A 71,494-nucleotide genomic window follows, 5' to 3' on the forward strand; every position below is an offset into this window, starting at 1 on the left:
TATTTGGTATGGGAGTGTTAGGGCACGGGGTAGATGTCAGTGACTTACTTTAAAGGGATCCTATCACTCAGACATGATTTTTTCTAAGTACCACGTCGGAGTAGCCTTAAGAAAGGCTATTCGTCTCCTACCTTTCGTCGTCTTCTCCGCATTGTTGTCAGTATGCTAATAAGCTCTCACGCAGCACTGGGGGCAGGCCCGAGCGCTCATACAGCACTGGGGGCGTCCCCAATGCTGCGAGAGAACTCTCTCCAGCGCCGCCTCCTCTTCTTCAACAGCGTCATATTCAGCCTCTGCTTCCGGCGGTGGCTTGTAACTTCTAAGGCCTAGGGCAGAGCAGACTGCGCATGCCCACAGGCCACAAGAAAATGGCTGCTTGAACAGTATTGGAAGCGGCCATTTTCTCGTGGCCTGTGGGCATGCGCAGTCTGCTCTGCCAAAGGCCCGAGGCCTTAGAAGTTAGAAGCCACCGCCGGAAAAAGAGGCTGAAGATGACGCTGCTGAAGAAGAGGAGGCGGCACTGGAGAGAGTTCTCTCGCAGCATTGAGTACACCCCCAGTGCTGTATAAGCGATGGGGCCCGCCCCCAGTGCTGAGAGAGAGCTCATTAGCATACCGACAAGAACTGGGATTGTAGGTGAACGGCGGCGCGGAGAAGACGACGAAAGGTAGGAGACGAATAGCCTTTTTTAAGGCTATTCTGACGTGGTACTTAGAAAAAATCATGTCTGAGTGATAAGATCCCTTTAATTTCTGTTAACCCATTCTGAGTCTAAAGAAAAAACCCAACAACTCCGACATCTCCTTTAAGTCAACAGACCTGCATAAAACTTATCACAACGCACCCGGAAACCAACAATCTGTCATAAATAAGTATGTGAACCCATGTCTATTAGTGATCCTTTATAATGCTGTAGTGTCTGTTAGTCTCGCTAACACAAATAATATCTAACTAAGGAAATATGAAGCCTAAAAAAGTAAGAAAAAAACCCCAAACACTGTTCTTATCCAATCCATCTTGCAGCACTGGCTCCTTCTGGTTCCTTTCAGGGTATAAGTATGAACCAGAGACATGAGAAAATATTACAAGATATTCACTAAGAAAACCCCTCCTGTACAGAGAACGTCACATCCAGTCCTACTTGTAGATTAGGTTATTATTGTTGCAAATCTCCAAATGTGAAATTTCCACAATACACAGAAAATGATTATTAAATTAAACCAAGGAGCAAAGAATACAGGTCGTACACAAGACTTCTATGATGTCTGACGTGGTACATTGTGTGTCGTCGTGCCATCTGCAAAGGCACAAAAGGATCCCACCGCTCATGGACCAGCTAATGCCTCCAATCTCCAAGTCTGTTTTCTAGGTAGAAGACACTACCGCCATGTCCTCCTTAGCAGAAAGGCCATAAGGGCACAGTGTAAAGATGTTCAGAGACTCAAGGCCAATCCAGCAAATAAGATCACCAATGCTCTTCTCCACCAGGGACTCCATATATCTAATTTGTGGAGGGGACAAGGTTCATTTCTTTCTTCTTCCCCTGGAATGCTACAGCGAGATCTACTCCTGACCAATTCGGATGTGAGGGTTGAACAGGGGGTTAAGGTTCGGGTCATTGTCAGCTGACGCTCTGCCGTATTTTGACATGAGTAGAATGAGAGTTACAAAGCCCAGTATACCAATAATAAGAACAACCAGGAACCGCTGTTTGGTGGACACCGGCCGTGACTTTGATCCAGTGCGATTGCTGCAATGAAATAGAAGGGGTCATTATTCGCCGGGTCAATCACATGGAACATAGTGATGTGTCTAGGACAATCCAGGACAATGTTACTTTGTCCTTAGAAGACACAATGCAAGTAACATACAGATTTGGGGCGGGTTCACATCTGCGCCCCGGTCTCCGCTTTCAGGTTTCCGTCTTCTGCCCGAGAAACTGGACAGGAGACTCATTCATTTGAATGGCTTTGCAAAGTGACCGCCCTTGAGCGTTTTGTGGTCGCCGCAGCAAAACAGGTTGTTTTTTAACTGGACACAAAGTCGGACATGCAGGACTTTGTGTCCGGTAAAAAAAAAACAACACCGGTTTTGCCGCGGAGAGCAGAAGACGCTCACGGGCAGACACTGACTGTCGGGTTTCAGTCTCCTGTCGGCAGAAGACGGAAACCTGAAAGCGGAGACCGGGCGCAGATGTGAACCCGTCCTTAACTGTACTGGATTGCTTGTGTGTTGAGGATTTTTTTCTTTCTATAGATGTAGCAGAGCCCTGCCAAGAATTCTGGGAAAGGAATATGCAAATAAGACCTTCTTGACCAAAAGAGGAACTTGCACTAGAACCACCTTCTAGGAGGTAGCTCCCTACAGATCCCTCCCTACATGACGTTCAATACAACCTAGTGGCATAATCTGGGAACAATAATCAAGGCAGAAGATCTCCTCCATAAGGAAGAGCAGTTTTGGGGTTATTGCCCATCATCAGTGTGGCGCAAGTGACTGGCTGGCTGTGTCGGGCAGCAGATAAGGGAACCCCTTTATAGCTAAAACATTGTTCAAGGTAGTATCCAATGGCATATGCAAGCAACTTACCGGAGAATCCGTGCCAACCAACTTAAAGTGGGTCTCCTCCTGTATTTGTCATCATCAAAGTCAATCACGGTGTCTTGTGAGGCAGCAACGTCTCGAGTGTCATAAATCTTTCTAGAGGTTGAGCCTACAGAAGGTAAAAATAAATCCTGTTACTCCATTTAAAGGAATTCACCAGCCCCCAAAACGCTCACCCAAAAGCTGCAGCCTCTTTAGCCAGCTGATCTGTGAGGGTCCTGGGTGTCAAACCTTCACTGATCACATATTGATGACATAATATGTAGGAAGCAGAAAACGCCTCAACTTTAAAGAGGACCTTTCACCGATTTGGGCACAGGCAGTTCTATATACTGCTGGTAAGCTGACAGTGCGCTGAATTCATCGCACTGTTGGCTCTCTCGATCTGTGCCCCGGGTAAAGCGCTATTGGTCCCGGTACCGTAGCGCTTTACAGTCAGAAGGGCATTTCTGACAGTCTCTCAGGAATGTCCTTGTTCACAGCAGCGCCTATAGCGCTGTACAGCGTGAGCGGGGAGGAACGCCCCCTCCCCTCCTGATAATACTCGTCTATGGACGAGCACTGTGAGCAGAGGGAGGAGGCGTTCCTCCCCGCTCACACTCTACAGCACGATAGGTGCTGCTGTGAACAAGGACATTCCTGACTGACTGTCAGAAACGCCCTTCTGACTGTAAAGCGCTACGGTACCGGGACCGATAGCGCTTTACCTGGGGCACAGACCGGGAAAGACGATAGTGCGCTGAATTCAGCGCACTGTCAGCTTTCCAGCAGTATATAGAACTGCCTGTGCCCAATCTGATGAAAAGTCCTCTTTAACTTGATTTTGCCACGGCTAACCCCCCCCCCACAAAGTCTATAAGACTGATGGAAACAGCCACGTAAGTACAACATTAGGGCCGTGTTATGTAAAGTGTCGGTATTTTAGCTTAATATTAAAACTGCACTACTCCTATCTCCTGTCACTGAATGAACCAAACATAGGTCATCCTAGACTTCTATGGAGATCTAAGTTTGGTTTATGTAAACCAGTGAAAGTCACCGAGACATGGCCATAATACTGAAGATACTCGGCAGCCACTTCATGTCTGTACCCATAGGCTGGGGTAACACAGTCACACAACATAAGATGTCCTGTTACTATACTGTGCCAAATGATAGTGAATGGGGTTACACTGCAATGTGTTTGGAAAGTCAGCAGAAATCTAATGCTACTGAATTAAAGCACGACTGCATTCACTATCATTCACGGCGACTTTTGTGTGGTCAAAAGCTGCCATGTGCTATTGGTAATCGGATCATCCTAGCCTTCTGTGCTATTTCATCATGTACCGCCATCATTCTACATAGCAATCTAGCACTGCCAATCCAGACGTTACTTACACTTTATAATGTAACATCATGCAGCCATGGCCCACTTATACTCTTGCCTCAGTAGGCTATTGCTGCGTGGCAACTGAATATTAAAGAGACTTTACCATGAAAGACACTTATTCCCCCATTCAAAGAATAGGGTCCGATTCCAGGGGTCGGACCGGTCCAAGAGCCCCATAGCAGTGAATGGAGTGCAGGTCGTGGAACGCCCTTGTTTCATTCACGTGATAGGAGGCATGCAATGGTGGACATGTGGTCCCCTGTTCTCTTAATCACTGGGGGTCTCAGCCTTCAGGTCAGACACTCAGCGATCTGACACTTCAAAAAAGTGTCTTTAACAGCAAAATCCCATTAAGGTAAACATATCCATACCTGCATTGATAGTAACACTATCAGCTCCGCCATCTCCAATCATCACAGCGTGGTCTTTTGCCATGCCACCAGATAAGCCATGCTGAGCCGTGGAGGTAGGTGCAGAACTGTACAGATACCCGGACTGCTGTGGTATCTCCGAGCTGTCCGACATATGGTCAGAAGAGGTGGCTGCAAGGGAAGCAAATACAGGCAAGAGTCACTACTGAAACTCACAACATTATCTGGATTATATTTAAGATTATAGGTTATAAAACACTCACAATTGACAACTGACCAGTCCCTGTAATCTGTGACATCATGATCTGCGACCTCCTCGACAGCTGCAGGCTCTTCAATCTATCAACAAAAATATATATAAATGTCTATCTGCATAAAATACATATCAAGGTAATAAGACAGTGGAAGAAGGTCAAGTACAAAGACAATTCCTTCTTAGCGGTAACTCACCAAAGGGAGGCCCAGCCCGGCCCGAGCCCAGTTCACTGTAGAGAGCTTCTCTCGTAGGGTGGAGGCCACTGGGCTGACGAGATTGCTAGGGGGAAAGATGGGCCCTTGACAGCTTGGACATTGGTACCCGGCAGGCGCCGTGTTTGGTGGTAGCTGTGCAGCCAGGTCATTCAAACAAGACCAATGGAATAAATCTGAAGAAAAACCATAAAACAGAAGAGAATCTTAAACTTTGTAGAAAGGGATCTTCGTTTTTTTTTTTTTAATATTAAAGTGGTTATGATATTGATGATCGGTTATTTGGAGAGGATACAGCAGTTGGACAAATGCTGGGGTCTCTTCACTGCTTAACAAACACAGTGCCGTACCTTGTCTTGTGGCTGGGCTGGGTATTGCAGCTCAGTGCCATTTATTTGAATGGGAATTAGCTTCAAACATCTGATTTTGGGGGCTGCCAGTTATCATATAGCCACCAATTCTAAGGTCATATCATCAAATGAGCTCTATCGGAGGTCCTACCTCCCTCTGCGGTCAGGCTGTATAATCAACATCAGGCTAAGCGAAGATCACGCCGCACAGAGAACTAAATGATCCTGAAGTCTTTCTATTTCTTCTTAGTCGCTATGACTCCTCTTATTTTCTATCTGCTATGAGCTTGTATGTTTTATTTCTTGAACTATATTACTGTGTTATCTATGCTGCTGCAACATGGTGGGACTATTAAAGGAATATCTTATCTTATCATCAGCATGTCAATTATCAAAGCAATAATTGACATGCTGGGGCTTAAAAGCGTTATTGGTTTCTATGACTGCTGGCTTGCAAAACGTAGCAGCGAGCGTACGTACTGCAGTGCTGCCCCAGTATCAGCCATCTGCAGAGATCCCGGGTGCCGGACCCCCACAGAAACCAAAGAACCTCTTTAAACCAAAGAATGTGGATGAATTCCTGCCCAAAGAGCTGACAATTTATTTATAACTAAAGTTATCATTTCATACAAGGAATATAGCATCTCCTACCGTAACATACAAGGCGAGCAGTCTCTTTAGAAGACAACAGAGTGTTACACAGACGACAGTTCGGGTTGTAGTCGCTGTCCTGAAGCCACTGTAGGTACGACTGAACAATGCACTGGAACAGACAACACAAATATATCGCTTTAAATGCTTATTACCACAGATTTCGTTATTAAGGTATATTTTTGGCATTGCATTGTACCTTGGAATGAAAGACATTTTTCTAACAGGTCTTTGTTAAATATTTTCAGCTGTTTTCACATAGGGCGGGTTCACATCTGCACCCAGTGTCCGGTTTGCGCAAACCGGTGGGTTTCCGTCTTCTGCCCCAAGATACTGGACAGGAGACGGAAACCCAGCGGTCAGTTTTCAAACCCATTCACTTGAATGGGTTTGCAATGTAACCACCTGTGTGCGTTTTCTACCTGTCCAAAGCGAAACCGTTTTTTTTTTTTAACTGGTCACAAAGTCCTGCATATCCAACAAAAAAAAACAAAACAGTTTGGCTGTGGAGAGGCAGAACACGCACACGGGTGATCACTTTGCAAACCCATTCAAGTGAATGGGTTTGAAAACTGACCGCCGGGTTTCCGTCTCCTGTCCAGTGTCTCGAGCAGAAGACGGAAACCCGTCGGATTGGCTAAAGCGGAGATTGGGCGCAGATGTGAACCGCCCATACACTGCAGGCTGCTCCATCTTGCTCAATATGGAATTTGTCAGAGCTGTCCAATGCCTTGTTATGTGGCCCTTGCTCTGCCCTCCTGGGGGCTCTTACAATCTCATTTAGTGTTCATCCACATACCAGAATGCAATAGCTGCGTACTAGCGGACTCTACACGGTCCCGTAGGTTTTAATGGATCTATTCATACAACTGCTGTTTTAATAGTCTGTGTGAACGATCTGATTTCACGGATCCTCAATAGACTCAGGTCTATGAGAGATCTGTGAAAACGAATTACCCTTGGGTGTAAACTTGGTTATGAAAAAAGGACTTTTTCAAGGTCCACTATCATGTCAAGTTTTTGTAAGGTCCCTGGCTGTCATAGTAAAGCAACAGCACCTGTGATCACAATGCAGGGGTACAATGGGGTCATGATATGTGGGACACTGAACTTAGATGCTATAGTTATTATGTACCACTGTATCTAAGGGGTTAAACCATTGGAGACTACCTATATTGGTATCTGATCTGTGACCCCCATGCCTAATATTAGGACTGTAGGGTTTATATCACTAATCTCCATCTGAAGGCGACACATTGAATAAAGTTCTTTAAAGGACGGCTATAAATATAATATATGGAAGGGGTTAAGAGGGGACAGTCATAATCTCAGAATTTGCACAGTAACAATACGATCCTCACCTTTGGATGATTGGCCACCAGACAATGTTCACAGACATTTACACGATGCTCAAAGCAGAACAGATTGGTCACTTTCCTCTTGGGACACTTGCAGAGACCCATGATGGCAGACGCTCCTGTCAGAGAGATGGGCAGAAAATGTGTATCAAAAAGTTATTCAATTTATTATTATTATTAAACAGGTCCCCCAACAATATGCTGATCACATCGTGACAGGGACTCAGGGGTTAAACCAGCAACGATCAGACATTTATGAGTAATCCACAAGACATGTCCAAGGAGGGAATAGCCCTTTAAATACTATATTAACACTCTCCAATATATAGTATCAGATTCACTCCCTTTAAGGCGAGTGATTGTAAATGGGCCTAATGTGTGTAATCCACGATAAGGGATCCAGATTATTGCCCTAGCGGAAACCTATAGGCCCGTAGGTTATATTTATTTACGTATATAGCGCCAACATAATCCACGGCGCTGTCATCACTCACTGTCCTAGGTAGGCCTCACAATCTCCTCCATGTGTCTACAAAGTTTTGTCAAGTTTTTGATGACATTTTCTTTTCTATAGAAAAAAAAAACCTAATTGGGCCGCACTACTGGTCTTAGCTAAGAAGCTAGCATTGAGAATTGCCCAAAACTAACGCACATGAGCCGAGCTCCAGGGATGGGGGTGTAGCGGCAGCTCTCAGGGTCTTCTAGTTTAACTTTGAAGAAGACCAGTCAGGTCCGTGTAAGTAAATAAGTGTCATCCTATAGTATTCCTCAAAGGGGCGTGTTCCTGTACTCTGCCACTGGCAGCACCGATTAGACAATGTCAGACTGTCTAGGGACACGCCCCCAACTGGTAACACCTAGTTGTCAATTTACTCATAAATTTTAAAAAGGGATATTAATATTGCTGTTTTTCATTCTGCTTACTTTCAGTGGATAAAAATCAGTCCGTGGTCATGTGATATACAGTCTGTGGTCATGTGATATACAGTCCCTGGTCATGTGCTATACAGTCCATGGTCATGTGACAGACACGGCCATGATGCTAAGCAGTGAGGAACGCCCCCCAGTGCTCATCTATGGACGAGCACTATCATGAGGGGAGAGAGGCGTTCCTCACTGCTCTCAGTACAGTGCTATAGACGCTGCTGTGAGGAAGGGCGTTCCTGACTGACTGACACAATTGCCCTTCTGACAGTGAAGAGCTACGGTACCGGCACCGATAGCTCTTCACCGGGGTCCCAGAAAGGGAAAGCCGACAGTGCGCTGAATTCAGAGCTCCGTCGGCTTTCTAGCGGTGCATTACACCGCATGTGCCCCAAATGGTGAAATGTTCTCTTTAACATCCACTTACAGCTTTGGCTTTAAAAACACAGAAAAGATAAAAACAACATGTGGCCTTGGCTTAAAGTTTTTTTTTTTTTTTTTTTTTTTTTGGGGGGGGGGTTATATATTGATGACCTATTCTTAGGTTGGTTTTATCCATATGTGATCGATGAGAGTATGAAGGAAAATGATTGCATAATTTCTAGGATAGGATAGGACGGATGGTGTGTTACTTTAGGTGTACGCCATGCTACGTTCCCACCTTCTTATTTTTACCTTTACATGTGGCGGATTTATTTATCACTGTCACTGACATACTGTATGCAAAACTGTGACACAGGACTGCAAGATCTGTAATGGCATAAACCTACGGCTAACAAAGAGTGAGGCTGGTCTGACACGACCGTATTGAATGTACGGTCCGCAAGTTGCTGATCGGCAACATAGACTCCGCAGACGTCCGTGTCCTGCCACACTCGCCCATAGTGTTCTATGGGCGAGTCCGTGCAGTGCCACAATTCACGGCCATTACGGACATGTCCTATAAATTGCGGACCACGGTTGCGGCCCGGCCACACCACGGATAAAATATCCGGTGGTGTAAGAGGCCGCATTGAATACAATGTGTCCACAATTGAAAATTCTCAATTGTGGACCATTTGCGGACTTACATTACGGCCGTGTAAGACCAGCCTAAAGGAATGATGAATAGGAGATTTACAGATTATTTACATCACTAAATTACAGGCCTGTCAACTAGGGTGACAGCAGAAATGATTCAGCAATGCCTGGACACACCTATAGGTGGTGCCGATGGAGAGAAGCGGCATCACCTATGTTATAGCGCCGCATTTCACACTCACTGATACCAATTGTAACAAATCAGATTCCATCTCTCGCTTATTCTTTCAGAGCAGGTGCAAAAATGAAAAAAGTGACGTCACTGTTATATAGATTCAGAATTTTGTAACAGTATTTTTGAGCCAAAATCATAAGTGGGTTGCGATCTTGTATGAGGTGCTTGCTACAAGGATGGATTTGCACAAAAATTTCTTGATGTGTTTTTTTTTTTTTTTTAATGACCCATGGTGCATTTTAGAAGCCGAACCTGCGACTCCTTCACTAATGTTTAGTTAATGGAGTTTTATTGGGCGGCCGAGAGTGTCACGAAACAGATCAATATTCTTGTGAATGGCACACTAGGGGGTCACAATACAAATCCATTCACCGACATCAGCGAAGGAGTTGGAGGACAACGTGGCAATCTTTGGTCGTACAAAGCGATTCGTTGGCAAAGTCAAAGTCTAGTCTTAGTAACCCAAATAGGTCACCTGAAAACCCTGATTTTGTTAAAAAAAAAAAAAAAAAACAAAAAAAAAACCTTGCGACTTTTTATGTCTTGTACACCAGAAAACAAAACATATAATAAATCCAACCCAATATACAGTCCTATGAAAAAGTTTGGGCACCCCTATTAATCTTAATCATTTTTAGTTCTAAATATTTTGGTATTTGCAACAGCCATTTCAGTTTGATATATCTAATAACTGATGGACACAGTAATATTTCAGGATTGAAATGAGGTTTATTGTACTAACAGAAAATGTGCAATATGCATTAAACCAAAATTTGACCGGTGCAAAAGTATGGGCACCCTTATTTTATTGATTTGAATTCCCCTAACTACTTTTTACTGACTTACTGAAGCACAAAATTGGTTTTGTAACCTCAGTGAGCTTTGAACTTCATAGCCAGATGTATCCAATCATGAGAAAAGGTATTTAAGGTGGCCAATTGCAAGTTGATCTCCTATTTGAATCTCCTCTGAAGAGTGGCATCATGGGCTACTCAAAACAACTCTCAAATGATCTGAAAACAAAGATTGTTCAACATAGTTGTTCAGGGGAAGGATACAAAAAGTTGTCTCAGAGATTTAACCTGTCAGTTTCCACTGTGAGGAACATAGTAAGGAAATGGAAGACCACAGGGACAGTTCTTGTTAAGCCCAGAAGTGGCAGGCCAAGAAAAATATCAGAAAGGCAGAGAAGAAGAATGGTGAGAAGAGTCAAGGACAATCCACAGACCACCTCCAAAGAGCTGCAGCATCATCACCTTCCTATTAATTCATTGAGAGGTTTGGGAGGAATTCACCTGTAGATCAGGCAGGTTGCTTATCAAAAAACTTATTAAACCTATAAGGATCATCTATAATGCTAGGAGTCCCTGCACACCGTCCTATAGTGATTACATTATAGGACAGTATGTTATAGGGAGCAGATAACTATTATGTTAGGAGTCCCTGCACACTGTCCTGTAGTTATTACATTACAGAACAGTATGTTATACGGAGCAAATAACTATTATTTTAGGAGTCCCTCTATCTGAACACTGTTCAGGCTGGGAAATCCGGCACTCACACAGACCACATCATGTGAACCAAGGCTTAGGCATCACCACGTGTAGTTTAGTCCATAGATCTTATTGTTCAGAACAACAGACTGAAAAACTAAGAGAATAAAGTATGTGGCCGGTGCACATTCAGTCTGCGTCCATCGCCACCGACTGTAACGTTAAACAAAGCTTTCTGCCATCTTGTTTATTTTTTCAAAGGAAGATAAAATCTCGCGCACAGAACATTATCTTGTATTGAAAAAATAAACTAACTTCTATCTAGCTTTCATCATGTTATGACATTTCAGTCAATGAAGACGGCTCGTTCATGCCACAATCCTGCCCGTATAGGGGTAGCGGCACGCTATGTACCCGGATGTGGCTACAGGAAAATCCAATCCCTGGGCGCCGCTGCTTGCACGTTGATGGAAGTGAAACTTTGATTATTCTCGGCTGGATATTACTTGGGCCTGGATTATTCTAGGCTGGATATTACTTGGGCCTGGATTATTCTAGGCTGGATATTACTTGGGCCTGGATTATTCTAGGCTGGATATTACTTGGGCCTGGATTATTCTAGGCTGGATATTACTTGGGCCTGGATTATTCTAGGCTGGATATAACTCGGGCCCGGATTATTCTAGGCTGGATATAACTCGGGCCCGGATTATTCTAGGCTGGATATAACTCGGGCCCGGATTATTCTAGGCTGGATATAACTCAGGCCCGGATTATTTCCACCTGGTTATCACTTGGGCCCATTCACATTATAGAATCAGGCACAGGGACAGGTTTACCTATAATTCCTCCTCATTTTCTGCCATCTGAACCTCCATAGTGTCACCACCCACACTGGGCAATGACTGGGGGCATACATCACCCATATGTCACCTGTCAGTCATGTCACTGATGCAGACAATAGCCTGCCCCTCCCCCAGCCTGAAATGGCTGATAACAGAGAGCAGCAGACACACACTGTGTATATATCTGGTGTAGCTATAATCCCCCAGCCCCACATACAGGACTCTCAGACATACCTCACACTGCCAGGGTCACTCCCGCCCCACTTCCGTGTTGTCCTCGCCCTCCGTTTCTCCTCCGTATTACAGTACACGCGTCCTCTTCTCTCCTCTGCCCATTACACCCTACACACACTTCCTCTCACCCCGGGATATTTTCCCTATTCCCCTCAGTCTGACTGGTATCTGCCACGTCTCTTCCTGGTGACAGTGACAGCCTCAGTCTCAGGGCGCAGCATCCTCCTCGTCACTTCCTCCCCAAGCAATATGGCGCTGGACGAGATGTCACGACGTCACTTCCTGTTCCTGGAGCAGAGCGGGCGCGGGACGTTTGAACCATTTTCTACGACCTGGTCGGCGGAGAGGTTTTGTGTGATCGCTGTGTGATCGGATTTATCTCTAGGTAGTCGTCCGATCCGTGAGAGACGATATATATTAGGGTTCGTGGGAGCGAAAGAAGCCGAGTCCTGGGCGAGGTGTGCGGCGGTGCGTTATGTAATCTTGTATGGACCTTGTTTACACCGGGCGGTAATACATAAGCGTCCATTGTACCCTGCAGCAGCCCTTACGACGTCACACAGCGCAGAAGAAGGACAAGCCGAGATCTGGAGCCTCCGCCATGTCTGATCGGAAGAAAAGGGGCAGCAGCCGAGGCATGGTCACCTGGGGCAAAGACAGTAAGTGCCCCCTACCCACCAACCTACCCCTCATAGACATACACGGGGCATCTAGTGCTCAGACTATTACATGGACGACCTGGGATCCCTCATATATTGTAATATATATATATATATATATATATATATATATATATATATATATATATATATATATACATACATACATGTTCTATGGGCTGTCAGGGATTGTGGTGTTAAAAATTAAGATGTCCCCAAATCCAATTAGTTCACATCAACCACCTTCTATATTCCTGTTCGAACCATCCCAGTGACTTCTACCTAACCCGCAATGATGAGGTCATGTGATTCTGGTTATGTTGGAACTACAATGGCGTCCAATCTGCGGTCTTCGTGATTAACGGGAGTAGCTGAGAACTCCAATTTGGTTGAGAGGATGGTGCCCTCTATCAAATCAGACAGGCTTCATTGGCACGTCCAAATAGATATTTGCCATTGCCAAAGCTAGTAAAGTGTGTGGGGGGAGTGATGGGGGTGGGGTGGTTGATTTGGGGTATAACAGTCCATGGAGTCTCATCTTCCTCTTAGTTGGTGACCGCTATATGGGGAGGTGGTTTGGGGTATAACAGTCCATGGAGTCTCATCTTCCTCTGGTTTGGTGACAGCTGGACACGTATTGGGCAGCGATCTCCACAGTGGCCTCTTCTTCTATCAGTAGGATGTAGAGTTTCCTCTTCTCGTCTGCAGATATGATGTCTGGGATGTGGGCAGAGAGTCTTTGGTAGAAGACGGCCCTCACAGCTGAGTATTTGGTGCAGTGTAGCAGGAAATGGGTCTCTTCTTCTAGGGCCCCCTGGTCACAGTGCTGGCACAGTCTGTTCTCCCGTGGCTTGTACGTCTGCCTGTGTCGCCCCGTCTCCATCTCCAGGTTGTGGGCGCTTAGTCTGTACCGGCTCAGGGTCTGTCTGTGTTTGGTATAGTTATATAACATTAGCTGGGGCGACCTGTGTCCAATATTAGCCGGGATGTAATACCCGTCCCAGCACCTGGGCAGAATAACAATGTATGAAGATGTCACATCACAAAGCATCAGCTGACATAAGGTTGAGGACTGTTGTGGGGACATGGAGGACACGCCGGTGGGTGGAGGTGACAGCAGGTGATGGTACTTTATGATGTCATAGCCCTTTGATGTACAGACCAAATTCTTGTGAATTCCTAATTATTTTCATTCGGACTCATCATGGACGAAACGGAACTGCTATTACATTCTGGGGATTCCTCAGAGTATAATAATCGGAGTCCCTAGGGAGTGTTACTCACTTCTCCTGAGTTTTGGCACAACTCCCTGCTGTCTTTGGCCTGTGATTGGGTCTCAGAAGTCACATGGGTGACGCAACGTAACCTGCTGAGCCCTAATCTCTGACCCCAGAAGAGCTGAAAAGAACAAGGAACGGCACCGTCACCCACACAAACAGAGTAACCTTGTTTTCCATGTTTGCTCGCCTCCCCTGGGCCTCTGTTATACTCTGGGGGCTGAAGTTCCGATTTGGACGAGTTTGGTCTAAATAAAACCGCAGGTAGAGACTGGCAAATATTGAAATAACCGACCTGAACAAAATCAGAATACATGGACCAAGATCCAAGGTTGTGCAAAGTCTAAGTATAAACAAACCAGGGTCTCAAGTGAGCTTGTGTAGAAGCAAATGGTGACGGGAGGAGCGGTTGTGGTATACAGGAGAATATATAGTGTACACATATGGCAGTGTGGTGTTTGGTCTACCGGGACATTTACACTATGGTAGCACCAAGACTTCATGGCCGCCAAATCGTCACTTTGGGCTGATGCCAGTATTGGTAAAAAGAGGAAGAATTCGGAAAATGTATTAGAATTAGAAGGGTGTATTCACATCCATGTACTTTAAAGAGGAGCTTTCATGTCCTCATGACAGTGCGGTTTTATATACTAGAACTGAATTCAGTGCACTGTTGGCTTTCCCAGTATCTGGCCTGGTGGTGGAGATATCGGTGCTGTTAGTTTCGGCGCCAATCTCTCCCCACTGTCAGAAGGGCGTTCCTCACAGCTCAGCGTCATCACTGGACGGTAAGGAAAGCCCCCTCTGATAGTACAAGGCTGTGTTATGTTAGGGTACTGTTGGGGGGCTTTCTTCACAGCCCAGCATCACAGATGACTATAATACTGTGAGTCCAGTACCCGGAGAAATTATGTTGGGAAAATGAAGGATCGAGTTTACTCCACTCCATTCACCTAACAGAGCATGCATGTGTATGAGGGAGTCAGGAGGGAGTAGCTGTCGACTGTACAAGTATTTATATCCAGTCTTACTATGAGAGTCTTCCTTTTTCTTTACAGTAATGGTAAATTATATCGCCATATCTAATAGGCTTCAACAAATTGTCACCTTATGTCTTATATTGACACTTCTTCTTTTGACCCTGCAGGTATCGCTTCTCCACCTGCCAGAAGATCCCAGAGAAATTCTTCATCTTTCAACAAGTCTTCAGACACCCCGGTATGTTTAAAGAGGACCTTTCATGGTTTGGGGCACAGGCAGTTCTATATACTGCTGGAAAGCCAACAGTGCACTGAATTCAGCCCCTCTGTGCCCCGGGTAAAGAGCTTTCGGTTCCGGTACTTTAGCTTTTTACAGTCAGAAGGGTGTTCTTGACAGTCAGTCAGGTACGTCCTTCTTCACAGCAGCGCTTATAGCACTGTACAGTGTGAGCGAGGAGGAACGCCCCCTCCCCTCCTGATAATACTCGTCTATGGACGAGCACTGTGAGCAGAGGGAGGGGGCGTTCCTCCCCACTCATACAGTACAGCGCGATAGGTGCTGCTGAGGAGAAAGACGTTCCTCATTGACTGTCAGGAACGCCCTTCTGACTGTGAAGAGCCACGGTACCGGGACCGATAGCGCTTTACCCGGGGCACAGATCGAGAAAGCTGACAGTGCGCTGAATTCAGCGCACTGTCAGCTTTCCAGCAGTATATAGAACTGCCTGTGCCCAAATCCATGAAAGGTCCTCTTTAAAGCAATAGCAAGTTCCTTTTTTGGATATGAGTTTCTTGGCTATTTTCTTGATGAAGTTGTCACATCAGGGACAGTCCCTTCTAAGATGTGTCAGATAAATGCCTGGGTCTCGCTCCCAAAATTATGACCAGCTAGGGCATTTTCTATGCAGCAGAAGTTTGGTATTACATGACATCCATTCAAGTTAAAGGGGATGTTCTGGTATTGAAATATCGATGACCTATCCTTAGGGAAGGTCATCAGTATTAGTTCAGCACCCAGAACCCCCACCGATCAGCACAGTGCTGTACTTTGTGTAGTGGTTGTGCTTGGTAATTCAACTCAACCCTACTCACTTGTATGGGACTGAGCTGCAAATATGTGACATCACTGGTGGGCGAAGAGGAAACAACATTCAACTGAAAGCTGCTGATCGGTCGGGGTTTCTTATATCCCCACCAATCAGATATTGATGGCCTATCTTCAGCCTTTCAGTATTTAAAGAGGTTTTCCGTGCAAAAAATGTATTTTTTTTAAATAGGCTGGGCGAGGTGGGGGAAAAAAATCATATTAGTCTGTCCCTGGTGCTCCGGTGTCACCCTATCGCCGTCTAGTCCTGCTGCTCAATGTCGTCTTGAAATGAAACTCCTTCTGCTGAAGCCGCAGTCACATGACCATTGAGGCCAACTAGTGGCCTTCAGTAGGGGACCCAAGACATCACAGGTAGTGACATCATGTGTCCTTCATTGAGGCCACTGATTGGCCTCTGTGGTCATGTGCGGCAGGGACTTCTGTCAGAAGACAACAATGGAGCGGCAGGATCAGACTGTGTCGGGAACCCCACTGTCACATCCATTCTAGCGTATCTAAATAGAAGATCTCTTTATAAGACCAAGCTCTTTATTGTGAATAAAATTTAGGCTTTGTTCACATTTCCAATCTATTTTTCTGTCTTAGTTGGTGACTAGGATCGCTCCCGTTTCCTTTCATGTATCACATGCTCTTTATTTCAGATGCCTGCAGCGGTAATGAAACGATCCGTCACGGCAAAGAAAATCCTGCCTCGTAAAACACTGGTAAGTTTCAACTCAGGTCTTCAGAATTGTGCAAATCTAAAGCGCCTTCTAACACACATTGGGGGAAATTTGTGATTTTTATTTTGTGTTGAAGATTTTGCTGCAATTTTTAACCAAATCCAAGAGCGGCTTGGATCTCATACAATTTTAACACTATTATTCAGGTTTCGTCTAATCCTGGATAAACTCTTTATAGATTGCGTCCACCTGCAACCATTTATCATACCTTGCATGTCCGTTTTCCGGCATACAAGGCAAGAAACGGTTACGTAAATCGCACTACCTTAGATTTATAATCATTTACTCTAGAAAACTGGTGTAAATGATGTCTGAAATCTATGCCGCCTATGAATGGGGGCTGTGTCTGACTTATAAGAAGGTACGGTCCATCCACCAGTGCAGGAGATATGAAGCCCAACGTCGAAAGGCCAATCTTACTAAATCTACCCCCTTGTTTTCTAAAATTGAGAAAAGAAAAAAAACAAAAACATTTCTGTAGATTTGTTCCCAAAGCTCTTACGTATAGCTTAGCCTTCAGCTGAGTGCCTCTGTCCCTTTCCACCAACAATCGGAGGGGTCTTGGTGCCTGGACCCCCTTGGATCACAAAGGCTAGGCCTGCTGAAAGCCAATAGGTCTGATCCTTCTTTCTCCGAATCTGTCACTGGGGGAGAGTTGCGCTTTCTCAAGATTGGTCTGCCAATGTCTATGACAATAACAGGTTTGGCACAGAGTAGTATAATGGATGGTCAGCTTTAGTGGATCATTGGGAATTGTCTAACCAAAGGTTCCCGTTTGTGCACGGATCTGTGCCCGCCTGTTGAATCTTTCAGGGTTCTGGTTCACTAAGTTACTGGTGGATTTCCAAGCTCTGGTTGGCTGTGAGTCCCACACTTTTGTAACTTTGAATCTATCTATCTATCTCCTATCCATCCATCCAGTAGCGTTGTCTTTATTTTACAGGCTGCGCTTGTCTCTGCTGAATCTAAGCCAAATGCTACACAGACGGTAGAACCCAGTCCTTGCTCCAGTTCACCCCATCCTAACACTGTACCGGCAGCATCACAATCCACCCCAAAAGTGAGTATTTCAGCCACAGCAAAAATACTGCATTACATGAAATGATGTAAAATCCATATACTAAGAGATTAGTTGGTCAAGTACCTGGTTAAGTTAACAAAATGTCTTACCATTTCAGGTTTCGAGTGTCACAGAAGCTCCTAGGAGAAGTTCAAGGGTGAGCGCTATTATACACAACTTCCCAGTGTAGTTGGTTGGGATAAGAATAACTAGTACACCTTACTCCGCTGCAGCAATTCATAGCTTATAGTAGCATATACTGCTTTTTGTCTATACTTCTACCTTATATAAGAGCCAATTCATTAAGACCTGTATACTATATATGTATACTGTATGCAGTGTACGGCTCAGTAAACACAGTATGGATGACACATGGATTCGTGGTTTACACCGACTCGTACATTGAAATGAATGAGTAGAGCCACAAATTCGGACAGGTATAGGACGCGCTCCATATATTGCGGCTCTTCAGGACATACAGTGGCAAAAACTACGGCCCATAGAAATGTATGTGACCATACTTTATCTGCAATTGCAGATAAAAACTACGGTCTTGTGCTTGAGGCCTCATTAGATTCGTCTTTGATGTAATCCTCACCTAGACATTTTGCTTCACTATAAATACATGTTATTCCTTTACAGATTACACCAAAGGCAGAGAAAGAAAATACAGCACTCGACAAGTCCCAAGATATGGCTAAAAGCGTGCCAGACCAATCCACAACCTCCAAAATAGACATCCTATCTCCGATCCCTCTGAATATCCCTCAGTCACCCACCTACGATGACCGACATAAAGCGATGTCTCAGAAAGTGCGGCGCTCCTATAGCAGATTGGAGATGTCCATGAACAGCAGCTCCTTCCTCTATAGTCCCACCAGGAACACGGAGTCATCCGACACTTCTACCCCAAACTTTACATCCAAATCGGGGAGGAGGTCACTTTTTGGGTTTGATAAACTTCTGAGCTCGGAAGAGGAAGTTGAGAACAAGAAAGTCGATAAGAAAACGAAACAGACATTTAATGAAAGCTCATCCACGAGGGCGACGGTAGAAGAGCCGGATCTCAACATCCCTGGGGTGGCGCTAGCCAAGCAGAAAAGGAGGAAACGTAAAGTTCCACAGATTGAGGTGCGTAGAGGAACAGCGGACGGATTCTTATGTAAAGTACGAATCTGTAAACCCGTCATGTGTATGAGGTCTACGGGCCCACTCATGTGGGCGATCTGCAAGGTTTTACTATCCAAGGGCTAAGAAGGGAAATTGTTTGTGCCATTGTTACTTTTCCTATTTTACAATTTTAGTGATACCAAATTTGTTTGTTTTTAAGCTTTTTCTGCTTAGAGAACCTTTCATGTCCTAATGATTGTGCTGTTTTATATTCCACTAGAAAGCCGACAGTGCAATGAATTTAGCACATTGTCGGCTTTACCGGTATGTGTCCCGGTGTACCGGTATCAGTGCCGTTAATTTCAGCACCGGTATCTCCCCACTGTCAGAAGGGCAAGTCTTGCAGCCTAGCATCTAGAGATGAGCGAGTACTGTTCAGATCAGCCGATCCGAACAGCACGCTCCATAGAAATGAATGGATGCACCTGGTACTTCCGCTTTGACGTCGGCCGGCCGCTTAACCCCCCGCGTGCCGGCTACGTCCATTCATTTCTATGCGAGCGTGCTGTTTGGATCGGCTGATCCGAACAGTACTCGCTCATCTCTACTAGCATCATCACTGGACTGTTCTCTAACATAGCCCTGTACGGTCAGAGGAGACGTTTCTTACCACCCAGCAATAACGCTGAGCTGTGAGGAATACCCCCTTCCCCAGTGTAAGTCTATGGATGAGTACAATCGGGGGGGGGGGGGGGGGAGAGGCATTCCCTAAAGCTCTGCGATGATGCTAGGCTGCCAGACCCGCCCTTCTGACAGTGGGGAGATATCGGTGCTGAAATTAATGGCACAATGTCTCCACCACCTAGGCACATATCGAGAACGCTGACAGTGCATTGAATTCAGCGCCTTGTTGGCTTTGTAGTGGTATGTAATACTGTACATTCATTTAATAAATAAAAACTTAAGGGTAATTTTTTCCTTGTGGTACATATATACGGAGAATGTAACCTAATGTACCATGTGGAACAAATCTGCTCTTGTACTTCAGCGTAGTGTATACATATGAGGTGTCATCTTCACTCACAGCAACCAGGAGAGGTGCCATAGGCAGCAATCCATTATTGGACTGAGCTTTGTGTAGCTCAGTGTGCGATCAATGATGGTGCCTGCAGCACATTACACTGCTGGTATACATTACTATTCCGCACTCAGACTTTGGTGTTGTCATATTATTTCATTGTACAGTAGCATCTTCAGTGTGCCATAAATGACTAGACCATCATGCATTTATACAATAAGGGTGTTGCGGCCATTTTGAATAAACACACGCACACTTGGTACTACTTGGTCCCACGACTGTTTCTACTTGGCAGGGGATGTCACGTTCTTTGTTGACCTGCCATCACTGGACCATGAAGTTGAGACAATTGGGATACCGAAGTGGAGAATGATGTTTTTTTTTATCTTTATACAGAATTGGTCACATGATATACGGCAACAAATGACAAATTGATATTGGTAGATGATGCTTTATAAAATTATACCGCACACTCATCTTTTTCTGTTTTAAGGTATCGGCTCTGGATGAATGGGCGGCAGCCATGAATGCACAATTCGAAGAAGCCGAGAAATTCGACCTCTTTGTGGAGTGACAGAACCGCGCCACATTGGACTCTGCTTGTATATAGACTTCTCGTAGAACCTAAAGACATGTTCTTATATTTACTTGTCACGTCTTGTGTGGATTTTTTGTATATATACATTTCTGTTCCATATTTTATGGTGGCAGGTTTCTATAGTGTTATATTTGTGTATAGATATGAGAGTTCTGTTGCAGCTATGTTTTTAGAGGATAATGGCGCAGCCTGTGTTCACGTGGCCAGTTTTCCGGTTATGGCTATGGCGGACCAGATTATCATCATTGTCCGGTTCATTTATACCGAAACTGATCCCAAGACTATAATGTACTTTGAGCCCATAAGCCAGTGCTGTCACTAAGGTGACCCATCCGTAAAATCATGACGTGAGTGGAAATGTATTTGTCAGTACACCTATAGATGTAGCAGAGTCCTGTGTGTAACTTCTGCCAATACATAGTATTAGGGAACGTTACATCCTGTTATACCTATAGATGGGGAGATTCTCATACCAAACAACCTTGGGTCAATGGCCAAAAAAAAGTAAGAAATTCCTAAAATATACAATATTATTTTTTACGGAGAAAATTGGGAAAAATAATAAAAAAAAAAATTAGATTTTTAAGTAAAAATAAATCAGGTTCTTTATGTACAGAAATGATACTTTTCGTACATTGCTCCGGGTCTAAGTTATGACAATGTGTATCCAAATGAATAACACAGCACTTACTGGAAAGTAGAATAAAACGTCTCTGCTGTTGTACAAGGGCATTTGTCATGACGGTTTTACTAAATCTATCGAATCCACATGAAAAAATAAAATAATTCAGGCCTATCTTGTCTTAGGTCACAACGCGTCTCAAAGCCATCACATGTAATGAAAGTGAGGGCGCAATGACTGTCGCAGGGTTGCATGAATCCATCAGGTTCTTTCACTGTAGCTCAGCCATTGAGACATGGACATGTTGACTTGTGAGACGCAATGCAATAAGATTTATTTTTATTACGCACCATGAAGGTCGTGAACGCCTAAATCTTTGGCCGCTCATCAAGGTCAAAGTTGCTTCTTGAAAAAAAACAAATACCAAGTGGCACATAGTGTGATATTGTGAAATGTACCCAACTTTCCAAGATAGGGAATCGTAGTTAAAGGGATCCTTTCATTAAAAGTAAATTTTTGTCCCCAACACATAGGAATAGCCTTAAGAAAGGCTATTCTTCTCCTACCTTTAGATGTCTTCTCCAGGTCACCATTCGATATATAATCCGGTTTTTGTCGGTATGCAAATGAGTTCTCTAGCAGCACTGGGGGCGTCCCCAATGCTGTGAGAGAAATCTCCAGCGCCACCTCCATCTTCTTCAAGAACGGCCTCTTTAAGCGTATTTTCCCGGCGGTGGGCTCAAACTTCTAGGCCTCGGGCAAAACCGACTGCGCGTGCCTGCCGACCACAAGAAAATAGCCGCTTACAATACTGTGTAAGTGGCCATTTTCTTCTGGCCGCGAGCATGCACAGTCGGCTTTGCCTGAGGCCTAGAAGTTTGAAGCCACCGCCAGAAGAAGACTCGTAAAGAGGCCATTCTTGAAGAAGATGGAGGTGGCGCTGGAGATTTTTCTCGCAGCATTGGGGACGCCCCCAGTGCTGCTAGAGAACTCATTTGCATACCGACAAAAACTGGATTATATATGGAACGGCGGCCCGGAGAAGACATCTAAAGGTTGAAGAAGAATAGCCTTTCTTAAGGCTATTCCTACATGGTAGGGACAAAAAAATTACTTTTAATGGTAGGATCCCTTTAAATGTTGGTGACCTCTCACCTTTGCTGGTGTTGAGTGATGTCACAACATCCATACCAACTTCTAAACTCCTCAGGTGAGGGTGGCAGCAGAAGACCATACGTCTAGATGTCCTAGGCGTCACAGGATAGAAAGGGACAACGTAGGAAGGTATATTCTCAAATAGGTACTCTGCGCACCTCCAATTTTAGGGTTATAAGAACATTTATTTGGATAATATACAGGATACGGCAGTGTGTTTTGTATATTCTCTCAATAAACGTCCTGACCCTAAAATTACAAGTGCACAGAATACCTTTTCAGATATATACCCTCCTACGCTGTTTCCTTGTAAAGTTGCCATGTAGCCCTGCCTCTGTAACACTTCCTAAAATCTTAATATAATTTATTTTTTAAATCAAACTCTGTTAAACTTATTTTTAAATGAATTTTTGATGAGGTTTTAAAAAATGTGTCCATGTTATCTATATTAAAAAAAAAAAATCCTAATAATCCTGCAGTCCTGACACTGGCCACTAGGCCATGTAATAGCTCAGAATTCCTGGGTTTTATGTTACAATAAAATGTTTATCCTAAAAATGTGATTTAAACAATAGGACATTCCCTTTAAGAACTATATTGTCTCTGCTGTTGGCCTTCACAGGGTCCTGTTGGTATAAGATAGTAGAAGTGCAGTTATTTGGAAGCTGACACCATCGTAAACCAGTATAGGTCTCCGTTTTGCAGGTTTCTGTTTTCTGTCGGCAGAAGACGGAAACCTGGCATTCAGTGTCCGCCGGTGAGCGCCTTCTGCTCTCCGCGGCAAAACAATTATTTTTTAACCGGACACAAAGTTCTGCATGTCCGACTTTGTGTCCGGTTAGAAAAAATGGTTTTGCCTCAGAGACCAGAAGACGCTCACAGGCGAACACTTTTGCAAACCCATTCACATGTCCAGTTTCTGGGGCAGGAAACGGAAACACCTGCAAAACGGAGATCAGGCGCTGGTATGAACCCGCCCATAGTGGTGTGAACGATATTTAGAAGAGCTGGTGTTGGACCGGTATATACAGCCAACGTAACTACCATATGTCTCAAGCCAGATATGTTAGTCTGAAGGGACACAAAGACTGAGACCTATATAAAATGTTCTTGTAATGCAGGAGCTCGGCCATGTTCCCCTGATCGGCTGCAAAACAACTGGCTAGAGTAGGAGAGGAGGAAAAATAAGCCCCATCCTGTTTGGAGTCCAGCCCAAGACATTAGTCCTACGTTCACATGACCGAATATCTGTGTGTGCTCCAGATTTACAGGCCTAAATGGTGTGTTGGGAGAGGGACAAAAAAAAACAAAACCTGTGTGTTGTCCCTTAGGCCAGTTGCAGAGGGCCGTGCTGTGGGGTCAGTGTGCTATCCATGTATTTCACAGAGAGCACACTGACCAATTATTTTCTATGGGTCTGTACACATGACCGTGGATTTTGCGTTCTTGTGTGTGGACCTACAGTCCAGGCCACATTAGATAGTACAGGTCCTATTCCTGTCTATCCTGCGGCTCTTGCTTTCGTGGCTCCTATTCATTTAATGAGAGGAGCCGCATAAGTGCGGCATATGGTGACATCCCCGTGTCCCCCTGTGTGCAGCCCATGCTTTTAAATGGCCTTAGACTGACAATTATTGAGGCCTCAGTATCATAGTCCAAAACGCCCCTTTAAATTGCACTTGTTCTAAATAATAAAACTTACTTGTGCTCATTGACATGGATGTATAGAGATGTATACCGTATAGAGATATATACAGCACAGACTGCCAGTTATGTTTTCGGCTTTAGATCCTTTATATTCTAGTCTGGTTCCATTAGATGATGTTCTGCTAGGTGGTCAGATGGTTTGATGGCGCCCCCTCCATATCACAGCTATTGCTTTTATATACAGATATATGGGTTTAGCGGTCAATGACTTCTGACTTCTTCAGCACTTGGGTTTTTCAGCAGTTTTAATACATTATATATTCTTTTCCTTTAGTACATTAAGCCATATAACATGAAATGTGTCTTCATCCCTTGATACCGGTAACATTACATTAAGATCTGTATTTGCGATGTCTTGTTCTTTGGTGTATACAATACAAATGTGGCGCACTGAAATGTCCTTGTCCTGTATTTTTCTGTATAAATCACTAGCGCATGTGACTATATCAAACATTGTTAAGGGGTGTCACGGAGCAAAGGTATACGTCTTCCTCCGGATGGTCTTTTGAATCAACAGGGACGCAAGAGGTCGGGAGACAACAGCAATTTATTGTAATCCACAAAGTTAGTAGCCGGCGGCGGTCACATCAACCGTAATAACAATAAGTCCACAGAAGTCACAATCCAATGATAGCTTTGGCTCCTTGGTCCTGTAACTAAATCCTGGCTCTCTGCAGAGCTGTGCACAGGCCGGCTAACACATACTAACTCCAGCTACAACTATATACTAAGACTGTTACACCTATATCTGTGGGTGGGAAGGGCTGAGTCACAGATCCTTCCCCCCTCACCTATACCAAGGAGAGCAGACTCCCTGTCTACTATGGACAATGCACCATCCAACATCTTCTTGGAGACACCGATCAGATTATCTCCACCCATTGTCCTCACTAGTTAGAGGTATTTGCATACAATGTGCTAACACACTAGACCCTAATCAGCCAACTACACATTGATGTATATAACAGGTTAGAGAATACATTCCACACCAAATATATATTACACATGGCCTATAGTATAGACTCTAACCATCCCGTGACAACCCCTCCCCCTCTCAAAACATGTGCATGACACAATTGGCCTACACAGGTAAATTGGGGAATGCACATCAGTCTCTATAGCTCATATGTCCTCCTGCCGGGATAACCCATCTGCGTTCTGGTGTTGGTTCCCTCGGCGGTACTGAATGGTAAAGTTGTAGAGTTGAAAAAGTTTCTGGCAGAAAATCCGGTGGATCCATGTTGGCTTCTCTCTGAGCTTGGCTTCGGGTCACTGCTCCCACAAAGTGGCACTGTAGATTTCCAACATCGTTGCCTAACAGAACATCGGCCGGCAGCCCGCTCATCACACCAATTGTGCATCGTTTTGGTCCATAACCATAGTCGAGTTCCACGGTAGCTTTAGGAATACGTTTCCGAGTACCTCCTGCCAACTCGATAGAAAGGCCAGGGCCCTCCTCTAGGGCCTCGGGTCGAACCACTCGGGGGTCCGCTACCGTTAGGAAAGCTCCCGAGTCCCGGAATCCAACAACTGTTCGGCCATCCAGTAGGACCTCCTGCAAGTGCTTCCGCTGAAGGTTTGCGGGATGTGTGGCGGAAGGCTGAATCCCATAGACCCCTGGAGGTGGAACAGATGGGTCATTCATGGGGTCATCTGGAAATGGGGCCAAACTTTCAGTCCTAGGGGTGGTTCCCAGGTAGTGAATAGGCCGGGATGCCACGGTGGCCCGTGCCCCCATGTTAACAGGGCAACTAGCTTGCAAATGTCCAGGCCGCCCGCACCCAAAACATCTGCGCTCTAGCATTCTTCCAGTAGGTCGTTGTCTAGGGACAGGGTTGTTCATAGCTGGAGGCCGATGGGCTGGGGCAGGGGTAGAGGGGGAATTGTAATCCTGAGGCCGGGAACGAAAGGTGGGTGGCTGGATGAAGGGTGTCTGGCGGACTGTGGTAGTTTTCCGCTCCTCTGCAAACAACCTCTTCCACTGCGGCTTGATGGTCAGGCCCTCATCTGCAAGGGAAGCAGCTTGCTCCACTGTGGCTGGGTTCCATTCCAGCACCCACTCACGGATCTCAGCGGGGCACTGGGAAAAGAACTGTTCCTTAAGTATGACTTGGAGGATCTTATCGACTGTGACAGCCTCCTCTCCTTCTAGCCAGCGCTTGCATGCTTGCTTCAACTTGTGGGCGAACATGTGGAAGGAGCTTCCCCCATTGTAAGACAAAGAGCGGAACTGAACTCGGTAGGTCTCTGGAGTGACTGCATAATACTTCTGCACCGCTCTTTTAATGGCCTCATAGTCCCGCTGATCACTAGGGTCCATGGCTCTGAGAGCTTTCGCAGCCCCATCTCGTAGGTGCCCCACCAGATACCGGACCCAATCCTTCTCTGGGACTTCCATCAGGCGGAACTGGTGTTCGAAGTCCTGAAAATATCCATCAACATCCCCAGCCGCTTCATCAAAGGTCTTGAAGTGTTTATGGGAGACATATGGTGGTTCTCTCACTGTTGGGCTGGGGGTCGACGTTTGATTATAATTCCGCGTAGTTATCTCAGCCATTCGCATTTCATGCGCCATTCTTTCCTTTTCATGCGCCATTCTCTGTTCCTCCTTCTCCGTTTCCTGAGCCCTCTGTAATGCTCTACTCCTTTGCTCTGCAGTTGCTCCTAGCCCCAGCACTGCCAATTCCTCCTCATACAAAACAACCCATCTGCTCTTTTGGGTCTGTACCTGCCACTCCTGTATCTCTCCAGTCTCCTGGGGGCAGCCCTCCTCATGGTCGCTTTGCAGGGTCATCTCCTCCAGTGCCTCGATCAGTTGCTCTTTCGTTCTTCCCTGGTAACTCAGGTTTAGTTCCCGGGCCCTTACTTGTAGACTTGCCATAGTCCAGTTCCTGTATTCTGAGGTTGTGGCTCCATTAATCGCTGGGCTGCTGTAGTCCATCTCGCTGTCCGCTGTTGATCCCACCGCTGCCAACCAGTTGTCACGGAGCAAAGGTATACGTCTTCCTCCGGATGGTCTTTTGAATCAACACGGACGCAAGAGGTCGGGAGACAACAGCAATTTATTGTAATCCACAAAGTTAGTAGCCGGCGGCGGTCACATCAACCGTAATAACAATAAGTCCACAGAAGTCACAATCCAATGATAGCTTTGGCTCCTTGGTCCTGTAACTAAATCCTGGCTCTCTACAGAGCTGTGCACAGGCCGGCTAACACATACTAACTGCAAGCTACAACTATATACTAAGACTGTTACACCTATATCTGTGGGTGGGAAGGGCTGAGTCACAGATCCTTCCCCCCTCACCTATACCAAGGAGAGCAGACTCCCTGTCTACTATGGACAATGCACCATCCAACATCTTCTTGGAGACACCGATCAGATTATCTCCACCCATTGTCCTCACTAGTTAGAGGTATTTGCATACAATGTGCTAACACACTAGACCCTAATCAGCCAACTACACATTGATGTATATAACAGGTTAGAGAATACATTCCACACCAAATATATATTACACATGGCCTATAGTATAGACTCTAACCATCCCGTGACAAGGGGATATTGTCACTCCTTAGGGAGAGACCACCATATAGGTGTGTGGAGACTTATTAAGCCTTTAGCACTCCACTTTGCAAGGGACCATGGGAAGAATATGCAAATCTGTCTTCCATGATGTAATTAGGAAGTCAGGTGCCTCAGTGTTGCAAACCAATAGAGGGCGCTCACTGGAATGTGCAAGCCTGTCTTCCCTGATGTAATTAGGAAGACAGAATCTCAGTGATATAGCCCAATAGAGGCTGCTCCCTTTAACATCATGCTGGACCTTCCAAGAGGCCTTTGTTTTGCAATGATGCTGGGATTATTACCAGGTATAGTCTCTCATCCGAGGATGGCCGTTTCGATGTTATTGCATCTCGTCAGCCCGGAGTAGAGAACACTAACCTGGTAAAGGTGAGAGGCTTAGACAGGGCTAGGGGGATATAGTCACTCCTTAGGGAGAGACCACAATATAGGTGTGTGGAGACTTATTAAGCCTTTAGCACTCCACTTTGCAAGGGACCGTCCTCTTCTGCTGCCTGACCATACCCTAGAAGTGTAACCATCTTTACACTATGGATTTACTTTAAAGGTAACCTGAAACCACCCACAGGTCCATGCAAGTCTGTGGTTTAGTGTCCAAAATAACCCTATAGTAGCCCTGACTTTGCCCACAGTGAAAAAAAACAACCTTTATACTCCCTGGCTCCTGTACTTCTGCCGCAGTTCCTAGCTGGAGCAGTACACCTTTGATTCAATGCGCATGCGCTGGAACTTGGGTGCATGCATAGTGAAGCTCGAGGTGTATTCGTGCGGGTACTGAGGACACCAGGGAGTCTGATAAGAGGTAAGATTTGCAAGATATAATGTGCAAAAGGCAATATTCTCATTTTCCACCAGCTGAGAGCATGGGCGGCACATGGGGATGTTTCCCGTGTGCCATCCGTGCACAGGCCGTGTTTCCGTGACTCCTTTCATTAAATGAATAGGAGACAAGGAAGGAAGGGTCGCAAAATAGGACAGGAATCAGACCTGCTCTATGTTTTGGTTTTTTTTTTTACTTTAAATGTAGATTGTGAGCCCCATATAGGGATCACAATGTAAATTTTTTTCCCCCTATCAGTACGTCTTTGTAGAATGGGAGGAAATCCACGCAAACACAGGGATAACATACAAACTCCTTGCAGATGTTGCTCTTGGTAGGATTCAAACCCAGGATTCTAGCGCTGCAAGGCTGTAGTACTAACCACTGAGCCACTGTGTTCCCAACCTGTTCTATATTTTGCAGCCTGGAGTGTCGGCCCACACAAGGAACGGTGAAATTGACGGTCGTGTGCGCGGTGTCTGCAAGGGGCCTTAGGCCAGATTCACACCAGCCCTTGGTTTCCATTTGGGGATTTGTTCCCAAATCCACTTCAAAAATTCAGAGAGAACAGTCCAAGCAGGACTTTTCTCTGCATTTTTTGGGCGGAGAACCCAATCCTGTTATAATCTATGAGGTCTGTGTGTCTCACCAGATAACCGCTTTTGGAGCGAATGGGGTATATGTTTTTGGGTTCCCGAGCAGACCCGAAGAACGGAAACCCAAGCGCAGGTGTGACCCTAGAGGAAGTTTACTCTCATATCTCGGTGTATGCCGATACAGTGGGATACGTTGCAGCGAGGTGCAAACAGAGCCTTAACCTATCGATGGTATTATCGCAGTAAATGAATGCCATATTTAGGTTTTGTAGCACCCAGTAAAGACCCCACAGTACACTATTACCTGCTATAATAAGATCCCCCGCACAATGCTCAGTATATGGGGTTATGTAACAGGGCCGTGTACACATTCATGCTCCACAGGTTCATTGATTTAATGTCAGGTCACATTTTCACAGCCAGTTCCATTTTTTGTTTCTCCTTTTAATGGAATGGATTTTTTTTTTTCATTTCGCTATGCCCATAGGTGTTTTTCACAAAAGCCATCAATACTACTCCCTGCGATGTGTTATATTTTCCGCTCATGTGCCTTTCTGTACGTCAGCAGACTTTGCTTCTGTATTCATATTGAGATACAATAGAGGAGGCGGAACACATTTGGTTTCTGGTGGGCTCGCAGCAGATTTGAGAGACCATGAATACTAAGCAAGAGGTTAGAAGAATCAGACTTTCAGAACCCAGGACAACCTGGGAGGATCAAGGCAGCGCTGAAGTGGCAGCCGGAAAACTGGAAGTCATGGAGAAGTTTTTTACGCCGTTACCCCATTCCTCTGGCCACAGAACAGACAAGGGTCGGCGAAAGGAAGAAGCAAGTTGGGAAGGGATTCGGGACCAGTATTATAAAGAGTGTCTGTCATCTTCTTCACCTTCCTCCTCTTCATCCCCATGGTCATCAGAGTCCAATTTTGGAGTCAGAGGAAGGTTCTCCGGTTACCAACCTCATGCGCCCCACTCGCGTTCCTGCAATGACCTGTCTATGGCAAGGACAAGAGGAAATGGAGAGAAAAGCGACTATATTGTGAAGCAGAAGGACATAGCACATGTAAGAAAAGCTGACCGAGAAAGCACAGAACGACTGTCTTCAGGAATATCCAAAAGTGGATCATCTCAGAAGAGTCATAGTGGACAAGCAAGAGACGTGGCGCCCAATAGTAAGAGTCAACAGGTGGATAAAAGAATCCTTAAAAATGGAGGTCGCAGAGCAAAATCCATGGAAGCCCTAGCAGAAAAAGGAATAAGGAAGGGACAAGGAAATGACAAGAAGAAGGGTACAGAAGAGAAGCAGAGATTTTCTCGCTTTCTAGATGAAATTACCATACAAGTATTAAGTCCATCAAACCTCAGTTCTCTAGGAGTAAAAGAAAAACACAGTTCACACGGCAATCGAGAACAGTGGAAGAATTCTAGTACGGATAGCTCAGGATCTAGAGGTAAAAGAACTCAACATAGCAACGCCGTGGAGCAAGAGGTGAAAAGGAAAGGGAAAGCCAAGTCTGTATCTTCTACAAAGGCAAAAATGGGCGCAGAACCTCCTGGACCTCGGAGAAATAGAGACATGAGTACCAGCCCCGATTCTGTATCTTCATCAACATGGCGGAGGGAAGAAATTGATGATGCCAGCCTTAATGCATCAGCTGTGAGCCACCAGCCAAGGAGGGCAAGCCACAGAACGTCACAGGAGAAAGCAATGAACAGCGGAAACATAACCGAGATACCCAAGGACAAAAAGGAAGTCATGACAAGTGGTGGAGGAGTCTTAAAAGGAAAGGTATGTCACTGGCTTTTCACTATTCATTGACATGTAGCATGAAGTGTGAACGGTCTTAATGATATTATTGCCATTATAATACAGTATGTAATCTGAGTGTAATTAAAGTGTACCTTAAAACGGTTGTCCCATCTCAAGGATCCGATCTATACTGGTAGCTTCTGTAAATTGAAGACTTTTACTAAATATATTGCTTTAGAAATGCTGCTTTGTTTGCCTGCTATGTGAACTTATTCCTTCCATTGTTTATACAGTGTTACCATAACCGCGAACCTGTGAGATAGGACACGTGATGTCACTCACAGAAAATCAAACCCAACCCACAGTCATCCCTCCCAAAATCAAACATATTCCGTAACTATTTCCTCCAGATGGTAACACCTTCAGAAAATGCATAAAATGTTTTTGGTTGTCTTGTAGACATCCAACCAGGTCAAAGGGCAATTCCTCAGCCTCTCTGTTCTAAACACACATGTACCTAATGCTGCTAGATAATGGTCAATTGACCAGTGGGACTTAAAGGCAGGGGTGAACCTACCCCTTTCGCCGCCCGAGGCGAACGACAGAAAGCCGCCCCCCCCCCGGGAGGAGGGGGAGGAGCGGAGGGGGCAGGGCGATGCGAAGGGGGTGGGGCTTAGCGGTGTTTGCAGGCAGAGAGCAGGCATGGAGAGGACCTGCTCTCTGCCTGAGCGTGAGGGGAGGCTGCTGGAGCAGCGCTGCTCCAGGGGCCTCCCCAATCCACCGCTCGGTGCTAAGCCAGGCCAGGACAGCTTGTCCTGGACTGGCTTAGGTAAGCAAAAATGCCGCCCTCCCTGGGGCCCTGGCATAGCTTAAAGGGAGTCTGTCAGCAGGGAAATTGGTATCAAACTAATGACAGTATCATATAGGGAGGCTTCTATGTGTTCCAAAGATGTCTTTCTGATACTACATTGCAGCTCCTGGGTGGTCTTACTCTTCACTGATCACTGATTAGGACCACCCACTGGACTCCTAAGTCCAAAATATAAAAGAATAAATGACAAGTTACACTGGAACTTTCCTAACAAGATGATATATCAATCTTCTTAGTTTTTCCTGTTCTATAACATACTGCCAGAAGATTGGACTGGATTTTTAACATGACAAGTTACCTTTTAAGTGCAAAAAAATATTCAGGTTACTCATGAAGTTTTTGCCATCTAAACTGCAATCTTGAAATCCATAAACCATTATTTTATTTTTTCTTTTTGTAGGTTCAATATTCTGAAAAAAATCAAAACAGGTTAGTTTATTTTACAACATGAATGTCCCCTGATATCCAGTATTTTTCAGTATTTTTTTTAGTTATATTTCTCCTGATATTTTCTGCGTTTATTCTATATTTCCTCTACCTTCTATTAGTGAATGTGCCACAGACGCCGCCGCTAAAGTTCCCATGACATCTCAGCCGTCCTGGTGGGGAGGTCCTGGAGGTCCAGCTCTATCTCCTCACTCTGAGAAAAACATGGAGAACTTCACAGATACATCGAGAAGGTATGGAGACTTTAAAGAGGACCTTTCACCTCCTGAGGCACAGGTGGTGTAATACACCGCTAGTAAGCAAAAAGTGCACGAAATTCACCAGCTTAGCCCGTTCTGTGCCCCGGTGAAGAGCTATCGGTGCCAGTACCGTAGCTCTTCAGTGTCAGAAGGACGTTTCTGACAGTCAGTCAGGAACGCCCTTCCTATTGGGTTGTACTGGGCGTCATCACTGGCCGGCAAGGAACGCCCCCTCTCACAGTACAGCGGGATGTCATCTGTGTGCCACCTGTGTATCGGCCATGCTTCTGGGGCCCCTTTCATTCAATGTATAGAAATCTTAACTGTCGGCTATCTGGGAAAAACCCACATGGAACAGTGACCAGCAATTCGGTCGTCTGTAGGGGGGCTTTATACTTTACAGTGGATATTTATCAACTGCCCACTGACAAGCCCAATAACAGCTGTAATGGCAGCCATATTGGTTGTGAGAGTGTAATAAAAATGGAGAGGGCGACTCAAGATTTTTAGGTAAAAATACTATCTGAAGTTGTGACCTGTTAAAGTACATAAATAATAATGTTATCTCCTTACACATCTCTCCATGGTCAGGAAGAATGATAAGTTTTCTGGCACACACGCAACCGTCCAGACCCAAGACACGGCTCATCAACCATCTGTAAGTTCACAATTGTTTCTACAATATCTATCTATCTATCTATCTATCTATCTATCTATCTATCTATCTATCTATCTATCTATCTATCACTCTATCTATCTATCATTCTAGCTATCTCCTATCTATCTATCTATCTATCTATCTATCTATCTATCTATCTATCATCTATCTATTGCTCTATCTATCCATCTACAGTATCTATCTATCTATCTATCTATCTATCTATCTATCTATCTATCTATCTATCACTCTATCTATCTATCATTCTAGCTATCTCCTATCTATCTATCTATCTATCTATCTATCTATCTATCTATCTATCTATCATCTATCTATTGCTCTATCTATCCATCTACAGTATCTATCTATCTATCTATCTATCTATCTATCTATCTATCTATCTATCTATCTATCTATCTATCTATCTATTGTATCTATCTATCGATCTATCCATCTATCATTCTAGCTATCTCCTATCTATCTATCTATCTATCTATCTATCTATCTATCTATCTATCTATCTATCTATCTATCATCTATCTATTGCTCTATCCATCTACAGTATCTATCTATCTATCTATCTATCTATCTATCTATCTATCTATCTATCTATCTATCTATCTATCTATCTATCTATCTATCTATCTATTGTATCTATCTATCGATCTATCTATCTATCATTCTAGCTATCTCCTATCTATCTATCTATCTATCTATCTATCTATCTATCTATCTATCTATCTTTCTTTCTTTCTTTCTATCTATCTATCTATCTATCTATCTATCTATCTATCACTCTATCATCTATCTATCTATAGTATCTATCTATCTATAGTATCTATCTATCTATAGTATCTATCTATCTATCTATCTATCTATCTATCTATCTGTCTATCTATCTACAGTATCTACAGTCCTATGAAAAATTTTGGGCACCCCTATTAATCTTAATCATTTTTAGTTCTAAATATTTTGGTGTTTGCAACAGCCATTTCAGTTTGATATATCTAATAACTGATGGACACAGTAATATTTCAGGATTGAAATGAGGTTTATTGTACTAACAGAAAATGCGCAATATGCATTAAACCAAAATTTGACCGGTGCAAAAGTATGGGCACCCTTATCATTTTATTGATTTGAATACTCCTAACTACTTTTTACTGACTTACTGAAGCACAAAATTGGTTTTGTAACCTCAGTGAGCTTTGAACTTCATAGCCAGATGTATCCAATCATGAGAAAAGGTATTTAAGGTGGCCAATTGCAAGTTGTTCTACTATTTGAATCTCCTCTGAAGAGTGGCATCATGGGCTACTCAAAACAACTCTCAAATGATCTGAAAACAAAGATTGTTCAACATAGTTGTTCAGCGGAAGGATACAAAAAGCTGTCTCAGAGATTTAACTTGTCAGTTTCCACTGTGAGGAACATAGTAAGGAAATGGAAGACCACAGGGACAGTTCTTGTTAAGCCCAGAAGTGGCAGGCCAAGAAAAATATCAGAAAGGCAGAGAAGAAGAATGGTGAGAACAGTCAAGGACAATCCACAGACCACCTCCAAAGAGCTGCAGCATCATCTTGCTGCAGATGGTGTCACTGTGCATCGGTCAACTATACAGCGCACTTTGCACAAATAGAAGCTGTATGGGAGAGTGATGAGAAAGAAGCCGTTTCTGCATGTACGCCACAAATAGAGTTGCCTGAGGTATGAAAAAGCACATTTGGACAAGGCAGCTTCATTTTGGAAACAAAAATTGAGTTGTTTGGTTATAAAAAAAGGCGTTATGCATGGCGTCCAAAAAGAAACAGCATTCCAAGAAAAACACATGCTACCCACTGTAAAATTTGGTGGAGGTTCCATCATGCTTTGGGGCTGTGTGGCCAATGCCGGCATCGGGAATCTTGTTAAAGTTGAGGGTCGCATGGATTCCACTCAGTATCAGCAGATTCTTGAGAATAATGTTCAAGAATCAGTGACGAAGTTGAAGTTACGTCGGGGATGGATATTTCAGCAAGACAATGATGCAAAACACCGCTCCAAATCCTCAGGCATTCATGCAGAGGAACAATTACAATGTTCTGGAATGGCCATCCCAGTCCCCAGACCTGAATATCATTGAACATCTGTGGGATGATTTGAAGCGGGCTGTCCATGCTCGGCGACCATCTAACTTAACTGAACTTGAATTGTTTGTCCAAAATACCTTTATCCAGGATCCAGGAACTGATTAAAAGCTACAGGAAGCGACTAGAGGCTGTTATCTTTGCAAAAGGAGGATGTACTAAATATTAATGTCACTTTTCTGTTGAGGTGCCCATACTTTTGCATCGGTCAAATTTTGGTTTAATGCATATTGCGCATTTTCTGTTAGTACAATAAACCTCATTTCAATCCTGAAATATTACTGTGTCCATCAGTTATTAGATATATCAAACTGAAATGGCTGTTGCAAATACCAAAATATTTAGAACTAAAAATGATTAAGATTAATAGGGGTGCCCAAACTTTTTCATAGGACTGTATCTATCGCTCTATCATCTATCTATTGCTCTATCAATCTATCTATCGCTCTATCATCTATCTATCGCTCTATCATCTATCTATTGCTCTATCTATCTATCTATCTATCTATCAATCTATCTATCGCTCTATCATCTATCTATCTATTGCTCTATCTATCTATCTATCTATCTATCTATCTATCTATCTATCTATCTATCTATCTATCTATCTATCTATCTATCTATCTATCTATCTATCTACCCCACTTGTTATATATTCTGTCATTTTTACCAGACCCCAAATACACTGTATTATATATTGCAATTTGATAGGGTCCATATCACACCCAAGCCCAGGAGCCTAAGGGTCTATTCACACAGAGACTTTTGCAGCTTCAGGAATTAGGAATTGTTTTTTTTTTTTTTTTTTTTTTTTTTTACATGATGCGGTTTTTATTGCATTTTTTTTGTTGCGGTTTTTGCCACTTTTTATTCTCCAGCACACTGTATGGATCTGGAAACTTTCCTTTAATAAAATACTTACGGGTTTTGATGCGTTTTTGCAAAATTTGCATCAAAAATGGCGTAAAAAAACAGCAGTGCGTTTTTTTTTACTTCCTTCCATTCATTTTAATGGGTTTTTCAAGGTGGAATCCATCTGAAGATAGGACATGACGCTTTTTTCCCCTCTAGCTGAAAAAAAAAAAAAAAGCTAGAGGAAAAAAGAACTGCTATTGACTCACATTGACATGAATGGGAGGCGGATTCTGCTTCAAAATCAGCCTGCAAAAAACTCTGTGTGAACATTCCCTAAGGGGGCTCATATGTAATGGCATAGCAAAGGGGAGAAAATTGTTGTAAGGGGGCCCTTAAGCCTTTAGATACACCATTGATTCACTGGAACCCACATATTGGGAAGAGACACCATATGAGCCCCTGAAGGTTCTTGTGCCCTCAGGATAAGCGCCTCCTTATGTCTATATATACATTTACCACCACAACATATATATCTCACTATAGTGTTATATAGCCAGTCTCATTCTGACTTTTCAATCTTACCATCCTTATTAACCCTGGAGTCTACGTCTACAATTCCGATCTGCATCTAATAAAGTTTCCTACATGGTAATTCGGTGGTGCCCCTGTAGAGGACATAGACCCTACAATTCATTGCTCTTGCCCGCGCTCTTGCTTTGTTCATTGACAATTTTTTCCTTACGTTACCTTTCTCCTTCACGACTTATGATATGAATAATCCCAGACTGAGAATCTGGAACAAGATAAGGATTCCTTGAACCAAAAGATCACCGAGCTCCTGGATCATCTCGCACGGGCACAAAGCACTATATGTGCCCTGGAAAAACTTAATGTAAGTTTGATCATAAGAATGCAGACGGGTTTTCCGGGCGTTAAAGGGTGTCTTTTTTTCACTTTGTTGCAACCGAAATATTATAGACAGACAGCAATGGAAAGGTCAATCCGTTTAACCCTGTCAAGCTCAGAATTCTCCATGTTGTTTTGGTACAAGAGGAAGCAGTTAAGGCAGATGGCTCTGAAGGGTGTGGTCAAAACAGGAAGTCTGTGTGGTTCGGCCTCAGCCAATAGCTGCAAAGCAGGAAGTGATCAACGAGAATGGGGTTTGGTTTTGACAACTTCTCAATCAGAGGGTCAGAGTTGTGGGGTAAAAAGTATAAGGGAGGGGAAGAGGTTCCCATGGTCAAGTCAAGAAAAATATGAACTATTTTATGTATCCTTCATATCAGATTATGCCATTTCTTAACCTTAAAATATTCAGACATCTGCTAAACCGTAGTGGTGCTCATTGCATTATAGGTATCCTCCCTTCTTCGACATTTACCCGCTGATATGTTGGAATCAATGAAAGACCACCGCCAAGGTCCCACCGGTGGCCTCCAAACAGAAGACCCGCAAGACTTCAAATCCACAAGCACCGTCTCTTTACAAACTAGTTCTATAGACAATTGTAGCGGTGATCTGAAATGTAACAGAGAGGAGGGCAAAGAAGAGGGGAACCCTACACAACGCCGGACTGCTTTCACTCCCTGGAGTCCTAGGAGGCAAAGGTCATTCTCTGCCCTTCATACCCTGTATACCTCCACTGAAAGCGAGTGCAGCTTAGAAGACACGCTACCTACTTGTAAACTGCTGTCTCCACGTTTTCCTAACCTTGGGGAAAGTTTTTCAGATGACCGGAAAGATGATGGAAACTCGGACGTAAGAGAATCCATTTTCAATAGATCAAGGCAATTTGGCTGGGTATAGCAGAGAACAGACTAGATCTATGATGGGGCCTAGTCAATAGTTTACCGCCATACTGTTTTGAGAATGGCCTATGATGTACTGCACAGGCCAACTCAATATAGATTATTGTAAATTTATTATTATCTTAGATTTTGCCCAATTCAATATAGAGCTGTGAATGCAAACAGGGATAGGACTGAAGTGGTATTTTAAGAACTGTTCCTTAAAGAGGACCTTTCATGTCCTCGGGCACATGTGGTTTTATACACCCCTAGAAAGCCGGCAGCGTTCTGAATTCAGCGCACTGTTGGCTTTCCTGTTATGTGCTCCGGGGGAAGAGATAACGGTGCAATTACCAATAGCTCTTCACCATCAGATCTCAGGAGCGACACTAGATTACATGTCTGAACAGAAGATACTGGATACACTTTTGGGATTGAAACCACCGTTAGATAGATTGGTCATTCCCAAGTCTCAAACCTTAGTTGATTTTTCTTCGAAGATTAACAGTCTAGCTGGGAACGCCTCTCGTGACAGTATTGTCCATAGCTCTATACTGTCAGAGGGGGCGTTCCTTACTACCCAGCCATGACGCTGAGCGGTGAGGAACACCGCCTCTCCTGACAGTACTCATCCATAGACTAGTACTGGGGGTAGCGTTCCTCACTGCTCAGTGTCATGGCTGGACAGTAAGGAACGCCCCCTCTGACAGTATAGAGCTATGGACAGTACTGTCACGAGAGGTGTTCCCTGCTGGACTGTCAGGAACAACCTTCTGACAGTGAAGAGCTATTGGTAATTGTGGTAAATGCACCGATATCTCTTCCCCCCGGGGCACATAACGGGAAAGCCGACAGTGCGCTGAATCAGAACACTGTCGGCTTTCTAGGGATATACAAAACCACATGTGCCCAAGGACATGAAAGGTCCTCTTTCAATGCTGTAGAAGTTAGAAAGTTTTGAGATCAACTGAATTTCCGAATCTTTATCTATACATGAAACAAAATTGACACAATATCAGATTTTAAAACATCAAAATGGCTTGCCCACTTTTTGAAAACCTCCGCACCTTCCAACAGGGGGCACATAACTGTTTTTAGAGTCTACCATTCTTCTATACCATTAAAACTAGCAGTTGCGGTCTGTAGAGTAGACCAGGCATCAGAATATTTGGTAAAGATTTTAGGGAGGTAAGTGTCTGATAGGTGAGGCGGTGATCCAATGTAAAACCCACTTAATGGTCACGCATGGACATCGCTCTATTCGGTTGTTGAAGACAATCCAAGTATCTTTCTAATGAAAAGTTTTTATCTACTCTTAATAATTTCCATTTATAACTTGTGTAAGACTTGTTCTTGCTCCTCACAACTAAATATAACCTGTTTATACCAACAGAACTGTGAAACCAGAGCAGAACCAAAAATATCCGGGCCCTTGAAGCCTTCACCTCCTCTTCAAAGCCTTCTTCCAACTCATCGCATCCCACAGCAAAACCATCATGTCCGAGGCAGTAGTTCTGAAAGCTCTGGAGAAGATATTCTCATGAACTGGGTTGAGATGAGATCTCAGGATCCCACACTAGATTACATGTCTGCACAGAAGATACTGGATACACTTTTGGGATTGAACCCACCGTCAGATAGATTTGTCATTCCCAAGTCTCAAACCTTAGTTGATTTTTCCTCAAAGATTGAGGGACATGTTATGAGAAGTGAAATCCAACTTTCAAACAATCCAAAAGGAAATCCTCCAACAAGTGACACCAAGAAAATGTCATATGTAGCATCAAACCGGGAAGATCTACACAACTACACAGAGAGATGTCCTCCACCGGACAATTTTGTCTGCAACCATTACAATCCTTTGCACAGTCCTATGGAGGACGTGAACCGAAGAATGCCGTCTACAGAATTCATAACACCTCCACTACCGGCTAAAAGATCTTCATTTTCGGGAAATTTTGCAGATTCATGTTCAGTCCTAAGTCCTGTAGGAGAGGTTGGGTTTCGACCCTTGGGTAAAAACGAAGGTTCAGGCCATCATAAATCAGTCCCACCAAGTTCTTTGTCCATACCTGATCATTCCACAGATCCTCCTGGCCAGTGTATTCCATTTGTACTAAGAAGTCCATCGGGAAGTGAATCACTTATGGGAACTTGGGAAGGACAACACCCTGGACAAGAAGGTGGAAGGGACAGGAAGGTGAGAAAAGAAAGGGTAGTGACTTTTCACTCAATGATCAATGATGGTTCATCAAAACACAGTCAGAGATCAAAGTTTATGTCCAACAGGTTTGGAGATCAAGGTGAAGGAGACAACTCATCCTTGGATTCAACCTTGCTTTAAGCAGTGTGTATATTGTATTTTAATGGGTTCTTGACATTTGAGAGACCTGACAATACCAATTTTTTTGGCTTTAATACTATTCAAAATGCATTACACAAAGACTGTGAAAAGAACTCTTCATAGACAATACCTTATCCTGAAATAGTCAGAGGCTGATGCATATACCGTGATAGGTATCGGAGACTAATAAGACAGGAAATGTATAACTATAATAAGTGTGTAGAGTTGTAAATATTATTTCTCTCTAGGTTGTGTTCACACTAGCTCCATTGTCGTCTGCTAGGAAAGTGTATACGTTATTGTGCATAAGTTTTAGGAAAGTGTGGGAAAATATGCGACAGGAGGAGAGGGCTGGATTTAGGCTGCCAACCATTTCCTTGGATGGATTTCCCCAAGGAACGGACAGTATGAAATAATTACGGTAACAGCGCCAACATTAGTACCAATAATACCAGTGGTAACAGCGCTGTAACAGTACCAATAATACCAGCAGTAACAGTGCCAACAGTAGTACCAATAGTACCAGAGGTAATAGCGCCAACAGTAGTACTAATAGTACCAGAGGTAACAGCGCCAAAAGTAGTACCAATAGTACCAACAGTAACAGCGCCAATATCAGTACCAATAATAGTAGCGGTAACAGTGCCAACAGTATTACCAATAGTACCAGCAGTAACAGTGCCAACAGTAGTACCAATAATACCAGCAGTAACAGCGCCAACAGTAGTACCAATATTACCAGCAGTAACAGTAACTGCTGTACCTAACTCAAGAGTGAAAATAATGGACCTTAGGACGGCTACGCAGAGAAGGCCACACTTTTCCATACTGCTGAATGTGTAGTTATATGTGTAGTTACACATTAATAATTGCTCACTTTTCTATATCCCTGCAATGTTATATGTATATATCTTTCAGGAGATTTGAAAAGCTGGGAAACAACCAATGAATAGGCATTGTGAATACCAGGCCTCGCTATTGCTCTGATATGATGTGTATTCGTACTAAATAGTGTGGTACACCATGCCAGATTTGCTTTTCAGGGTCCTGGGAATGGTGGGTAGCATACCAGATAATGCTGTAATAAGGAATGTTGAATAATAAAGTAACATAACATAAATCACTATAAGCCACTGTTCCTAATCCCACCTATAACACAAGTATCTTGAGGAAATGCTACTTATGTAAAATGGCCCACTACAAAACAATTGCTTAATGTGAGTCTGTCTCGTGGGTCCTGCTGCTCTGGAGGCAAGATATAATAGAGGGAGAGAAACTAAGCTCTGTGATATCGCTGTATGTGAATTGTCCTGACAGGACTCCTAGGAGATGCATAAGAGTCCTGATTCCCCCGCCCACACACAGTGACTGACACTGATACAGGCTAAGTCCAGAATAACCACCTTTGGCAGAGCGGACGCTGCGAGACGTGCAGGAAGAGAGGGGATGTTGTGGTGATGTCACTGGGATGTTGAGCCATGCCGACTCCAGTGCCGTGGCCCGCTACGCTAGGTTGAGCATCCATGGCGCGAACAACCCGATCGAGGTGGTCCTACATATTCTCGATTGGGTTCAAGTCCGGGGAATTTGCTGTCCAAGGCAGTACGGTAACCTCATCCTGGTGCTCCTCCAACCACCACGTACACTGTGAGCTTTATGACACGTCACATTGTCCTGCTGGTAGATGCCATCATCCTGAGGAAAACCAATTCACATGTAGGGGTGAACATGGTCCGCAAGGATAGATGCATACTTGTGTTGATCCATCATGCCTTCCACAATGATGAGTGTACCCAGATGGCTGATGACAGGTGCCTTCTGCCATTGGTTAACGTTGACGTCAAAAGTAGGCGCTGGTCACATTAATATGACTGGACTGTGTATAAGCAGTGACTGAATTGTTGGGGTTTCGGTCACTTTGAAATTATTTAGCATGGAATACAAAAATTATGAGAAGGCCGGGACGGTCCAAATACACTTTATGGATAGAGAATATCTAATGCGGAGCCTGATGTGCTACAGTAATATAGCCAAAACATGATAGTAATATAGTAACTGTGTATAGGAGCCACGTGAATCTTGACTCACAAATGATCGAAGGAAAGATTAGGCATACTGAATGTAATAGTGCCCGATCCTTCGTTCCACTGACACATATGCCACCGGGTCACGTGTCTGGCACAATAACACATACCTGCTTACCCAAACAAAACTTGCACGTGTATGGGACAGTCAGGAAGAGCTTTTGTTTTGAACGCTCAACTATGGAAAGTGTATGGGACATCAGCTAATCTCAAAAACCTAAATACTAGAGCGCGAGTCAAATCCAGAAACAGAATTAGAAAACTTGTAAAAAAAACCCTAAATATACACACATAGAAATGAGCATACATCAAATTTACAAAGAGAAAAAATGTATTAAAGAAAATAAATATATATACACATACACACACTCAATATAAAAGATCCTCCCTGTGCCCCAGCATGAGGATAACCCCCATCAGGCACTTACAATGTCTAAAGAGAAAGGGTTAAACTTTGTAGCATATCTTATCAAAGGATTACTGTATATTTCTTCTCTACATTTGAGGAAAAGTTAACTTTCTGTGAAGACGGAAGAGTAAGAATTGCTGCTGCTATTCAGAACTCTTTTAAAGTGAGGTGCAGTAAAAGCACACGGACCCCATAGGCTATAATGGGGTCTGTGTGCTTGCTGCCAGATCTCCGCAAGGAACATGCGGACAGGAAAGTAGTTCACCATCTACTTTCCTGTCCATATGATTCGTGCGGGCAGCGCACGGCAAGCACACAGACCCCATTATAGCCTATGGGGTCCATGTGCTTTTACTGCACCAGAGCTTGGTATTCTGTTCGGGGGCTCCTCATGCGGACTACCCCGGACGGAGTACCAACGCTGATCTGAATCAAGCATAAGTCTACATTCAGATAGCCAAGGATGAAAATGTCCATTTTTATGGCTGTTTTGCACAAATCCTTCATACATTGCAGTGTATGGAGAGATCAGTGAAAATGGACAAAAGTAAAACACGACCTATATGTTGATGGTCCGTTACACAGAACCATCAGAATATTGGCTATGTGAATAGTCTCCATTCACAGACAGCGGTCACATGGCCGATAGTGACTGTTATTGGACTATAGGATAATGTGGAGAGAACAAAAGGTATACAAGGGGTGTGTTATAGAAGAGTATACAGGGGTCACATACAGTAACTCTGGAAGCGACAGAAGTCAATGCAAGAAATAAAAATGAACGCTGTTACACAATACAAGTTACTACGACTGTTACACAACAGACACAAGATGTCAAAACCCAATGGATATCTTGTGGCCATTGTATCGTGACTGAATTCACTTTCATTACTTGTGATGAAGACAGGGATCTTTGGTCATGTGACGTGTTCCCCAGCCAAAGTGACTGCGTCGACCTAACGTTAACCAGAGTAACAAGTTCCCCAACATTGGCAGACCCGGCTCAGCCAGATAACGGCCAGCACTTAATAAGTTTCTTCTACAGCGACCAGCCAATACGTCACCTGGCATATAACTGCAAAACCATATCCCTGGTATCTTGAAGGAAGGTCGCACTTCTAAACCTACTCTATAGGCAAAACAAATGGAATCTGGCTCATTAAAAGCATATTAAAGACACAAACTAAAAGAACATACAAATAATAGCAGCGCAAACAATAAAACCGATTCAGTCAGTCCGTCTTATTGCAAAATCTGATGTAATGATGTTATTGAGCCGAGTTCGTGATGACGCGATCCTGTCCCATCATCACCTCTGCCCAAGACGCTTGACTTTTCTTTAACTCCACCAAGTTAATCTCTCTTTCTGGTCGTTCAGGCTTTACATCCTTGAGTGCAGTTTTTAGGAAGACGACTGAGGGCTGTTCTCCGGACGTCACCGTCTGTCCTCGTTTCATGCACATCTCAGTTGTCAGTGAAGGGTTGTCCAGGGCCAGCAGTCTAGTAAGGAGGTGAAGGGGGAAGCGACAGTTCCGGCTGCTGTACGCATGTATCATGGTGCAAAGTGCCTTGTTGCGGGAATTTGACAAGTGGCGGTAAAATGCACAAGCCTGAAGGCAGTCCAAATGGCGCGTCAAACGAAAGAGCCGTATCCAGTTATTCTCCAAGTGGGCTTTGTTTATATCTATAGCTAGACGGACGTGTGGAGACTGCAGGAGCTCAGGACGGATGTGAAGGCTTCTGTGGATGGTATCCAGATTTCCTGCAGAAAACGGAAACATTAAATACCGGGTGCGACACAAAGTAATCAATATTAGAGATGAGCGAACACTGTTCGGATCAGCCGATCCGAACAGCACGCACCCATAGAAATGAATGGAAGCACCTGTGAACCTGACTTTGCTGGCAGCCGGCCGGCGTCACAGGTGCTTCCATTCATTTCTATGGGTGCGTGCTGTTCGGATCGGCTGATCCGAACAGTGTTCGCTCATCTCTAGTCAATATGTGAAGTCTTTATGCCCTGTAATTGCATCATTATAGTGTCAAACCCAGGAGTGTAACCTTAAAGAGGACGTTTCATCAGATTGGGCACAGGCAGTTCTATATACTGCTGGAAAGCTGACAGTGCGCTGAATACAGCGCACTATCGGCTTTCCCGATCTGTGCCCCGGGTAAAGAGCTTTCGGTCCTGGTACCGTAGTGCTTTACAGTCAGAAGGGCGTTTCTGACAGTCAGTCAGGAACGTCCTTCTCCACAGCAGCGCCTATCGTGCTGTACTGAGTGAGCGGGGAGGAACGCCCCCCTCCCCTCCTGATAATACTCGTCTATGGATGAGTACTGTGAGCAGAGGGAGGGGGCGTTCCTCCCCGCTCACACTGTACAGTGCAATAGGCAATGCTGTAGAAATGCCCTTCTGACTGTAAAGCGCTACGGTACCGGGACCGATAGCGCTTTACCCGGGGCACAGATATGGAAAGCCGACAGTACGCTGAATTCAGCGCACTGTCGGCTTTCCAGCAGTATATAGAACTGCCTGTGCCCAATCTGATGAAAGGTCCTCTTTAAAGGGAGCCAAATATAATGGAAAGCTTAAAGGGAACCTTTCATGTCCTTCTGCACATGCGGTTTTATATACCACTAGAAACCTGACAGTGCGCTGAATTCAGTGCACTGTTATGTGCCTCCGGGGCTGGAGATATCAGCGCCATTAGTTTTGGCACCGATCTCTGCCCACTGTCAGAAGGATGTTCCTGACAGTCTAGCTGGACTGTGAGGAACGCCCCCTGACAGTACTTGGCCATAGACTAGTATTGGGGGTTGGCGGCATTTCTCCCAGCTTAGCGTCACCGCTGGGTGGCAAGGAACCCCCCCTTCTGACAGTATAGGGCTATGGACGAGTACTGTCAGAAGGGACATTCTTCACAGCCCAGCCAGACTGTCAGGAATGCGCACTGTTGGCTTTCTAGCGGTATATAAAACCATATGTGCCTGAGGACTCTCACCACCTCCACCAACTTGAGCTCTTACTATCCTTTCATATGTGCCCCCATTGATCCGTCGCAGTGCACTTATTGATCATTGCACTTATTGGTGCCTGATATCCCATCTCGACTCTCTGATGTCACGTGAGTGATGTCAGTCAGGAATAGGCATGGGGTGCGATTCTGTGCTCTCCCACTGTCAGCCTCAGAATAGAGCTCGGAGTCACGACCCACTTCCTGTTCCCCACCCCCGACAACACCCACTTGACATAAGAGAGTCTTAGTTTCTATATCCAGCACCAAAACTAACTACACTAATTCCTTGGGTAGGGCAGGGTGTCTGTCTCCTACACACTGGAGGGGGGGGGGGGGGGGGGAATTACAAACTGGAGTCGAGGGAAAATAATTCTATGTCTCACTCGCCGTATTGTGAGTGTTGGCGGAGTGGGCTGGGAAGCGAGGACACCTCAGCCCAACATATTTAACACTAGCTGGTACCCGCGACTTCGTCTGCGGTGATTGTAGCAGTGGGTATATACAGGCGCGGGTAAGGTTTTCGTACTGTGTATAAGGGATGGGATATGAAATGTAACTTTGTATCTTGTTTTTGCTGTAATTCAGAGAATACGGGAGACTTTTGTGTTGGATGTAATTTGTATTTGAGCTGCTATATATACGGTGTTGTGAGAAACTTTACATAGTGACTTTGGGACAGAAGTATTTGAAGTTAACCCTTTGCCGCCGATGGCATTTTTTGATTTTCGTTTTTGACTCCCCTCCTTCTAAACCCCATAACTTTTTTATTTCTCCGCTCCCAGAGTCATATGAGGTCTTAATTTTTCTTGGGACAAATTTTTCTTCATGATGCCACCATTATTTATTCTATATAATGTACTGGGAAGAAGGGAAAAAATTCTGAATGGGGTGAATTTGACAAAAAAATGCATTTCTGCGACTTTCTTAGGGGCTTTGGTTTTACGGCGTTCACTGTGCAACCAAAATGACATGTCCCCTGTATTCTGTGTTTCGTTACGATTCCGGGGATACCAAATTTATATGGTTTTATTTACATTTTGACGCTTTAAAAAAAATCCAAAACTGTGTTAAAACATTTTTTTTTGAAAAGTCGTCATATTCCGACAGCCGTTACTTTTTTATACGTCCGTGTACGGGGATGTATAGGGCGTCTTTTTTTGCGGGGTCGGGTGTACTTTTTAGTTCTACCATTTTCGGGAAATGTTATTGCTTTGATCACTTTTTATTCAAATTTTTATCAGAATCAAAAGAGTGAAAAAACGGCGGTTTGACACTTTTGACCATTTTTCCCGCTACGGCGTTTACCGAACAGGAAAAATATTTGTATAGCTTTGTAGAGCGGGCGATTTCGGACGCGGGGATACCTAACATGTATGTGTTTCACAGTTTTTAACTACTTTTATATGTGTTCTAGGGTAAGGGGGGTGATTTGAATTTTTAATCCTTTTTATTTGTTTTTATATTTTTTTTTCTTTTTTTTTTAAACTTTTTTTTTTGCATTTATTAGACCGCCTAGGGGTATTGACATGGGTGGGCGGTGTCGCGGATTGTCAGAGCGGTGGGGGTCGGCAAACATGGCTTCTCCGGAGCGTTAAAGAGCGCCTCCTGGAGTATCGTTAAGGGGAGGGGCAAAGTGGTAAAGTATATGTATATGAGATTGTGTGGGGTTAGGGGCGAGGCTGCAGAGGGCAATATGAATTTTGGGGCTTGCTATGGTCCAAAGCGTGTGAGATTGCAGAGATGGTGGTGTGAGTTTGGGTTTTGTGGGGGTCCTGGCACAAACGTATGTGCGCTGCTGTGACGAAAAGTAGCCTATTGCGCAATCGAGTGTAGTGACTATGTTTGTGGAAAATTTCAGCCAAATCGGTCGAGCGGGTTTTGCCTGATTGAGGAACAAACATCCAAACACACAAACCCACCAACATCCAAACTCACAAACTTTCACATTTATAATATTAATAGGATAACTCAGATCAATTCCTAACTGGTGTAGGTCCCCATTCTGCTACACGGGTGTGTGCTTGGTCCATGTTCGAGGCAGTTTACTTTATAGGTATCATTTTCTTGCAGCAGTCGTGCGTATACTCTGTTGCACTATACTGTATACTATATAGTGTGCAATATTAATAGTACCCCTTACCTAAGTCATAAAGAAGGAGAAGAGACTGAAATTCGGCTTGTCTGGGAAATCCTCCATCACCTTTGTAACACTCCATGAGCTCAGCAAAGCATTCCCGCACCTGTATGGAGTGCAGGACCTCATCATAGTCTGCTAGGGGCAAGTCCCTCACCAAATAAGGGGCACAGAGCAAAAAGCCAAGGCTACCTTCTAAAACGAGAGCCCCCTCCTGCCCCCTAATTCTCTGCACTATCAGGTCCTGCCTTACAGCACGTAGGCGGTCAAACACAAAAGAGTAGGCCTTGGCCAAACATGACAAATCCCTGTAGTTGATGTCCGACCAAACTTCCATCAAGAGATACTGAACAGTTTTGGCTAAGATTGCGGGGGTTCGGAGGTCTTTAGGACAGGACAGTTCTTTCCCTGCTGCGGGGCGGCTATATTCCTTGACAGTCTTTTTGGGATCAGCAATGGGACGTGCTCTTCTCCTATGATCCCCATTTGTCTGCTGGACTTTCAGTACTTCGAACTGATGCAGACGTCCTTGACTTTCTCGTTCTCGCCTCTCTTTTTCTGGGCACATATCAAGGCAGATGCCAACTGGAGGAGAGGAGTCCGTCATCCCTGACTGCACTTTACAACGGTCTATTAAAGAGAAAAAAAAAAAGTTTAAAGGGGTTTTCCAGGATAAAAATATTGATGAAGGTCAAACTGGTGGGGGTCAAACATTTAGCACCTCAATCAGGGGCTGATACACAGAGAATGGAGGAGGAAGCAGATAGCACTGTTCTCTGTGTAGTGGCTGAACCAAGTAACTGCAGCTTAGCTTTCATCTCCGTCCTTTTCCACTGATGGGCTCTGCCGGGTATTGGACCCTGCTGATCTTATCTTATAAAGTCATAATAATAACCCTGTCTTTAGAAGACAAAGCAAAAAGAAAATGTGATAAGATGGGTTGTCCCATCTCAAGGATCCTATCTATACTGGTAGCTTATGTATATTGAAGACTTTTCCTAAATATATTGCTTTAGAAGTGCTGCTTTGTTTGCCTGCTATGTGAACTTATTCTTCCCATTGTTTACACAGCGCTTCCATAACCACGGACCTGTGTAATAGGACAAGTGACGTCACTCACTGCTCTGACAGGACAATAGTTCACATAACTGCAGTAAGTCTGCTCTGTACAAGCATCTGCGTATTATCTGATCTGAATAAGTATTGTGATACATCAGGGTCCCGTTCAGAAATTTGTAATTTTCTGTTTTATTTTGCTTAGAAAATTTCCCTTTCCAGGTCCCGAATTAGTACATGAGAGAACAACTAGCAGGAGCGACGCTCATCTCTTTGTCAAGTGCACATGTGCATATTCCATTTTAGGTTTAGATGTACGCCAAGTGCTGATGTCCTATGTAATGTTATATATTTTCATTTTTCTTTTTTTTTTTTTATTAAACATTTCATGACATTTTTAGGCTTCTTTGGTTCTGGGAATTTTTTTAGCCATTTTCCTACTCATTTCATCATGGGGAAAAAAAACCCCATTAAAACCAAAACATTAAAAGCGTCATTATAAAATCACAAAAATGGCACAAAAAACAATACAGTAATACAGGCCAGTAGTGTGGCACCTGAAGATGAAGGATCCGCCACTGTGGCCTCTAAAGATGCAGAATCAGACACTGTGGCATCTGAAGGAGCAGAATCTGACAGTGTGGCCCCTGAAGGCGCAGAATTGGATACTGTGGCCCCTGAAGGCGCAGAATTGGTTACTGTGGCGTTTGAAGGAGCAGAATCTGACAGTGTGGCCCCTAAAGGTGCAGAATTGGACACTGTGGCCCCTGAAGGAGCAGAATCTGACAGTGTGGCCCCTGAAGGAGCAGAATCGGACAGTGTGGCCCCTGAAGGAGCAGAATCTGACACTGTGGCATCTGAAGGAGCAGAATCTGACACTGTGGCCCCTGAAGGAACAGAATCTGACACGGTGGCCCCTGAAGGTGCAGAATCTGACACTATGGCCCCTGTGACCACAACAAAAACCAAACAATACAGTAATACAAGCCCCTGAAGGAGCAGAAACTGACACTGGTCCCTGAGGGCACTGAATCTAACACTGTGGCCCCTGAAGGAACAGGATCTGACACTGTGGCCCTTGAGGGTGCAGAATGTGACACCGTGGCCCCTGAAGGAGCAGGGTCTGACACTGTGGCCCCTGAAGGAGCAGGATCTGACACTGTGGCCCCTGAAGGTGCAGAATATAACAATGTGGCCCCTGAAGGTGCAGAATCTAACACTGTGGCCCCTGAAGGTGCAGAATCTAACACTGTGGCCCCTGAAGGTGCAGAATCTAACACTGTGGCCCCTGAAGGAGCAGGGTCTGACACTGTGGCCCCTGAAGGAGCAAAATCTGACACTGTGGCCCCTGAGGGCACAGAATCTGACATTGTGGCCCCTAAAGGAGCAGAATCTGACACTGTGACCCCTGAAGGAATAGAATCTAACACTGTGACCCCTGAAGGTGCAGAATATAACACTGTGGCCCCTGAAGGTGCAGAATATAACACTGTCGCCCCTGAAGGTGCAGAATCTAACACTGTGGCCCCTGAAGGAGCAGGGTCTGACACTGTGGCCCCTGAAGGAGCAAAATCTGACACTGTGGCCCCTGAGGGCACAGAATCTGACATTGTGGCCCCTAAAGGAGCAGAATCTGACACTGTGACCCCTGAAGGTGCAGAATATAACACTGTGGCCCCTGAAGGTGCAGAATCTGATCCCATGGCCCCAGGCTCTCTATAATAAGCAATGCACAATGACTGACCTCTCTGAAGCCCCAGAATAAGGTCAGCCTGTACCAGCTCTGTACACTGAGTCCCGGGACTAACTCCCACAATGCACCGCTGCAAGCCTCGCTCTCCCATCATCCTTTGCTGCAGCTGCTGTCCGTTCACTTCCGGGTTCCCGGTGCGGTGTCGTCCCGGCATGCTTTGCTGTCACAACCTCGGTACAGATTCAAACGGGAGACGTACACGGAGTCTGCGCAGGCTCAGTGGCGAGCAGGTGGCGAATACTGTGACGTACAACCCTGGCTGTAGATATGCCCGTCCTCTAGCACTAGGGGGCGCTGTTCTATAGCTATACCGTGCGCCAGGGCTGGCTGGGTATTGTAGTGCTCTATGTAGCGCTTTATTATATCTGATTTCCCGCCATTTCCGCTTAAACTCCATAGAAATGAAAAATATGTTCTCTATCAGTGACAGGAGCAGGTACATAGATCCACAGCAATGGCCTAAGAGATATCTATTACGTATCAAATTTAGCTACGCCCACTTTTATGTTGACTCCGCCCATTCTAATTTTTCATGTGCCCCCACACAGTATAGGGTTAAGTTCACATGTGAATTACATGTGGCGAAATTTGGTCTAGAAAAAAAAATCGCTTCTTAATTAGGAAGCGGTTTTTGGACCTTGGAGCATTTCCCGGAGCAGTTGTTAGTAAAAGCCGCTTCAGAAAACGCCAGGTGGTTTTTCCCTGCCGGGCAGTGAATGCACCCTAAGAAAAGGCGTGTTTTTTGGCAAAAAAACGTTATGCGGTTTTCGCCTCCGGTTCAAGGAAGGTCATGATGCCACTAGCGGACAAAAGAACGCTAGCGCTCTCCATAGACCACCATTGCGAGGGGGCGGATTATGACATGGATTCCGTACCATAATCTACCCCCTCTGTGCCCGTCTGAACAGGCCCTAATCCTCCTACAGTCACCCGTACATTATATGTCCCCACATTATAATGTTCCCTTCCAACTGCCTCACAGTATTACGTCCTTCTCCTCGTGCCCCAGTTTAAACTGGTGGAAACTAGAGGGGACACGACACTGGGGCAGCTGGAGGGGGACATTAAACTAGGGGCAACTAGAGGCAGACAGGTCCCCCTCCAGCTACTCCCGTGGTTTAATGCCCCCCTCTAGTTGTCCCCAGTTTAATGTCCCCCCCAGTTTAAGTGTCCCCTTTCATCTACCCCCAGCTTCATGTCCCCCCTCCACTTCTGCTCCCAGTTTCATCTCCCACCTCCATTTCTCCCCCAGTTTCATATCCCCCCTTCATCTGCCCCCAGTTTCATGACCCCCTCCATCTGACCCCAGTTTCATCTGCCCCCTTCATCTCTGCCCCCAGTTTCATGTCGTCCCCTTCATCTCTGCCCCCAGTTTCATGTCGTCCCCTCCATCTCTACCCCCAGTATAATATTCCCCTCCTTCTCTGTCCCCGGTATGATGTTCCCCTTCCATCTCTGCCCCCAGTATAATGTTCCCCTTCCATCCCTGTCCCCAGTATAATGTTCCCCTTCCATCCCTGTCCCCAGTATAATGTTCCCCTTCCATCCCTGTCCCCAGTATAATGTCCCCCCCTCCATCTCTGTCCCCAGTATAATGTTCCCCTTCCATCCCTGTCCCCAGTATAATGTTCCCCTTCCATCTCTATCTCCAGTATAATGTTCTCCTTCCATCCCTGTCCCCAGTATAATGTTCCCCTTCCATCTCTATCCCCAGTATAATGTCCCCCCCTCCATCTCTGTCCCCAGTATAATGTTCCCCTTCCATCCCTGTCCCCAGTATAATGTTCCCCTTCCATCCCTGTCCCCAGTATAATGTTCCCCTCCATCCCTGTCCCCAGTATAATGTTCCCCTCCATCCCTGTCCCCAGTATAATGTTCCCCTTCCATCCCTGTATGCACCACACACACACACACACTGAAGTAAAAAACATGATGGACACTGTCTTCTGTCTTTCTTCTGTCTTCTGTCTTCCATCATTTTTCTTTAGGTTTCTGACTGAAGAATAAATTGCACACGCTGGACATTTTCCTTCATTTACAAAAGTAAACAAAAATGATGGAAGAAACACAGGAGACAGAAAAAAAGAAGACATAACACAGTGTCCATAATGGAGTTTTTTCCATTCTAGTCTATGGGAACAGATGCAGGAGGAGGCTCCATCTATGTCTGTTGCTCTCATCCTATCACACGTGCATAACAGTAATGTGAACGTAACCTTACTCCATCATGTTCTAGGTCTTGTACTACAGTATGCAGAGATCTTGTGGAGTCCATGCCTTGATGGGTCAGAGTCGCTTTGGTGACAAAAGGGGGATGGGGGGAGTTAAAGGTATAGCTAATTGGTGGATTTCTTACTATTAAAGTTATGACACTCACAAAACACTATTTACACTTTGATTTTTATAAAATTTTATTTTTGGGGCAAAAAAAAATAGAAGAGATAACAAAATAACAGCAAAACATGAACAAACTCAGAAATCACTTTTTAAATAATTGTACCCCTTCCTGATATCCGTCGTAATAATACATGCTGGGCCTTGGAGGCCGCCATAGCCACTGGGTCTTTACCATATTGTATACCGGACACTCAATAATAAGAAGCTATAACTACAGCCAGGTATATCCCACTATCCATCATGTCCCTCCAGTGTACCCCACACTGTTATTATCCCCTATGTCCCTCCAGTGTACCCCACATTACTAACAAGCACCCCACTATCCCCCATGTCCCTCTAGTTTACCCCACATTACTAAAAAACATCCCACTATCCCCCATGTCCCTCCAGTGTACCCCACATTACAAACAAGCATCCCACTATCCCCCATGTCCCTCCAGTGTACCCCACATTACTAAAAAGCATCCCACTATCCCCCAGGTCCCTCCAGTGTACCCCCACACTTATACTATCCCCCATGAACTTTAAAGGGGTTGCCCAGTCACAGCAAGTGTCACCTGGTATTCAGAGTTATATACTTTGGCTTGGTCCGGTGGTCTGAAATCACTGAAGTGGATGGAGAGCAGTAATTCCATTCAGACTGATGTGCAAAACAACCAAATTTTTATGACCCCCATGCATGATACCCACGGGAGTAACTTGTGCTAGCCTCTGTAAGTGAATCCCCACAATGCAGGCAATTATTCCACCAATATCCATGTATGTTCTGTGACCCTCTCACAAGCATTCTACATCTCTTTAGTGCACCCCCATAGTGCACCCCCACTCGGTATGACCCCCCCTTTTTCTGGCTCCCAACCACCAGAGTGTTCAGGGGATTTTATAAAAGGCGACACCACACAATAAAGAAGCCACAGACACAATGAATAAGTTAAGTTAAATTAATCTAAATTTTATTACTATAATAAATCTATAATAATTTTATCCATCCAGTAGAATTTATAGGATTTACTGCATAAAATAGTGTGAACCAGAGGAAGGCGAAAAGAACCCCCATATAAGGGGGAAAAAATTCCTTCCTGACCCCAAGTCCTGGCGATCGACTACTCCCTGGTTCACTGCAGTGATGACACTGGATGGGGCCCTGTCACATGTATATATTATATCTACACACTATGTCTATATTATCTGACTTATACTGTACTATATGTTATGGCTATCACTAAGTGGCCCTATACCTATGCACTCCTCTATACAAGTCTATATTATACTAAGATTACACATGTTTTTTGTATTTTTCTTTTTTTTTTGTCCTTATTATACCTCTGCTAATCCTATTCCTGCCGTATATAATCCTATTCTATATATAATCTCTAGCAGTCTATGTTTTTTCAATTTCTATACTATTTTTCATGACTATTCCTATGCTAATCTTATACATGTTATATCTAGATTATTTTATATATAATGTCTAACATTTTATATTATACATCTATAGTTTTTTTTGTTATTTCTATATATAATCTTATCATACACATTTTTTTTTTTGCTTTTTTATATTTATTTTATTACTTTTATACTATATAGTATTATTACACTTATATTACACTTACACTAAACTATCACTCTATATCTCATCTTATACACTTTTTTTTTGCTTTTTTATATTTTTAATTTTTATACTATATTGTGTTATTACACTTATTCCTATAGTTTATATCTTATCTAATATATAATCTCAGTTATTCTAATTTATATATCTTATATTTATTTGTACATATATATATATTACTATTTTCTACTATTAGCCTATCTATAATATTTTTATCTTATTTCTTTCTTAGCCTAAAATTTCTAGCTGATATAATTTTATCACATACTTATATTTCACTTCTATTTCTATGTTAGTTTTTTTACCATTTCTATTTTTATTATTTTACTTAGATTATCCTTACCATACTGTTATCTTAAAGGGGTTGTCTAGGAATTGGACCAAAGGCCAGGAAAAATAAAAAAAAGAAAAGCCTCACCCGCACCTATCCCTGGCACACTGTCACCCGCCGCCTGTGTCTGTTCAGTCTTTGCTGGTACCTGGATGCTGTAAGTCCTGCGTCCCACGTGACCGCTGACATCAATCAGTAGCCGCAGCAGTCGCTGGTAAGTAACCGGTGATGGTGTGAGTGATGTCACCAGTTCCCTCTCCAGTGGACGCTGAAGCCACTGATTGATGTCAGCGGTCACGTGGGACGCAGGACTTACAGCATCCAGGTACCAGCAAAGACTGAACAGACACAGGCGGTGGATACAGAGCGCTGGACATAGGGAGATGGGTATTTATATATTACACCTCCTCTGGCCTCCATACACATTGTCCCAATTCCTGGACAACCCCTTTAACTTACATTTTGAAATGCTATTCTATATTCTAGTTATGTGTTTTTTTTCTAATTTTTTTTTACTATAACTTTATATTTATAATTATTCCTATGTAGTCTAGGTTATATCCTATATGACCTATCACTCTTATTATTATGTTCTATCTGACTTTTTTTTTTTTTTTTATGTTTTTGTGACTATACTTACCTATACTTACCTTACTTACCTAGCGTCTACGTAGGAAGGAGGCGATCCTGGTCCTGACGCTGCGGAGGAGCCGTCTTACTGGGATGCAGGACCAGGCGCAGCAGGTTGTTTCCTCCTCCTACTCCTCCTCTTCTTCTGAGGCCTCTTCTTCTGATGTCTCTTCGTACTCCGCATCTGTTGACTCCAAGGCCTCTTCTGATGTTCCTTCTTCTGGAGTCTCTTCATACGATTCCATCGCTGGTTCCTATAAATAAGATGAAGTCACAAATGAGTATAAATCCTTTTATTGCAGATGACTGTAAGGATAAGATATGGATCTCTATGATATAATATGACTATGTGGAGACATCACTTACATCGTCCTCCTCGGGGGTCCTGAGGCCGTCGTCTTCATTCACGTAGATCCACTGCAATAGATCAGGTAATGGTTAGTTTTCCGTGTCATGTAATATTATTCCCATGTGTAGTAATCTAGTGGATCTATAAGAAGTGGTGAGAAGATCCCGCTCTATAGAGGATCTCTGGTGCTGGTGTAATGGAATGACATGTTATGTGTCAGGATCTGGATGTGATCAGTCAGTAACATGTGGAATCCCAGAATAAGAAGAATCTGCAGAATTATAGACTCTGAGATCTTCTGGGCTGTGGTCACATGTATGTATTACAGTCTATTCTTTACAAGGCTCTTACCCCGTCCTCAGAGTCTTCATATTCTTCATCATCATCTTCAACCTTGGAGATAAAATATCTTTATTAAATATAGAGTTCTGGATCTGGATCCAACCAAGTACAACATGTGCATAGAGTTTGTCTATTCTCTGGTCTTTACATGAGTTTCCTCTACACTCCATAATATACTGATATTCCTATAAGACTGACCCTATTGTATATGTGTGTGATATAGGGACATTATATAGTGAGCCCCATTGTGGGCAGTGACTGATGTGTATGATGACAATCTCTATAGAGCGCTACAATACAGCACAATAACTAACACAAGTGTATGATATTGTCTTATGTGGGGAGGGGGCAGTGAGGGGGATTTTCTGTAATGTCAGATATAGACATGTATGTGACAAATATGAATATTGTGTTGTAATGATTTGCTGATATCACTTACGTAGAGCTCGAAGATCCGGAATCCGATGAGCATTGCCTGGAAAAATATAGAAATGAAAATAACATGAAACACTGGTGAGTTGATTTACTTCCAATGTGAACAGAGTCTTCATTTCCCTTTGCTGTTCACATTGGAAGTAAATGACCTGGCAGTATGTTAGAGAGTAGGATTGTATAATGTGATGTATAAAGTGTTGCTTTACATAGTTTTTTTTCTCTCTTCTTCTCAGATTGTCTATGTGTGATGATAATGTGGTCACGTGTCTCTAGTGTAGTGTCGTGTCCGCTAGGGTCACTTACATATTCCTGGCCTCTCCTCAGCATCTGCACCCCGACGAAAACTTGGTAATTCTGCAAGAAAACTTCTTATATTTAGTTGTCCTGAGATACATTTGCAAAAATGGTCACAATTACATAAAGTTCTGGTCATGAAAACCTAATAATATTATATAATGTTTTATGGTTATTAAAGGAATTGTCCAGGATAAACTGAAAATTAACCTCTAAACTAAATCCCCTCCCCCTGCCTAACTTCTAATTTACTTAAATTAAAAAAATGTGTAATTACCTATATCCCTGGGGCAGTCACATGAACGCTCCAGGGACGCTTTCTGATAATCCGATGACGTTACGTTTCACTGCTTCCGAAATGGAACGCCACCATTACTCTCTTTTCCCTCCCATCCTCATCAATACTTACCAAGCCTATCTGTGTCTGGGAACGGCTCCTCCTCTCTCTGTTAGTAGTGGGCGGAATAGGTTAGCTAGGGAGACGGGGAGTGCTCTAGGTTAGGGAGGCAGGGGAGGGTGGAAGGGGCTAGTAATAGTCGGGACCACTAGGCTATGGAGACAGCGAGCGGGAGTGTAACGGAGTGAGAGAGTTGGGGGGGGGGGCTGAGTGAGAGGGAACTAGTGTAGAAGCTACACGGGAAGCTGCACAGTAGGAAGCTAACACCAAGTAAACAAAGGCAGTGGATGCAGCAGCTGCCAGAGACACCCAGAAATCACTCCAAACACTGCTAAAGGTATATGGGTGTACTTATTAACCCATTACTAGCACTAACAGACCTTTCTAAAAAAAAAAAAAAAAGTTTTTCTGCCCGGAAAACCCCTTTAAATGTAGTAAGACCACCTCTTACAGAAGACCACTGCCTTACTCAAACCAGACTTCTTGAGGCCATCTTCTAATGTAGACGACCACTTGTCAGTGCCCTTTGTGTTGTCTGAAAGAGGGTTTCTTGTATTTCTGAATTCCGTGTAGTGTAGACATGTTGTATGTGTTCAATAATATAATACATGTAACAACTACAGATAAAAGACCCCGACACTGACGTTGTAGGTAAATCCAGCGAGCAGTGTCATCGCCGTCATGGTGGGGGGGACGTCGTAGATCTCCTCGACGACCTCTGGAAGGCTCTCCATGTCTTCTTCGCTGGCTCCTGAACAGAAAGTTATTGTATAAGGATATATAAGGGATAGAAGATGTGATACAAGGTATGTCGTGTTCATGTGGTGTCATATATATATAATTCTGCTGCACTTGGAAGCTGTGAGTGGGAATACATGAAATCTTATTCACTAACATGTAATATCAATCTACTGCCATAAATATCTGCACCTGCCAAACCATCTGACCAGAAAGATGTGCATTAGATTCACTAGGATAAACCCTCCTGTCACTGCCCCTTATACAAAACACCTTGACTCCCCTATACAGTCTCCTTGGATGCCATTGGACTCATAACGTACCTTATAATTACATTTTATAGGATTAATGTGCAAACCTTTCACCTGAGACATTTGGCATCAGTGAGTGGTTACACAATATCTATGAGCTGAGTATATAGACAGGGTTACAATATGGATACCAGCGCTCAAACGGCAATAGGGGCGTCCCCATTGCTGCCAGAGAACTGTCTCCATCGACGCCTCCATCTTCAGCTGCAACCGCCTCTTCTGTCTTCCGTCTGGGTCAAACTGCGACGCCTGTGCAGTTGGCTCTGCCAGTGTGACACCAGCAGAGTCGAGTGTGCATGCCAGCCGGTGGCCATTTTTGGAAGGCCGCTCCTGTATTGAACTACAAGAGCAAGAGCGGCCTCCCAAAAATGGCCGCTGGCCGGCATGCGCAGTCGGCTCTACTAGTGTCTCACTGGCAGAGCCGACTGCACAGACGTTGGAGTTGACCCAGATGGAAGACGACGAGAGAAGGAAAGGATGCAGTTGAGGATGGAGGCGTTGCTGGAGACAGTTCTCTGGCAGCAATGGGGATGCCCCCATTGTCATTTGAGCGCTGGGCCCGCCCCCATTGCTGCGAGAAAACTCATTTGCATACCGGTAAAAAACGGTATTTCTATGGAACGGTGGGCCGGAGGCGACTGAGCAAGGTAGGAGACGAATAGCCTTTCTTAAGTCTATTCCAACGTGGTAATTAGAAAAAATGTTGGTTTAGTGGTAGAATCCCTTTAAAGTCTGTCACCAGGGTGAAGCATATTAAACCAGCAACATGGCTACATAGTGTTACATCCAGGTGAGCCTGACCTATGTAAATTTCTGCCTTCATTGATGAGATATTAATATGTAAATGAGCAGTCTGGAGCACTGAGGGCGACTCTGTTGCTCCAAACTGCTAGGCCCCATATTGCTCTAATCCACCAGTGTGAATGTGAGAACACAGGGCTGGGTGAGATTTCAGCATCGCTCTCCCTGTCACTCATAGAGAGGTGGGGGCGTATTAGAGCAATGTGGGGGGCAGCAGTTTGGAACAACAGAGCCGCCCTCGGTGCTCCAGTTTGGTCAATTGCATATTGTAAAATAAATGAATATCTTAGTAATGGAGGCTGAAATTTCCATGGTGAAATATTAAATTCAGGTAACTCCCTATAACAGTAGGAGGATGGTGTCATTTTTTGTCTTGGGGACCCCCCTAAATGGAAACCTATACGCATTAACCCCTTCCCGACATTCGCCGTAATAGTACGGCGCTGCTGGGAAGGGCTTCCCGCAAACCGCCGTACTATTACTGCGGATGCATGGTGCGCACACAGAAACTGTGTTCGCACCATGCACAGCGGGTGTCAGCCGTATTACACGGCTGACAATGCCCCGTAACACCCGCGGTCGGAACCGGGTCCGATTGCGGGTGTTAACCCCTGAGATGCCGGTGATCAACATGACCACCGGCACCTCCGGGGTTACAGTGTCATATGGTGCCGATCGGCACCCCCCGCGCCGGTTTCGGGGGGTGCCGGGGCTCGTAGGGGGCAGCCCGGGGTCTGATCAGTGACCCCGGGTCTGCCCCTTCACTTACCCCGTCCTCGCGCCTGGCCGATCCTGCCGTAAATGAAGCTGTCAGCCTGTGCGTCCACACAGGCTGACAGCTTCTTCTACACTGCAATACACGTGTAACACGTGCATTGCAGCGTATCTCTATTGAAGCGGTGATCAGCCGATCACTGCTTCAATTCCCCATGGGGACAGAAAAAAAAAGTTACAAAAAAGTAAAAATAAAAAAGTTTAAATAAGTTTAAAATAAAATAGAAATAAATAAAGCCCCAAAAATTCCATTTTCCCCATATAAAATGTTTTATTATGTAAAATAAAGAAAAATAGAAAAAAACATTACATATTTGGTATCGCCGCGTCCATAATAAAATTAAATAAATAAAATTAAAACATTATTTAACCCGAACGGCGAATGTCGTAAAAAAAAAAAAGGAAAAACGCACAAAATAATGATTATTCACCACCTTTCCCTTACAAAATGTTCAATAAAAAGTAATCAAATGGTCAGATGAAAACCAAAATGGTACCAATAAAAAGAAGAGGTCTTCCCGCAAAAAATAAGCCCTCAACCAGCTCTGTCTAGCGAAAAATAAAAACTTTATGCCTTTCAGAAGATGGCGATGCAAAAACAATAGATTTTTTTCCCTGAATTGAATTCTATTCTGCACAAATAGCAACGCATTAAAAAATCATATAAATGAGGTATCGCCGTAACCGTACCGACCCGCAGAATAAAGGTAACATGTTACTTATGCTGTACGCTGCACGCCGTAACCGTACCGACCCGCAGAATAAAGGTAACATGTTACTTATGCTGTACGCTGCACGGGAAAAAAAAAAAATGCTAAAAAGCAATGCCAGAATTGATGTTTCCTTTTACATCCCACCCAGAAAGAGTTAATAAAATGTAGTCAATAAGTTACAGGCCCCAAAATGGTGACATTGAAAAGCACATCTAATACCGCATAACGTGACACATGTCAGTTTTGAAAAATCGAACTTGGTCAGGAAGTCAAAAAGTGCCATCTGCAGGAAGGGGTTAAAAAGCAGTTACTTTCAGGAAACCCATGGGCTCCATAGACTATAATGGGGTCCATGTGGTTTCCGCACAAAAAATGTGGAGGGAAAAGTGCTGCTTGTAGGACTTTTCTCTCCGCATATTTCATGCAGATAGGGGAACAGAATGGCCCAAATGCAGATGTGAATTGGGCCTCTATATATTGAGATGTTAAAGGGGTTGCCCAGGAATTACAGTTTTCTTCAAGGAGGTTGGGGAAGGTGAAAAATAAGAAAAAGAACCCGTATTCACCTGTCCCCGATGTCTCCAGAGACGGGGGGTGGGGGGGTGTTTCTTTTGGCAGAAGTCCTTGCCGCACGTGACTGCTGAGGCCAATCAGCAGCCAAAGGAAAGGACACGTCACAGGTAATGTATGTGAGACATTGCGGTTCCTTTCTTTAGGCTGCTGTGGCCCCTGATTGGCCTCATTGGTTCGGTGTGGTGAGGACTGCTGCTGGAACAAGCCCTGGGGCGCTGCTGGACCAGACAGGGGTGGAAGGACCAGGGACAGGTGAGTGTGGGTTTTATTTTTCACCTTCCCCGGCCTCCTTGCTGAAACCTGTAGTTCTGGAACAACCTCCTTAAGGCCGGGGCCCCACAGCAAAAATCTTGGCATTTTAAAGTCAGGGAAAAATGGATGGAATTCTAGTGAATCCCCTGCCCACTTTGCGGTAAAAGCTGTGGTGTGGACACGCTGCAATTTCCAAAACTGGCGCGGTTTTGGAAATCACAGCATGTCAATTATACCTACAGAAATGCCGGCAGATTCACCATAGGTGTAATTGTAACAGAAAGTCTGCAGAGGAAACCTCTGCAAACGTTCTGTCTAAAGCGCTGCGGGAAGAACCACGATGCATTGCTGCCGCAGTTTTTCCCTAAGGATTAGGCCAAGCACAAGCAAAACGCTGCAAAAACAACCCTGGAGAAAAAAAGCTGCGAAAACATAGGTTTTTTCCCACAGTGTTTTTCATTGAGCTTTTGCTGCATTTTTCTCTGCCCTTACTGCCCCTATTAAAATATGTGGTAATGCTGCAACTCCGCAGCTAAAATTAACCTGCTGTGTATGAGATTAAAGGGATCCTATCATACAAACATTTTTTTTCTGAGTAACACGTCGGAATAGCCTTAAGAAAGGTTATTCTTCTCCTACCTTTCCTTGTCTTCTCCGCGCCGCCGTTCCATAGGAATCTCGGTTATTAATGGTATGCAAATGAGTTCTCTCGCAGCACTGGGTGTGGTCCTCAGCGCTCAAACAGCTGGGGACGTCCCCAATGCTGCGAGAGAACTCTCTTCAGCGCCGCCTCCATCTTCGTCAGCAACATCCTCTTCTTCCGGTGCAGGTTTTAGACTTCTAGGCCTCGTGCAGAGCAGACTGCGCATGCCCACAGGCCACAAGAAAATGGCCGCTTACAATACTGTGTAAGCGGCCATTTTCTTGTGGCCTGTTGGCATGCGCAGTCTGCTCTGCCCAAGGTCTAGAAGTCTGAAACCTGCACCAGAAGAAGATGATGAAGAGGACTTTGCTGACTAAGATGAATTCAGCGCTGGAGAGAGTTCTCTCGCAGTATTGGGGACGCCCCCAGTGCTGTTTGAGCGCTGAGGACCACACCCAGTGCTGCGAGAGATCTTATTTGCATACCAATAAAAACCAGGATTCCTACAGAACGGCGGCACGGAGAAGACATCTAAGGTAGGAGAAGAATAGCCTTTCTTAAGGCTATTCCGATGTGTTACTCAGAAAAAAATGTGTTTGAAAGATAGGATCCCTTTAACTATTACATTTTGTTCACTTTGCTGGCACTTTCTGCAGCCGCCATAAACGCTGTGTGTCACATTACGGAAAATCAGATTTTTTGTTGCAGATTTTGCTGCATTTTTTGTGCAATGTGTGTATGGGATTAGCCAGAATTTCCTCCACTTTGCAGGTACTGTAAAACGCAGCGTTTTTTGTTGCACTGTTTTTGCTGTGGCCAAAACATAGCGTTTTTGCAATGTGGGGCCCTTGCCTTAAAGAGGACTTTTCACTACGGGGCACATGCGGTTTTATATACTGTTAGAAAGCTGACAATGCCCTGAATTCGTTCTGTGCCCCCAGTGAAGAGCTATCGGTGCCGGTACTGTAGCTCTTCACTGTCAGAAGGGCATTTCAAGGAACATTATTCCTCACAGCAGCGTCTATAGCACTGTACAGTCAGAGCTGTGAGGAACGTCTCCCTCCTCTCCTGATAGTACTCATCCATAGACAGGGGGGGCATTCATCAGCGTCATCACTGGGCGGTAAGCAATGCCCCCTCTCACAGTACAGCGCTATAGAAGCTGCTGTGAGGAATGGCGTTCCTGACTAACAGTCAGAGACGCCTTCTGACAGTGAAGAGTTACGGTAGCGGCACTGATAGCTCTACACCGGGGGCACATAAAGTGAAAGGCTTTCTAACGATATATAAAACCGCATGTGCCCCGGGTTGTAAAAGGTCCTCTTTAACCCTAGAACGCGTACCCATAGAAATCTACACATTCACACACCTGGGGCCTTTTAGGCCTGTTTACAATTATCATGGAATAACTAAAAAAAAATACTTTTCAAAGTTTATTGCAAAGTAAGGATGCATTCCCACTAGTGCTGGGGTCCGCCAGGACAGGATTCCGTAATGGATTTGACCTCCTGGTGACCCCAGCTAAGGCTGGCGGACGCATACCTGGGGCCTCGCAGGCCTGCCAGGTTACTTGTTTTCTATTTTCTGTAAAATTACTTTAGTTAGATTTTTGAAACTCTAGGTATTCCTCAGGTATATAGTTGTTAGTAATTTCCAGTTGTTCATAAATTTTTACGTTACAGGCATTTCGGTATAACAATCTTTTTTTTGGGACTACCCCATATTCACGCACCAGGGGCCTTTATGCCTGTACTAGGTTTACACGTGAAACTCAGTCTTTTTGTCTGTATTGTTGCTGGGGAAGAACTTTTATGTCTCTACTATTGCTGGGAAGAGTGTGGGGGGAGGGGGGAGCCTCCTAGTACAGGCCTAAAAGGCCCCTGGTGCGTGAATATGGGGTAGTCCCCAAAAAAAGGTTGTTATACCGAAATTCCTCGAACATAAAAATTTATGAACAACTGGAAATTACTAACAACTATATACCTGAGGATTAACTAGATTTTCAAAATTCAAACTAAAGTACTTTTACAGAAAATAGAAAACAAGTAACCTGGCAGGCCTGCGAGGCCCCACGAGGGATTCTACCATTAAAACTTTTTTTTTTTGTGGATAAGATGTTGGAATAGCCTTTAGAAAGGCTATTCGTCTCTTACCTTTAGACATGGTCTCTGCCGCGCAGTTCCTCAGAAATACCGGTTTTTACCAGTATGCAAATGAGTTCTCTCGCAGCGATGGGGGCGGGTCTCAGCGCTCAAACAGCGATGAAGGCGTCCCCAAGCTGCCAGAGAAGTGTCTCCAAGCGCTGCCTCCTTCTTCGAACACCGTGTCATCTTCAATGTCTTCCGACGTAGGCTTGTAACTTCTAGCAGAGCAGACTGCGCAGGCGCACAGATCACGGGAAAATGGCCGCTTGCACAGTATTGTTAGCGGCTATTTTCCCGTGGCCTGTGCGCTTGAACAGTCTGCTCTGCTAGGTTACGAGCCTGCGCTGGAAGAAGACATTGAACATGACGCGGCGGACGAAGAAGGAGGTGTCGCTTGGAGACACTTCTCTGGCAGCAGTGGGGACGCCCTCATTGCTGTTTGAGCACTGGGGCCCAACCCCATCGCTGCGAGAGAACTCATTTGCATACCGGTAAAAACCGGTATTTCTGAGGAACGGCGCAGCGGAGACCACGTCTAAAGGTAAGAGACGATTAGGCTTTCTAAAGGCTATTCCGACGTCTTATCCACAAAAAAAAAAGTTTTAATGCTAGAATCCCTTTAAAGACCTTAGGAACACTCTAGTAAGCAGCAGTGCTAGGCAGAGCAGTACATCAAATGAACAATATGACTATGCAGTAGGTACAATATTTAAACATTTGAAGCCCCACTTTTAATTTTGCCCCGGGCCCCACTTTGTCTAAAACCGGCCCTGATCATGTGACTTGTTCCACCACAACAAGCCGACCTGCAGCGACGCTGGGAAATAAAGATGTTATTTCTCTGGTAATGCGGCGACACAAAACATAACAATTTTATTTAAAAATCAGTTTTTATTGCACAAAAGTAAAAAAAACATAGAAAAGCTACAGATCTGTGGTATCATTGTAATCGTACGGAACCATAGAATAAAGGGGACGGGTTATTTATAACACATGGTCAACGGACAGCGCAACCCCCCCCCCCCCCCAAAAAAAAAAAAAACTAAACAAAACAAAAAAAAAAAACACACAATGACCCCCCCCCCCCCCCAGTGGTGAGACCCCCCCAGTGATCAGATACTTGTAACTCCCCTGTGAATAGGTAATGAGGGGGAATTGTGGGAAAACCTCTTTAACATCCATTTCACATTATAATTTGCCAGTACTATAGATGTGCCAGGTAGTGCCCAGCACATGCCCATCACATACCAGTCACATGACCTCGTCACTGTAACCAATTAATATCCCAGACACATGGAAAATTGGAGCAAAAAACACAGTGTGAACACGGATGTGTAAAATATGTCGGCCATTTTAGCCTAACTGTAACAAATGTGCTGGAAACATCAGTGAGCATTTACTAATATACTGTAATAAGCCCGGCATTGTGGTTGTCCCCGCTGAGCAGTGCTGCCCCCTTGTGGAATACAGACAGCTTCCCTGTTCAGTTACAATATGACCCCTTATGGAGGAGTATATACCCATATATATGTCCATCAGCGCCCTCTATTGAATAACCCTGTGCATGGCGCTGTATATGTGCTAGTTATCTATAGTGTGATGGACGGGTCTATAGAGGCCAAACTGGTTACAGGTCACCTCTGCGTATATACACTGTGTGCTATGGCTGTATGACCCTGTGTGTAGTGTATATAGTGTGTGGATTAGGACTTACCAATCGCTGGTGAAGATGGTACCTGCAAAAAAAATAACACACAGACACAAAACCACTGACAAACACACACAGAACAGCCGACAATACAATACAGAGAACAATAAAGTGCCTGGCGGCTCCGCTATCCAACGCAATCCAAAGTCGCTCCTCGTGAAACACAGGGGTCAAATTGAGAAGTTATTGATACTACCCACACACGGACAATTTGAGCAGTGACCTGACCGATGGTACCTCCCTTCTCTGTTGGTGTGGCGTTAGGCCAGTAGCCTCAGAGGGGTGGGGGAGTATCCCATTGTGTCTGTGTATGCGGTCTTGCTCATATTTTAATCTGTGATGCTGTTGGTGGCTATCTTGCACTAAGTAGGGAGTGAGTGAGGTTTTGCAGGGACAACTAAAGCAGTACCTCCTTTCCCTATATATCGCTCATTTTTGTAATAAGCGGGTATTGGTGATGGACAAAAAATTTTTTTTATACTTTTGTTTGTGTCCAGTTTTTAAAGCATATCTAATAAAAGTAAGTTTTATTTATTAATATTCCTATGGTGGATGTGTCTATCCCCCTTCAGTGCACTTTGTTAAAAGGAATAATTGTATCTATATCTCAGTGAATTTATTGGTGAAGATAGTACCTGCAAAAAAAATAACACACAGACACAAAACCACTGACAGACACACACAGAACAGCAGACAATACAATACAGAGAACAATAAAGTGCCTGGCGGCTCCGCTATCCAACGCAATCCAAAGTCGCTCCTCGTGGAACACGAGACGCAAAATCCTGCTACCGCTCTGTCTGACAGCTCAGTAACAAGTGAGCCGAGAATTCAAATCATAACAAGTCATAACAGTCAGTGCAGGTGCCGCAGCTGATCAGCCGCATGCCAGTCACATGCCAGTCACATGGGCAGTGTATCCAGGTGGTGTGCCAGTATTCCAGTGGCAAGGATAGATAGAGAATTTATATAAGATAAGATAAGAAATCCATTAATAGTCCCACAGTGGGGAAATATATACATATATTATAGAGAGAAAGAAAATTATTAATAAATGTCTTTATTTTTCTGGCGTTATATATTTCTAATATATAAAACCTCCCTTTGCTTGTTATTTCTCCTCTCCAGGGGTCTCTAGTAGTAGCTGGTAGTGTTACAGGCCATTAATCCGGCTGTAGACAATTTTCTTCATTTTAGGGGAAAACTCCATCTTGACTCCAATCTGTCAATCAGAATAAATTCTCAACATCAAAAACCTATTGAGTCCTGTTGTGGCAGGCAGGGCCGGACTGGGGTGTCTACAGGATTTCCAGAAATGAGGTATCACCATGAGACCAAACAGACAGAGGCGGAGGACAACAGGGTGCTGGGGACAGGTATGTTGGTTTTTTTTTTTATTTTTTTTTTTTTTAATATTTACACCTCCAGGGCAGCCACAGGGGTCGCTCCAATTTATGGACAACCTCTTTAAAGGGGTTGTCTGGGCCACTTCACTGGTCCCCCACATACAGTGGCCTCTTCATTGGTCCTCATACTGTATGGGGAACAGTGATGGGGCCATTATATTATGTGGGGGCAGATATGGGGGCCAATGTCCTGTGGGAGGACATTAACCTGTGTGGGACATATTAAAGGGGTTGTCCAGGTTTAATGATTTTGTATGGCCTATGCTCAGGATAGACCATAAATCCCTGATTGGTGGGGGGGCTGACACATGGACCCATCAGCTGTATGGAGCCATTTCCGGCGCACGTTCTGTACACAACTGAGGACCAGAAGTAGAAAGCTTCATCCACTATATTGTAGCCCGGACCCTTCACTGCAGCTCAGATCTCACTGACTTCTCTAAGTGCTGAGATGCAGTGATGGTACTGGGTAATATACAGTGGACAGAGCTTTCTGCTTCCGGCCCTGTATTGTGTTCAGGGCGGGCGCCGGAAGTGGCTCTGTACAGCTGATCGGTCTGGGGGCCGGGTATCTGCCCCCTACAGATCAGGTATTTATGACCTGTCCTGAGGATAAACCATAAAAAATTATGCTGGGGCAACTCATTTAATATACTCCCTAACGCCTCACACTTTAGAAAGGTCGTCCAGTATAACATACCCCCTGTCCTGATGCTCCGGTCTCCTCCCAGCCATAGGAACTTTACACAACCCACCTGAAATTCCACCTCATATCAGCCTCTCATTCATTTCAATGGGAATCACTAGCTGATATTCTCAGGTAGCGGAAACAATAAGCGTCCTGCTCGCTCTTCAGGCGGAATCCATCTGAGAACTTGCATTGAAATGAATTGGGAGGCGGATAATACACCTTTACCATCAGAATTTGGAATTTGGTCCTGCCCAATAAAGGCAAAATATAGCGGCACTCTTCTTCAAATCCAGCGTCCTCTGCGGACTTCCTGCTCCTATTATGCTTATACAGAGAGCTCCAGACACCCCCGGAGCCATCAGCAAAGGGGGACATGACTGTGGGATGGGGGAACCAATAACTCCAGCTTTTCCATAGATATAATGACATGCTGCGATTTGCAGAAACACATGCATTTATCAGATGGCAGCTGTTCCGCTGCAGGTTTTTTTTCTGCAATGTGTGGATGGGATTAGCCAGAATCCCACATACTGTGCAGGGACTGTAAAATGCAGCGTTTTTTTTGCTCGGGTGTTTTATTGCTTCATTTCTATCTATAGGACTGATGGAGCGCTGTACTTGGCTATTACCATCATTCCCATAGAAGTGAATATAGTGGTGGTCACACATGCAAACCACTCCATTCATAAGTGGGACCTGGGGATGGAAAGGAGTTCAGCGCTCCATCAGTCCCATAGACAGGAATGGAGTAGTGGTTATACATGTACACATGGGACTCAGTGACCCCTGTTCTCATTATTTCTTTGTATAGAGGATAAATGCTGTTCTGGTGAATGCCGGGGGTCTCTGCTGTGAGATCACTACACTAGATATACAGTACACCACATGGGACATACAGTCTCCAATGCAAGGAAATGTCTCAGCATAATATTATTTCCAGGGAATTCTCTAAAGCAGGGGTCTCAAACTCGCGGCCCGCGGGCCGAATGCGGCCCCCCGAACAATTTTGTGCGGCCCGCACAAGCCTAGGGACGCCGGATCCGCGTTGAATACATTGCGAGATGATTATATCCACTAGCGGCTAGTGGATATAATCATCTCGCAATGTATTCAACGCGGATCCGGCATCCCTAGCGTGACTAGCCGCTACGTTCCGGCTAGTGGACATATAGGCGCGATGTGATGACGTCACATCATCACATCGCGCCTACAGGTCTATTAGTGAAACTGCAGAGCGTGGCGGGGGAGCGTTGGATGGTGAGTATAACTGGTTTTTTTTGTGTGTTAAAGAGGACCTTTCACCATTTTGCCCACAGACAGTTCTATATACTGCCGGAAAGCTGACAGTGCACTGAGTTCAGCACACTGTCGGCTTTCCCAATCTGGGCCCAGTGTGAAGAGCTTACGGTCCCGGTACCGTAGCGCTTTACAGTCAGAAGGGAGTTTCTGCCACTCAGTCGGAGACGTCCTTCTTCACAGCACAGCCAATCGCGCTGTGCTGTGAGAGCCGGGAGGAACTCCCCCCCCCCCCCCCCCTGATAATGCTCATCTATGGACGAGTACTGCGAGCAGAGGGAGGGGGCGTTCCTCCCGGCTCTCACAGCACAGCACGATTGGCTGTGCTGTGAAGAAGGACGTCTCCGACTGAGTGGCAGAAACTCCCTTCTGAGGGGGCCACACGGTGGCTCAGTGGTTAGCACTGCAGCCTTGCAGCACTGGAGTCCTGGTGTTCAAATCCCGCCATGGGCAAAAAACTATCTGCAAGGAGTTTGTATGTTCTCCCCGTGCTTGCATGGATTTCCATCTCATATTCCAAAAAAAAGACATACTGATAGGGAAAAATGTACATTGTGAGCTCTATGTGGGGCTCACAATCTACATTTAAAAAAAAAAAAAAAGAAACTCCCTTCTGACCATAGAAGAGCTACGGTACCGGGACCGTAAGCTCCTCACACTGGGCCCACATCGGGAAAGCCGACAGTGCGCTTTATAACCCATTGATTTCAATGTGTAGCGCACGTAAACCAGCAGCCATTGAAGTCAATGGAATCTGTTTTGAAGCGCCTCGCTCTGACACATGTATACATGTCTAAATGAGCGGTGCGTTACTCCGTGGGAATGGGGCCTAAGGCTGAGGCCCCAATGTTGTGGAAACACATTTTTTTTTCTTGAAAATTTTGCTGCGGTTTTTTGAGCCTAAGACAAGAATGGCTACAAAAGGAATGGAAAATATATAGTAAGCTCTTATATGTCTAAAAAAACGTCGAAAAAGCAGAAATAAGACGATTGTCGTGTAAAATCTTCCTCATTATCTGTATTGTTTATTGGTAACTAGGTGTCTTCACATCTTGGAAAAGCGAAATCTTTCAGACCAATAAAGGTGATATAATTTAATAACATCTCAAAACAGAGCTGATTCAGAGCTGAAACATTGTGTGATCCTCCATGATATCTCCAAGGTTCTCTATAAAGTCTGAGGGATACAAGGGCTCTGGCCTGAGTAACTCCAGAATGATATCCGGGGACAGCAGAATACACGTGTCTTCATGTTGCTGTAAGACTTTGGTCCAGTACGTCTGTTCTTGTTGCAGCTTCTGAATCTCTTTGCGGAGGGCAGCGTTGTCCTTCTCTAATTTCTCAAATTCCTTCAAAGGAAAAAAAAGTAATCAAATATTCTGTCGATCATATATTATACTCCATGTCAGATATAATATTAGTATCAGATTATAATATGAGAAGCTTTATTGTTATTGTTCCTGCAAATCACAACAAAAAGAAATAAAGTTGCTTTGTGCAATGATTGAGAGGACTGGAAGAAGGGCCTGTATGTGGTCACATGACCTCTGCAGGTCCTCATTGAAGGGGAAGGCAGTGCGCATGCACAGAGGTTGAATGTCAGCTGCAAACAGGACGTGTATGGGGTCTGTATTTATTTAGGTGGCCTGCCCTGGGTCTGTATATAGGGGATCGGGAGCCTGAATTTTTTAAGGGATCAGATCTGGTTTTAGTTGGCCGGCCTGTTTTTGGGTCAGGTTTTGGTTTATATTTAGAGAGTCTGGGTTGGGGGGATGTATTTAGGGGAACTATTCTGAGGCTTGTTCTGGGATCTGTATTTGCTCTGAAGAACGTAATAGGTCTGTAGGGAATCTTAAAGGGGTATTCCGATGTCCCTTGCTCACCAGTCTTCGCTGCTGTAAAGACTTCTTTCTTCCTGGTTTTTGGCGTCAATTGGTGGGCGGGGTTTCATATGCAAAGCCAGCGGCGAGATGACGTCGCTTCTATGCCGCTGGCCTTGCCAGCTAGGCATCGGACATACAGTTCTTTAATAAGATCTTTAATAAGACAAGTCACCCAGCCTTCATATATCCCCCAAGTATAAATTTCAGCTCTGCTCATTCTGAACGTAAAACTCGTTCATAA

General features: G+C 44.4%; 4 protein-coding genes across 5 annotated transcripts; 2 read left to right on the top strand and 2 right to left on the bottom strand.

Annotated features, from left to right (window-relative positions):
• Positions 1-499: 499 nt before the first annotated feature.
• Positions 500-12,158, bottom strand: ZFPL1 (zinc finger protein like 1). 2 transcript variants are annotated; one of them, XM_075281427.1, is made up of 8 exons: positions 11,926-12,158; positions 7,178-7,293; positions 5,817-5,928; positions 4,798-4,991; positions 4,611-4,686; positions 4,372-4,518; positions 2,590-2,722; positions 500-1,750 (listed from the first exon to the last, which is right to left on the bottom strand). In XM_075281427.1, the coding sequence occupies exons 2-8, from the start codon at positions 7,277-7,279 to the stop codon at positions 1,564-1,566; spliced, it is 951 nt and encodes a 316-aa protein (XP_075137528.1). In that variant the 5' UTR covers positions 7,280-7,293; positions 11,926-12,158; the 3' UTR covers positions 500-1,563. The 2 variants fall into 2 exon arrangements, with proteins under 2 accessions (XP_075137528.1, XP_075137527.1); XM_075281426.1 differs by having other exon boundaries at positions 501-1,750; positions 2,590-2,713; positions 4,348-4,518.
• Positions 12,159-12,275: 117 nt separating this feature from the next.
• CDCA5 (cell division cycle associated 5) lies at positions 12,276-20,498 on the top strand. Its single transcript, XM_075280501.1, has 7 exons — positions 12,276-12,584; positions 15,009-15,079; positions 16,591-16,653; positions 17,615-17,731; positions 17,850-17,888; positions 18,374-18,862; positions 20,413-20,498. The coding sequence occupies exons 1-7, from the start codon at positions 12,527-12,529 to the stop codon at positions 20,491-20,493; spliced, it is 918 nt and encodes a 305-aa protein (XP_075136602.1). The 5' UTR covers positions 12,276-12,526; the 3' UTR covers positions 20,494-20,498.
• Positions 20,499-29,615: 9,117 nt separating this feature from the next.
• Positions 29,616-40,084, top strand: LOC142213186 (uncharacterized). Its single transcript, XM_075281428.1, has 7 exons — positions 29,616-30,792; positions 32,025-32,053; positions 32,173-32,304; positions 32,902-32,968; positions 36,734-36,841; positions 37,306-37,707; positions 39,130-40,084. The coding sequence occupies exons 1-7, from the start codon at positions 29,659-29,661 to the stop codon at positions 40,078-40,080; spliced, it is 2,823 nt and encodes a 940-aa protein (XP_075137529.1). The 5' UTR covers positions 29,616-29,658; the 3' UTR covers positions 40,081-40,084.
• A 2,893-nt stretch (positions 40,085-42,977) lies between these two features.
• SAC3D1 (SAC3 domain containing 1) lies at positions 42,978-50,690 on the bottom strand. The gene is made up of 3 exons (XM_075281444.1): positions 50,525-50,690; positions 47,731-48,354; positions 42,978-44,335 (listed from the first exon to the last, which is right to left on the bottom strand). The coding sequence occupies exons 1-3, from the start codon at positions 50,685-50,687 to the stop codon at positions 43,842-43,844; spliced, it is 1,281 nt and encodes a 426-aa protein (XP_075137545.1). The 5' UTR covers positions 50,688-50,690; the 3' UTR covers positions 42,978-43,841.
• Between the last annotated feature and the right edge of the window lie 20,804 nt (positions 50,691-71,494).

Source organism: Leptodactylus fuscus, chromosome 7 (genome assembly GCF_031893055.1).
Source record: "Leptodactylus fuscus isolate aLepFus1 chromosome 7, aLepFus1.hap2, whole genome shotgun sequence".
Classification (NCBI taxonomy): domain Eukaryota; kingdom Metazoa; phylum Chordata; class Amphibia; order Anura; family Leptodactylidae; genus Leptodactylus; species Leptodactylus fuscus.

Coding starts and splice junctions, on each gene's coding strand:
- LOC142213186 (XM_075281428.1), top strand. CDS start 29,659: ATGAATACTAAGCAAGAGGTTAGAAGAATCAGACTTTCAGAACCCAGG. Junction 32,054..32,172: donor TCTGAAAAAAATCAAAACAG/GTTAGTTTATTT, acceptor ACCTTCTATTAG/TGAATGTGCCACAGACGCCG. Junction 32,969..36,733: donor ACACGGCTCATCAACCATCT/GTAAGTTCACAA, acceptor GAATAATCCCAG/ACTGAGAATCTGGAACAAGA.
- ZFPL1 (XM_075281426.1), bottom strand. CDS start 7,279: ATGGGTCTCTGCAAGTGTCCCAAGAGGAAAGTGACCAATCTGTTCTGC. Junction 2,714..4,347: donor TAGTGTTACTATCAATGCAG/GTATGGATATGT, acceptor TACCTTCTGTAG/GCTCAACCTCTAGAAAGATT. Junction 1,751..2,589: donor TGGTTGGCACGGATTCTCCG/GTAAGTTGCTTG, acceptor ATTTCATTGCAG/CAATCGCACTGGATCAAAGT.
- SAC3D1 (XM_075281444.1), bottom strand. CDS start 50,687: ATGCCGGGACGACACCGCACCGGGAACCCGGAAGTGAACGGACAGCAG. Junction 48,355..50,524: donor TATTCTGGGGCTTCAGAGAG/GTCAGTCATTGT, acceptor TCTCTTTAATAG/ACCGTTGTAAAGTGCAGTCA. Junction 44,336..47,730: donor TCTCCTTCTTTATGACTTAG/GTAAGGGGTACT, acceptor CGTTTTCTGCAG/GAAATCTGGATACCATCCAC.
- CDCA5 (XM_075280501.1), top strand. CDS start 12,527: ATGTCTGATCGGAAGAAAAGGGGCAGCAGCCGAGGCATGGTCACCTGG. Junction 15,080..16,590: donor ACAAGTCTTCAGACACCCCG/GTATGTTTAAAG, acceptor TCTTTATTTCAG/ATGCCTGCAGCGGTAATGAA. Junction 17,732..17,849: donor CATCACAATCCACCCCAAAA/GTGAGTATTTCA, acceptor TTACCATTTCAG/GTTTCGAGTGTCACAGAAGC.